This window comes from Osmia bicornis, chromosome 14 (genome assembly GCF_907164935.1).
Source record: "Osmia bicornis bicornis chromosome 14, iOsmBic2.1, whole genome shotgun sequence".
Lineage (NCBI taxonomy): Eukaryota > Metazoa > Arthropoda > Insecta > Hymenoptera > Megachilidae > Osmia > Osmia bicornis.
Window position 1 is genome coordinate 9,088,091 of NC_060229.1, and position 72,089 is coordinate 9,160,179.

Sequence of the window (72,089 nt, forward strand, 5' to 3'; positions counted from 1 at the left end):
CTGAGTCGGCACTTTTTTTCCGCATAGAGTTCTTGGGGTAGCTGGGTTTTCCCCATCACGTGGTGGTCCAGCATCCCCGTTCTAGAATTCTACCCCACTATGTGTTCACTGGGGTTGCCCTGGCGCGTGCGCGGTCAGACGTCGATACTTTATCGGTAAACTGTTTTACCGACTGACTTATCGACTAAACTTTTATCGACGAATTTAACAAACTATCGATGAAAATGAAAATGTTTATTACAAAAATTGTTATACAAATTAAGCGAAGTATTAACAATAAAAATTAAATAAAATACTCTGTATGAAATATAAAAATTAATTACAATAAAGAAAATAAAATGAAAAAGATATTGTTTTTGATTATCGGGTCGTTACGCGATCGACCTCACAATATAAACATACATAGCTACAGCCCATAGACAGATCGCGTAGTCACTTGAAGCGAAAACCTGGCAACGTTAGGTGTTCAATTGATTGATACCTACGGTAATAATTAATTGAATATTTTGAAAAGTGCTGCAAAGGTAGTCGTTTCAACTTCTATTATTTTATTACATTTTTTATAAAATCCAAAACCAACCGCGTCTGCTTGGAGCGACCAAATAACTGTTTGTAATAATAATAAAAAACAAATCAACCGCGTCTGCGTGGAGCGACCAATAATTGTTTTTAATAAAAATAAAACAACCGCGTCTGCTGGGAGCGACCAATAATTGTTTTTAATAAAAATAAAACAACCGCGTCTGCTTGGCGCTACCAATAATTGTTTGTAAAAACAAACCAACCGAGTCTGCTTGGAGCGACCAACAATTGTTTTTAATAAAAATAAAACAACCGCGTCTGCTTGGAGCTACCAATAATTGTTTGTAAAAACAAACCAACCGCGTCTGCTTGGTGCGACCAACAATTGTTTTTAATAATAATAAAAAACAAACCAACCGCGTCTGCCTAAAGCGACCAATAATTGTTTGTAAAAATAAAACAACCTTGTTTCCTGGAGCGACCAATAATTGTTTGTAAAATAAAAATAAACCAACCGCGTCCGCTTGGAGCAATGGGTAGACCTACAAAAAATGCATCCCGTATGAGGAAGTATTGTGCGAATGAATCTAACGAAGCCACGCAATTACGTCTTTCTAAAGAACGTGAAAGAAACGCAAAGGCACGGCATGAAGAAACTATTGACGATCGCCGTTCGCGATTGTCAGCAAAACGAAAATACGCTAGTTCGAAAGTATCGCGCGAAACGATTGACGAAAGAGAACGTCGGCTAAGCAGAATTTCTAATCGTTTAAAAAACGAATCTGCGGAGGAACGATCACGTCGTATCGAATTAATCCGCAGGCGTTTAGCGAACGAATCTGCGTATGAAAGATCATGCCGTTTCGCATTAATCCGCAGGCGTTTAGCGAACGAATCTGCGGCGGAACGATCACGCCGTTTCGCATTAATCCGCAGGCGTTTAGCGAACGAATCTGCGGAGGAACGATCACGCCGTTTCGCATTAATCCGCAGGCGTTTAGCGAACGAATCTCCTGCGGAACGATCACGTCGTATCGGATTAATCCGCTACCGTTTAGCGAACGAATCCAATGAGGAACGTTCGCAACGTCTAATGGTTGTGAGAAATCGTATGCGGAAAGTACTACTAAGTGAACGTATCGAATCAAGGAATACACGTTTAAGAAATATGCGTGAACTAGCTAAGAAACGGAGAAAAGAACGTCTCCTTCAGGAAGACTACTTTAAATCGGCTATTAATATTTTTGTTAATGTACCGTGTGCAGTGTGTTACAAGACTTTATATCCGCAGCAACGTTATGCTTTACACACGCAGCCTTTCGCTAGTCTAATTCCTGCAAATCTATTAGAATCAGAGAAGATAACAACATGTTCTCGTTGCCTAAATCATCTTAAAAAACATAAAGTTCCATTATAGGCATTCTGGAATAAAATGGAACTCATGCCTGTACCTGTGGAGATAACAGATTTATCGGAAATCGAAAAACAAATGTTGTGCAGAATAGTACCGTTTCTTAAACTCATGAAAATTCAGAATCGCTTCAGTCAGGATTGGTGCAAAGGTCAGGTAGTCCTATTTGCCCGCGATGTGTTCGAAGTAGCCGAGCAACTTCCACTTAGATTAAACGAAACCGGTATAATGATTGTAGTGGAAAGCCTCGAAAATTTGGAGCGACAAAAACAATTTGAAATAGACGTTGGCAAACTTCATGTAGCTTTACAATGGCTATTACAAAATAATGCTTTATACAAAGATGTACGACCATGTTTTTCTAATATTACCAATAACATTTCGGAAATAGCTGATGTCGTTGAAGAGCCTTGTATTGTAAGAAACGGAAAGGAAGTTGCAGAAAGAAATAATGAATCAAACAGTAGATTTACGAATGTTCGACAGAATGTAGCTATTTTACGAGGCTCGTGCCATCAAGCTAGCGATCGGTTCAGTGTTGAATCTCGCGGTAAGCAATGTACTGGCATAGCTGCAGTTGCTTGTGTTGCGTTTCATTTGCTCGACCCTAGTACGTGGTGTACTAGTGATGTTGATTATGTACTTTTAGTAGGAGATAAATATTACCGTGAGTGCATTGAAGCGCGAAGTAATCCTGACCCCAGAGAAGTCAATGTCGACTATTTAGCCGTTACCGAATTATTGCCACTCATATCATTTAATAACAACAGAGTCAATATTAACATTGGGTATGAAATGGCTGTAAATGGTCATATTGATGTTGATAACGGTGATGAAGGATTTCCAAATTTAAAAAATAGTTTGATTAGGTTTTTTCAACAGTATATGTACCGAATTCTTACTGCAAATTATACATCAGTAGCCGTATCATGCAACAACCAGTCGGATTCCACCTACTATTGGTTGTTTGATTCCCATGCAAGAGGTCCAAAAGGATATAAAGCACCATTACGGGGCACCTCATGCTGTCTGAAATTTACTACTATTGATGCTTTACAGGCCACCTTGCGTCGTAACTTGTATGCGAAATATGGCAACAGCAATGTATTAAATATCTATTCATTAACACCTGTAACAATTCTATCCGGAAGAAATAGATCTCCACTGGTGGAAAGAATGCAACATCTGTCAGTTGGGACCCGTCGAACAGAACTCGACGAAACACGAATTATATTCGAAACAAGCATGTTACGTTCGGTTGACGAAGGTGTTCCCAACATCGACAGTGTCGTCTCAGTCAGTAGTACTAATAATAACGCAGACAATGACCCGATAGAACTGGCGAATATACATAGAAAAACAGCGCCTCCTTTAAACCTAGAGAGAGAGAGAAGGATGGAAGAAAAAATGGATTTGGAGAGCATAGAGACATCCCAATAACACCACTGGATTACTTCCAAGCTCGTATTCTTAGCAGTGACAAACGATTCCAGCGAACAGATTATTTGTTCTTCGCATTATCTGTTGTTGAATACTACCGCGCAAAAGCTAGCATTTCAGTATCATGTAAAATGCGCCAAGGGGAGCATACTCCACAGGGATTAGTAGATAATATACATCTCACGATGAGAAACATAAGAGGATCGGCATCATACTGGAAACGCTGCTGTTCGGAATTAATCGCCATGGTCCGAAGTCTTGGACCGCCCACATGGTTTGCTACGTTCTCTTGCAATGATCTGAACTGGCCAGATATGTTGAAAGCATTACTACTAGCCGATGGTCGCCCCATTACCGAAATTGAAAACCTAACTTTTGCACATCGACCAAAGTTGGTTCAGAGATACCCTGTAGTTATCGCAAGACAATTCACGCTGCGTGTGAACGCGTTAATGCAATATTTGAGAAACTCAGATTGCCTAGGTGACGTTGTTATCGATTTTTGGCATAGAATAGAATTTCAAAACAGGGGAAGTCCACATTTGCACATGCTTCTTTGGTGTGGAAACGTACCTGATTTCCTTACCAACGAGGGCTGCAACGTTATTGAGAAAGTTGTATCTTGTTCATTGGAGGCAGAAAATCAAGGTATGAGGGACATAGTTCAAAAAGTCCAAATTCATAAACATTCTGCTACATGTTACAAAGATCGTAATAATCGTTGTTGTCGTTTCGGATTCCCCAGACCGATAAGTGAAAGAACGATGTGCTTAGGTCCAGATGACACACTTGCGAACAATGGACGTTTCTGCGTACTTAGGAGAACAGGAAATGAAACCATGGTGAACAATTACAACCCAACTCTTTTAAAGCTGTGGGAAGCAAACATGGATATTTACAGCTGTCGCATATTATATTGCTCAATACGCAAGTAAATGCGAGCCGCAGGACACAGGGAATATTATTAAAGAAGCCATTTTACGAGCGAAACGCCGGAGCGGCACCGTCCGCGATCAACTATTTTTGGTATCTATGGCAATTCTATCTCAACGTATGGTTTGTGCTACAGAATGTGCATATCGGTTATAACCATCTGCCCCTCAAAATGAGCTCGAGAAAAGCTGTATTTATAAACAGCTGTCGGCCTGAACAGAGATATAGAATTCTCCGATTCGAAGAAAATGAAACATCATTTTTCAATAACATATTCGATCGTTACGTAAAGAGACCAGACAATCTAGAGGATTTAAGCTCAGCTGAATTTGCTGTCCGATATGAAACAGTTTCAAGTGGATTGTGGACAGAAGAGGATGGAGACGCAGAACTTAGAAATGACGATGAAGAAATATCGAGGTCGAGGTTTATAAAATTAAAGGACAATACCCGAATGCGAATCAGAAAAAAACCAGCTGTACTTCGCCACCGATATTATACCTTAAACAGTGATAGGGAAGGATATTTCTACAACTTAATAGTGTGTCACATTCCATTTCGTGATGAAAATACACTTATGTCCGAAAACGAATCCTCGGAACAATGTTTTCTTCGACGGCAACGCGAGTTGAAACCTATGTTGGGTAACGCAACCGTCGAACAATTTACTCACGCAGAGCAAATTATTGAAGCGGCGCTCGCCCAGGCTGTTGCTTTGAATGTTGTACACGAAGAAGAAACTAATAATGAACATTTAGGAGAACCACTCAGAATTCATGCCGACGAAACAGTATATTATGATCAAGGTGATTTATATGAAGATCAACAGCAAGAAGAAACACGTGCAATGCCCGAAGACGTATTCCTTAATAGCATTCGAAGTCTGAATATTCAACAGAAAGACTTATTGAAATCAGTTTCCGAAGTAATTGAGAAAGATATTAAACAACGTGATGATGATGAAAATACCGAACAAATGTTGCTTTTTATTACCGGAGGAGCTGGTAGCGGTAAGTCGTTTATTTTAAAATTACTTGTTGAACATGTTAAACGCTGCTATAATCCTACAATTGATACGATGATAAAACCATATTTCATTGAAGTAGCTTCTTTGACTGGCGTCGCCGCCGGTCAAATATTCGGAAAAACTTTGCATTCCTTGTTCTCGTTACCTATTGAAAAGGGTACTACAATGACCTATCGACGTCTGACAGGACAAAGGCTCGAACAGGAGAGACGAAAGTGGCGTCATAGAAAGTGGTTGATTATCGACGAGATATCAATGGTGTCCTATGAGAATTTGCGAACAATTCATTTAAGATTGCAAGAATTCAAAACAAATGATAAACTATTTGGTGGCGTAAATGTACTTCTCTTTGGCGATATCATGCAGTTGTCACCAGTAAAAGGACACTGGTGTTTTGTACAGCCACATTGGTGTACTGCAGAAATTAATTTATGGCACCAATTTTCATTCTGCGAACTGACCATTAATATGCGACAAAGAGATGACGTTGAGTTTATCGATTTATTCAATAACCTTCGGTTTGGAGAAGTGACAACTTCTCAACTGGAAATACTATGCGAACGAAGAAGAATTCCCCTAACCGGAGAGTTCGAGGATGGTGCAGCAGTAAGAATATTCCCAACGATAAAATTAGTGGATGAATATAATTTAAAAATGACTGATGAATTAGCAAAATCACATCGAATGTACATCATTGATTCAATAGACGAGTCCCGTGAGGCAGCTACATATGGAAAAAGGCCGCCAGCAAATGTCGTACCTGTAAATGTAAATAATTGTGGCGGACTATTACATACAATAACGTTAACTGAAGGATCTCGAATCATGCTGCGACGAAATATATCAATTTCTGATGGTTTGATAAACGGCGCAATGGGAATAGTAAAGAAATTTACATGGCCGGCACTTCGAAAAGATCAACTGGAACAGGGAGAGCTGCCAGACTCAGTACTTATAAAATTTGACGACGAGGCGATTGGAAATAGATTCAAAGATACCGACGGTTACATTCCAATATCTCCAGTTGTAGCAACGTTTCAAGCGACGAAAGGTTATGGAGACGTCGAGCGCAGAATGTTACCACTTATTCTAAGTTGGGGGCAGTAACGGTGCACAAATTACAAGGGACTACATTAAACAAAGCAGTAATTGATCTTGGCAAAAAGAATTTTGCAAAAGGCCAAATTTACGTTGCACTTAGTCGTGTTAAAAGCTTAGCTGGTCTGGTTTTATCTGATTTAGCACTAAACAAAGTCCTTGTTAAACCTCATGATGAGAGAGCACTCGCAGAAATGCAAAGATTACGACAGTTACTTTTGCAAAGAAACAGTCCAAATCGGCTCCCAGCTTCTGATACGTGAAGAAGAAAGCCAAGCCTTTTTATTATTTTTTATTATTATATTTATTAGCAACCAATTGCAATAAAAACCGTTCGGAATAAAAAAATACTAAATATTTTTATAACGGGACCAATCGGGAGACATACTTTAGAAGATGCAAAATGTTTCGTTCCAATTGGTCCATCCGTCTCGGAATAATCGGTGAACAAAGGCGGAAAAACTAACAATAGTTTTTCACGAATATCTCGAAAATTAAAGGTTTCCGTTAATTATACATAAATAATGAAAAAGTTGTTCAGAATCATGCCCCCGACAATATGTTAAAGGATCATTGAAGTCATTCTATGTTGAGATTAGAAACTTCCCGTTTTTATTTTACAATAATCAAAACCGTTCGGAATAAAAAAATGCGAAATGTTTTTATAACGGGACCAATGGGAAAACATATCCTACAAGGCGCAAAAGATTTCATTCTGATTGGTCCATCCGTCTCGGAGTAATCAGCGAACGTACATTTAGAAAAAAAGTCGTTAGGAATAAAAAAATGCAAAATATTTTTTTTACGGGACCAATGGGGAGTTGTACTGTACAAGAGGCAAAAAGTTTCATTCCGATTGGTCCATCCGCCTCGGAGTAATCGGCGAACGTACACTGCACATACATGAAATAGCACGTTTTTTTGCAATAAAAAGCGTTCGGAATGAAAAAATGCAAAATGTTTTTTGAACAGGACCAATCGGAAGACATATCCTACAAGATGCAAAAGGTTTCGTTCCGATAGGTCCATCCATCTCGGAGTAATCGGTGAACAAAGCCAGAAAAAAATTAAAAAAAAGAAAAAAAAATATACTCATCGAATTGAGTATCCTCCTCCTTTTCGAAGTCGGATAAAAATCGAATTTCAGTGATATTGTGCTAGTTCGAGGAATGTTGGTCAGCTCTGTTATTAGTAAAAAAACGATTAAATCGTCCAATATTCGCTAAAATGTTGCCGAACACAGCATTTGGCAGCCATGTTGTTTGCTTACAATAGTGTAACATCCAGCAGGAAGAGGAATAAATAAGAAGAAGTTCAATAATTAATATTTATTAAAATATTTATTCATTTTTCGTTTTTTTTTATAATTACAAACATGTAACAGTTCATTTTTATTTATTTTGTACTACATTGATTTAAATAATTATATTTGTAATTAACAACTAAACAGAATCTTATATTTATTAATATTTACGTTTAACAAATATTTTATATACTTCAGAATATACGTCGATAATTCTACCGCGTCGATAATTCTACCGCGTCGATAAAAGATCGACACAGCGCGCGAAATAAATAGAGAGAGATAGCAATAGCGAATAGAAAGAGATAGGAACAAGCGCAGAGTAGAAAGAGACGGCAATAGCGCGTAGACAGAGATAGCGATACGCACGGAGTCACGTACACGCAGGTCAAAGTCCGAACACTTCCGGTATCGAAAACACAGGTAGAAAAAACTGCTACGTCAGCAGTTCTCCGGTATAAATACGAGCGTGCCGCGCAAAGAATTTTCACTTCGATTCTGATCGTAGTCCGAGACGGGTCTATGATACGATTTATATAGAATTCAGTAATCTTAGACTCTTTTGTCGGCAAAGCGGCAAAGGTTCCGCGTCAGACCCGGGGCGCTCAACTATCGGTTCGCGGCGGTTCTCCTACGTGTCAGGTTCGCACCCAAGCTTAACGAGCGAGCGAAAGCCGAAGCTCCTTGGATGCGGCCTATCAGTACACTGGCTCTAGAGCGACGATACCGTTTTGCAGAGTTCGCTACCAAGCTTAACGAGCGAGCGAAGGCAGAAGCTCCTTGGATGCGGCCTGTTCACTGACGGCTAAGTTGCCCAGAAACCGAACTGCGGCCGAACGAGCCAACTCCTACAGCGTCGGAACGGATCTTGGCCAATTTCCCGACAATTCTTTCGAATCATTTATATTATATTAAATTACATTAAATTATATTAAATTATAAATTCAAGTTTTATAATCGTATCTAGAACCGCATTTACTAATCAATTTATTTACTCTGTATTTTTATTTTAGGTTGAATTATTTTTGTAATAATCTAATTTTCTTTTATTGTATTCCAATTTAGGCACAAACACGATTGTTAGTTTCTTTGTATTTTTCAATCCAGGGCGTACTCATTGTACATTACTAATACCATTATTTTCTTTTGTATTTCAAACACAGGGCGCAACATTTGTTAATTAACTACATTAATTCAATTCAATATTTAATTACTTAAATTCATTATTTAAATTCAATATTTAATCACATTATTTAATATTCTTTTATATTACTTACCTACTTTCTTTTTTTTTTTTTATATTATACACAAGACACCACATTTAATTTCTTGAATAAACACTCACTTATTATCATTTTGAGAAAGGAATCTAGCGTTGGATTTTGCTCCTTTACCGCGTGCCACCCGAACCTTAATCCCTTCCTATAATTAATACATAATATATATAAATACGAGTCGCCTTCTCATAGGGAACCGTGCAGTAGCGTGCTCGCGAATAATTCTGGGACGTTACAATAGCGTCTGTCTCAATCGTACAGTGTCAAAAATTCCATTTTTCTCAACGTACGGTGTTTATTAGCGTTAAAGCGGACCCGACCGACCTGTAGCGAAGTCTACCCGTGTGTGGTGAACCCGCCAAAATTTCATTTATGCAATTATCGAGACGAAAAATGGAATCTACGAAACCAAGTGTCCCTCTCACACATGGCGTATACGTACATGCTTTCCGTTGATTGTGTAAGTGCACGCATACAGAGCATGGCACAAGGAGTCTGTGCCCTTAACAGACCTTTTTTGTAGGAAATTAAATTTCCTACTATTTATGTTCTATGACATTTTTTGATCAGATGCGTAGTTTTCGAGATATATCGAGATGTTTAAAAGTTCCGAAGCCGCACCAACATTACAAGGATGAAGAAACACTGTGGCCCCTTTCTTTGAGGTAATTCTGCACTACTCTAGGCTATATTCACTATTCCGAGCTATAAACGCCACTTCCAGCGCAGCTGTGCGGAAGAAGAACAAGAAGAAGAAGAAATATCTCGGAATATGTGCGTGACGCCCCTTTCCTTGAGGTAAATCTGCAAATATGTCGGAAGCAGTGCGAGCCATGGCAAAATGTTAAGAGACCTTTTTTGTAGGAAATTAAATTTCCTGCTACCTATGTCCTATGACATTTTTTGATCTGATGCGTAGATTCGGAACTATTAAATATCTCGATATATCTCGAAAACTACGCACCTGATCAAAAAATGTTATAGAACACAAATAGTAGGAAATTTAATTTCCTACAAAAAAGGTCTCCTATCATTTTGCCATAGCTCGCACCGTTTCCGAGATATTTTCATATTTACCTCAAGGAAAGGGGCGTCACGCACATATTCCGAGATATTTCTTCTTCTTCTTGTTCTTCTTCTGCACAGCTGGGCTAGAAGTGGCATTTACAGCTCAGAAGAGTGAATACAGCTTAGAATGGTGCAGAGTTACCTCAAAGAAAGGGGCCACAGTGTTTCTTCTTCCTTACCTATTCGGTAAGACGTTCGTTTTGAACGGCTGTTTATTGTCGTTTGGAGCGACGACGCTGGCCGATTGTGTTGCCTTGCAAGGCCCCAATATGGATCTCTCTTCTTTTCTCTGAATCGATGCATGCTGCTCAATTGCCTGGTTGTTGGAAAGTCCCTGTACGAGAGTGCATACAAGCCTGTTTATTTACGGCCGGATTTGCGCGCGTGGCGGAAACTTGGATGCTTGCGAGGCGTGCTTTGATTTATCCTTATACGTCTTTCGGTGTAAATTTTTATTCCTTTTGCATTTGTATGGACGCAATCGCTTACAATTTACAATTTGCAATTTACAATTTGCAATCTATGTGTTCAAAAGTGTTCGAGATTGTAAGGAGGTCTTGACCTTGCGATTGAGAACCGGTTCGGAATGTAGGATCGGCAGTGAGACGGCAATTGAAAATGAATGCACTTGAGATTGCACAAAACAAACAATGTATATTTACAGGCACAAATACACTATGTACAGTATTGACAATAAATTGTGCGTTGCACGAATTTATGATGATCGTAGATCGTGAAGATTCACCCGCGTCGCGGAGAATTTGCAATTGAGATTGCGCTGTATTGAAACCATGTGTTGGTTCAACACGTGGTCACCACGAAATTCTACTAATATCGTGGATTTGCACGAACTAGATTAACCGCGAGTTCGCGTTGACCGTCGGCACAGAATTCGCGTTGCGATGCTCAGTTCTTTAGAATCGAAATTCGTTAATTGCACTAGAAATTTTTGGAATCAGTACTGCACGTGTTTACCGTAACGATACAAAACCGTAATGGCCGAACCACCGGCTTCGTCGTAGCAAGAGCCGTTGGCTTCTTCCCGGTGACGTCAAGCTCGGTGATTGGTCAGCCTGACCGGCATCCAAGGTGGCTGCCCGCCGCGCTGAAGAGTGCTGCCGCGGTTCGTGTGGCGACGGTTGAAATCAACGCATTTTCGAACACTATGACTTATAACCGTATAATCTATAATTTATAAAGTAGGGGGGATTGAGCCAATAAGGCCTACGGTTATATTTAGTTGGAATATAACTCATTTGCTGTATTTATTATTTTACATTATATTACATTTCATTACATTACGTTACATTATGTCGGCTATGTATGTCGGTTATGTTGGTTACGTATGTTGCGCGTTACACACTTTCTGCAGTTCCCAATTTGTGAATATCCTTAGCTGTTTTACCTGCATTCAGTTTACGAACATTCATTCATGTATTATTCATACATTCCTTCATTTTGATGTTGATTGATTAAAGCTATACATTGATCTGATTCGATTTTTCTTGATTTATTGATTCATTTCTGCTTCATATTTCATTTCTGCTAGTTGCCTGTTACCACGATTTATTCTAGTTTCATTGATTTATTAGTTTATTTTACTAACTAATATTATTTGACCGAGAGTTGTTTTTATTGGGCTCACGGGACTTTCCTGATCGCATGCGTAGTTGTCGTTGTTTGACTTTACTGGTTGATTTTGTCTAAGTTAAATGTTTTATTCTATTTATTTATTAGGCCCTTCGTTCTGTGGCAATTCCTGATTCCGTTGAATCTGTTGTTCTGTTGTTCTGTTGTTTTGTATAATCTGTTTTCTGCGGCGCGATATGTAGTAATACAGTGTGTCCTGCAATCTGCGCAATCTGTGGATCTTATTCGGGTTGATTCATTTGATTTCATTTTACTTTTCCTTATTGTTTGTAATTTGTAATTTATATGTAATTTATATTTATTTCATTTCACCCTATTACAAACGTATGATTCATATTTATATATAATAAATAACCGTAGTATTGATTTTACTAACTGATTTATCCTCCATCTTGATCAGGCTGGAAGCTTGATTTGATGTTCGTGTGCTTTATACCTTCGTGAAAGTACTGTATATCAGACTTATCTTTGATGATAAGTTTGATGGTAAGTATGGATTCCTAGGATTGCGCGGCTGGACGATGGATGGTTTTGCAGTCGATAACTGTGTGTACTGGGTAACTGGCGCGCGGTAGGTAATTGCTGCGCGGCAGATAATTGGTCTGTGGATAACCGTTACGGAACCGTTACGGAGCGAGCGGCCGAGTATTATGTGATGGATGGAATATTTGCGGTTGGTAATATCTCTGGTGCTGCGTTTGGTTACCGACTTAGTTTTACGGCTTATCTTCGGGCAGTATTGCATGCTGTACTTATTACGATGCGTTTTGCTATCGTCATCTTTCGTAGGTACCTTACTTCTGGTTTTCATCGCGGTGATTTATTGAAAGTTGTTGAAGTATTTTCGCTTTTATTTCCGCTTTTCACTTTTGAACGTTTATATATTCTGTATAATTAGTTGATTAATTTGATGATTTGGTGGTTAATTTGATGGTCGATAATCATTATGGTATGGCCTAGGGAATTCGAACACTAGGTATCTATGTTCTTTATGGTTTATGGTCGCGCTCTGTATTTTACTTCGCCCGGTTTCCTATCTTAGTTGACGTTGATATGGTCATCGGACATCTATGATGTGATGTGATACGAAGTGTTAAGTGATAAGTGTCAATTGAACTGAATTAATTAATTAATTGAATTGAATTTATTGAAATTATTGAATTTTGAATTTTCTAATTTAAATTTTGTATTTATTCGTGCGGATGTGATTACTGTGACAGTGCGAGTACTAATGTGCTACGCTCGGAGGTATTGTATTGTAGTGTAATTGCAGTGTATTTGTTAATGTGGTATCATTAGCTCCGTTTTGTGCATTTTATGCATTCGGTGCATTTATATTACTTACTATAATATATTATATATTATATGCTGTATTATATTATATGCTATATTATATATTATATTATATATTATGTCATATTATATTATGTTATATTGTATTATGTTATAATATTGCATTATACCATGATCATATTGTATTATTTTATTTATGTTATTAATGATATTACATCCAAGCTACTTTCAATCTACGTTCAATTGCGTTCAGCCTGCGTTCAATCTGTGACCATTTCAGGCATTGAATATACTATATGTTATATTATAATATTATTACTTTAGACCTTGGATTGTGTCCAGTTATTCAGCTATATTAGTTAGCAATGTTAGGCTATACTTAACCAGTATTCTGTATTAAATTGTATTGTATTGCATTATTATTATATAACTTCCTAACTTTCTATTCCATTATATTATTATAATTGAGTAAGTTAATGTAGAGAGTAATTAACAATGGCATATGGCATATCGAATTGCATTGAATTAAATTACTTGATACAGATTATTAATATGTGTCTGCTTTATTTTACCTGCTGTGATTATAGCTGTGGTTATATCTGTGATGATTATATATGCAATTATATTTGCGGTTATATTTATTTGACTTAGTTTAATGGGTCTTGTATTATGGAATTTAGAAGCGTCTATCTGGATTGAATGGATTAATGAGTTTATATCATATGCGTATATTGCGTTTATAACCCCTTTGCATGTTTTAAGGGTGGGTTTGATTCTGATTCTGGTTTCTTGTTTTTTAGTTCTTAGCTCCTTAGTTCCTCTTGTAGTATCATGCATTGTTTCTAAGCTTTCGGAGGTTGTTTGGGCTCCCAGGCATTGTCAGTTAATTGTAGACTATAAGATGTATCATATATCCTTTAGCAATTTAGATATGAATGACGTGTAACGACATTGGTTTATTGGTTTATTGGTTTATTGTTCGCCGTTCACTATTCACTATCCTTATTCTTTTCTTATTTTTATTCTTGGTCACTTGACATGTTTCAGTGACTTCTTCTTCAATTGAGTGTTACGTTTTACGTTCCATGTTCCTATAATATTATTCACTGCTCTTTAGTAGCTTTTCGTACCCCCCCTCAGGATAATGTTTTGCATACTAGGTTTAATTCAATTCTAGTGCAGCTGTGACAGTTGTGAATCTGTGTATTTTGAATACTTACGGTACTTTATGCAATCTTTTGTACATGAATTACCCTTTCTCAATTACAATTCTGATTCTGATTTTGATTCTGATTTGGAAAGTGTTAGTTCAGTATTGTTTAATACGGCTGGTGCTCAGGGAGGCATACGCTACGGTAGTCCGTCCTGCATGATACAATGTCTTTATGGCTTTCTATACATACATATATGCGTTATGGTTCCTTAAATTCTTTGAATTTCTTGACCGTGGATCTCATATGACTTTCTTATAGGAGTGTCTAGCTTGGTTTAGCACCTATATGCCTTTTCTATTAATTGGTATTAAAGGAGGTTTAATGGAACTGCATCATTTAAACTGACTATGGTATGAGGAGTTTAATTAATCATCTACATCGGTATACTTATTAAATTGATTATATTTGGAGTGTTTTCGTTACATATTATATATACACATATGTTCATAGTAATTTTGATCTATTGTAGTGTAGTTTAGTTTTCTTGTACCTTTATATTATGATTTAGTAGTAATATGGTTGTATGTGGAGTTTATTATTGATTAGTTTTCACCACGCGCTGTATTGCATCGACTTACCTGTATCAGTATTAATATTAATACCATACTTATCGGAGCGGTATTATAATCCCGTAACAATCTAATCTACTCAATCTATAACTATTTGAATTGTTTGATCTGCCTTATGGTTTATGCCGATTTAGGTCTCATGTGCTCCCCATATTATATCAGATGGGTATTCTCTTCTCCTGTTATCCGTTAATTACACTCTACCTCCACTTCCATTGGCTGGCGTTAGGGCTTCCTGCAAATAGACTAGGATTATGTTACATTTTACATTTAATACTATGGTTAATTTCTAATGTTAACAGTTCTGTCTCTTCCTATTATTCTCATTATGAGGTATATGTTGCTACTTATCTTTATTGATGATTTGCTCGCAATAATTTCTAATTGTTTTTTATTGCCTTCATTTGATCATTGATTGTACTCCATCATGTTCGCTTGCCAACCACGTTGAGGTTGTGGTCGCGTGAATGTTCCTGCAAGTAAATTTAAGTAACTTAATAGTTTCAATTAATGGTTTCAATTATTAGTATTACATTACGCTCACCTATTTATTTTCTTCCCAGCTTACTTTCTGGTTATACCCTATATTCTATATTTTATACTGTACCTTATTTACCTTTACCTCTGATAATAATTAGTAGCATTCTATGTTATGTTATGTTTGCTTCTCTTCTCTCATGGCTGGCTTGCTATTTGCTATCTGTCTGGCGACTTTATTTTACTTTACGGTTCACATCGTTGGTTTATTTCATCTCAAATTTATGGTTTATCTTGAGTTTAATTTTATGTGATTATATTGTGCGCTAGTGTTGAATGTTAAATATTCCTCTTCTGCTATTTGGCTGCTCGGCTGTATGTATGTATGTTTGACGTTTTAGGTTTTGGAGGTTTTGTTGGTCATTTGCTTATGTCCAGTTCACATATGCTCGCTTGCCTGCTTGCGTGCAATACTACTTATGTTTACTTCACAGTTTCTCACGTGCTTATATTGCTTACTGTTTCTTTTACTGTTAACTATTCATTAACTGCTCTATTGCATTAGATGCATTAGATGCATATATGTATTTATTTCCCGTTGTATTTGTGATTTGATTTAACCAGTTTTAGTATGTTTAGGATGTTTAGTATGCTTATTATGACAGCTGTTATTGAATGTATGGGCTCCTGTATTCTATTCATGGGCTTCATGTGCTTATTAATTCCTATTCATTATTCATTATTTATTTATTCATTCACTCATTCATTTATTCATTTATTTATTCATTTATTCTTTGCCCGTCTACTGCCCAACGAGAAGGTTCGCCGTCTTTACGTGGGGATCGTGCGGAGCATGTCCCTCTATGATGCGCCCATATGGGCGAATGCCCTGATGGATTCCCGGCGCAGCCAGCAACTGCTGCGCCGGGCTGAGAGGAGGATAGACATCAGGGTAATTAGAGGTTACCGCACGGTCCGCTACGAGGCGGCGATGACCCTGGCGGGGGTTGTCCCCTTCAAGTTCCAGGCAGAGGGTGACGCCAAAGTCTTCTGGCGTCTGCGTGCCCTTCGTCTGGACGGGATCCTGCCTGAAGACATGACCGAAGCTGCTGCTAGGATTAGGTGCCAGGCCCGGCAGAGAGCCCTGGGACGGTGGCGACGCGAGCTCGTCGAGAGCGGCGCCACCGCCCAGCGCGTAGCTGGGGCGGTCCTACCAGTGCTCAAGAAATGGAGGGACCGCGGTCACGGAAGGCTCACGTTTAGGACCACACAGGTGCTCACCGGACATGGTTGTTTCGGTGAGATCCTGCACTGGATCCGGGCGGAGGGGACGGCAGCATGCCATCACTGCGCGGCGGGGCGGGACACCGCGCAACATACCCTGGAGCACTGCCCAGCGTTTGCGCGGGCCCGTCACCCCCTGCGGTGCGAAGTTGGTGGTGATCTCTCGCCGGCGGCACTTGTCAAAGAGATGCTCGCCGGCGGGAATCAGTGGAGGGCGGTGACCGATTACTGCGAGATGGTCATCGCCCTGAAGGAGGAAGCGTAGCGGGGTCGGGACAGGACCGACCCCATCCGCAGAAGAACGAGGGGGCGTCGTCGGGGGACACCCCCTGACGGCGTCACCTTAGGGAGATGGGGCGGTGGGCCCTGAAGATGTTACATACCAGGCCCACCGCCCCCAACGGGGAGAAGAGGATGGGGGAGCAGCCTCTCCCCCTGAAGAAGAGTTCTGTGGGGGGACACCAGTCACCCCCCGGAAGAGGAGCATCGGGGAGAGGCGAACGCCCCTCCCCCAACACCGATTGCGCGGCTCCGCGAAACTTATGCGGGGCCGCAGGGGTGCGGGGCTGGGGCCTCGATCCCAATTGCACGCGGCCCGAGGAGTGCCGTCATCGGGTGTGGCTCCCGATGGCGGCGGAGTTTGGCACGTAGAGGGAGGGTCAAAGCTAGACCCCCCCCCCCGAGCAAGGCGGCGTCAACGCGCCATGGGTGTTTGGGCCCCGGTGTTGTTCGTCAGAGGTCCCGGGGCCCTCCTCAACACACAGCATAGGCCACCATGGGGGTTTTAGCCGGTAAAAATCCGGCACTACCCTCTGCTCCTCCCCAGGAGGGCTGGTGGCGTCTTTCGAAGATTTCCCCCACGTAAAAAAAAAAATAAAAAAAAAGGTTTCAGGGGGAATCGGTTGTGGATCTGGGCGTCCCCTGTGGCCGGGTGCATGGTGCAAAATTGGAGGGTGGCGGCGAGGGAGACGCTGAGTGATCATCTATACATCACCTTCAGCTACTCCCTCCCCGCCGCCCCCAGGCCGGCGCGTGGCCTTATTATAGCTAACGGCGGGTTTCACGTGCATGGGCGCGACTTGGCCACACTCCTTGGACGTTGACTGATGGCTGATCCACTGACCTGTATTTATCATCACCCGCAAGCGGGCGGCGGAATTCGCTCGTCACCCGTCCGTACGTTTCTCCCATCTCTCGATGAGGCGCTCCGCCTCCAACGAGTGGCTCACGCGGTTCGGGTGATCTCTGACCTGCTGAAGTCTCAATTATACTCTAACTTCAATTGTGCAACTGCTTGGGCAAGCAGCTAGGGAAATAACCAACTGCGATTACCGGATCATCAACGGTTGAATCCATCCAATCTTAAATCTAATTTCTAGCTCACATATGTACCTGAAACCAGAGTACGAAACCTCTCATAACTCTAATGTAACCATTCACTCTGTGAACATCATTTCTAGCATTCTGCTGAATCCTAAATCCTGAAATAGTGATCAGCAACTTATTTTGTGAACTTACATTTATGGCTCCTTAGCTTCAACTCCCACGTTAATACAAAACTCAATTTACGAATCCCTCTCAACTTCTAATCGCTAGTATAGATTCATAATTATGAATCATGAATTATCAACTCTAGCTCCCTGTTGTCCTTAATTTGGAAATGTTGAACTATAACATACTCTTTTATGCAAACTACATTCTACCAACCTAAATATAATTGCATTTCCTGCGCTGCACGACTGTCAATCGGCAAGCTCAAACTCAAGGCTCATCACGTTCGTGTCCTGGTTTTTTGCTGGGCTATGATTTGAAATATGGAATTGAATTTCCCCTGGAAGCGGGGGTTACAGAATACGTCTCCAGCCTCTCTGGCTTGTCGTAAAAGGCGACTAAAAAGGGACCTCGCGCGGAGTCTCTCCAGGCACGCGGGCCCTCCCGCTACACTACCCCGTCCCGCATCCGTCGCGCCGGGGGGGCAAATAGCGAAAGCCGCCATCCCCCCCCCCCCCCCCCCCCGCACCAATTATGGCGGCAGATCCCTGCGACTGTCTCACGACGCCTGCCGGCGAGAGATCCCTCGCTGTTTCTGCCGTCAGGGCGTGGCGGGCCACCGCAAACACCGGAAACTCCGCCAGCGTGTGCTGTGCGGTGTCCCGCGCCGCCCCGCAGAGCCAACAGTGGGGGGTCCATTCCCTGTTCCTCCGGCACAGGAACTCCCCGAACACCCCGTGTCCGGAGAGCACCTGCGTGACCCGGAATGACAGGGCGCCGTGGCCGCGGTCCCGCCACTCCGATATCATCGGCAGGACCGCCCCGACGGCGCGGATTCCGGCGGCAGCCCCCTCTGTTAGGGATCTCTGCCACCTTTCCGCCGCGACCAGTCGGGCCTGGCTCCGGTGTTCCTGGACCGTCGGCCCCGGCGGGTCCTCCCCGGCCTGGCGGAGGGCTCGCGAATACCAGTACGTACTGGATTCGACCTCCGCCTGGTACCGGAGTGGGATGAGACCCGCCAGGACCATCGCCCCCTCGTAGGAGATCGTGCAGTAGCCCCGCACGATCCTGATGGCCAGCCGGCGCTCCACTCGCCGCAGCAGAGTATAGGGCTATGGACCGGACGATTCCCACGTATAGGCGGCGAACGCTCACTCCCGGCCCCCCGAGGTTGGGTAACAGGCGGCCAAGATTGGTCGCCACCTGTTCCAATCGGGGAGCCAGGCAGTCGAAGTGAACATCGAACCGCCAGTGGCTGTCGAGATACAGACCGAGGAATCGAAGACTCCGGCCGATCACGATCCGGCACCCGTCGACCTCGAGCCAGAGCTGGGCCGGAGGGGCTACCCCACGCCGAAGCTCGAAGAACCACATGGCCACGGTCTTGTGAGGAGCCAGCGCCAGACCCAGCGCCCGGATCGCTCTTCGCACGATGGCCACCCCCACCTCGGCAAGGCGGCAGGTCCTCAACCAGTCCCGCCCGGTGGCCAGCAGGTAGTAGTCATTTGCGAATACCGTGGCCCACACCCCGGGCGGGAGGATCACCCGCAGCGCCGCGTTGTACCCCACATTCCATAAGGGGGGCCCAGTTTGGACCCCTGGGGCACTTCGCAGTCGACCTCCCTCCAGTGCAGCGTACCGTCCCTGCCCGTGTACTGTATCCACCTGCCATCCAGGAAGGCCCCGATGATGCTCTGCAGATACAGGGGGGACGTTGTGGTGAACCAGCGCCCCTCGTATCGTCCCATGGGGCAGGGTGTTGAACGCGTTTGTAACGTCCAAGGAGACGCTCAGCGCCACCCCACCCCAGGACGGGACCGACTCGGCGAGGGTGCGCACCCGCTGGGTAGCGTCGATGGTGCTGCGATCCTCGCGAAACCCGAACTGGATGTCGGCCAGATCGGGGCCAACGCTCGACAGGTGGTGGACGAGGCGGTTTGCGATGACACGCTCGAAGAGCTTTCCCACCTCGCCAACAGCACAATGGGCCGGTACGCAGAGGGAGAATCTGCGGGCCGTCCGTCGTTTCGGAGGATTACCAGCCGCCCCTCCTTCCAAATCGAGGGTAACACCCCCTGCTCCAAAGCGGCGCTGAAGAGGCGGCACAGCCTCGGACCTAGGATGCCGGACGCGATAACCCAGGGGCGGCCGGGGATGCCGTCCGGGCACGGGGCGGTGTCCTTGGCCCCGAGCCTTCTGACGGCATCGTCCAGCTCCTCTGTGACCCCCAGGTCGACGGACCAGGCGACGGGCTCCGCCGGCCCTTGCTGGTGGCGCGGGTGCGACGTTCCCCCGGAAGGAGGGAAGAGGGTGTCTATTACTCGCGTCAGCAGCTGGGGGTCCAGGCTCTCCGAGACCGGGGGCACCCGTGCGCGGAGCTTGCCCATGATCATCCGGTAAGGGCGCACCCACGGGTCCTCGTCCAGAGAGACCTGCAGCTCCTCCCACGCCCGGGATTTCGCGTCCCTGATGGCCTGCCTCAGGGCTACCACGGAGACCTGGTATGTGCCCCTCAGCAGATCCTCCCTCGCCGGGTCGCGGACTCGAGCCCTTCGGGCGCGCTGCCACTGGCGCCGGGCGTGCTGACACTCGGATCGGAGATCCGCCATGTCGTCCGACCACCAGTACACCGCCCTCCGGGGGGGCAGGCGCGGGGCCCGGGGCATGGCGGTGTCGCATATTGCGGTCATCGCCTCCCGGAACCACTTTGCCTCCCCATTAACGTCGATGACCGGCCCGGCCGGAAGAGCTGGCCAGGCCACGGCAATGGCTGCGGCCATCAGCATGTCGTTGTCCAGCCTCCTCAGCACCCAGCGACGCAGTGGCGGGCCACGTGTCGGCCGGTGACGGCGGGGAGGGAGTAGGCAAAAGTGATGTATAGATGATCACTCAGCGTCTCCCTCGCCGCCACCCTCCAATTTTGCACCATGCGCTCGGCCACAGGGGACGTCCAGCCCAGATCCACAATGGATTCCCCCTGAGCCCGAACGCAGGTGCTACCGGAGCCCCTGTTCAGGATCAAGAGCCTCGCGCCAGCTGCCCAGAGCAGTACCGCCCCTCCTCTCGCGTCGGTCCTCGGGGACCCCCAGGCTTCGGCCTTGGAGTTGAAATCCCCGAGGACCAACGTCGGCCGGGTGTGGGAGCTGACCACAACGCTCCCCACCCGGTCCAGGAACTCCTCGAACCGCTCCAGGGACCAGCTGGGCGGCGCGTCACGCTCGCCGCGTCGCCGAACCAGTTGGGTCGGTCCAGTAAGCGATACGGCTCCGAAAACACCGCAACCTCAATCTGCCTCTCGGCCAGGGTTTGTAGCAAAAGGTCCTGCGCCCCGGCCGAGTGGTTGATGTTGGCCTGCAGGAAAGGACCCTTAGGCTCCATTGCGCGCTGGCTCCACCGCTGCCTCCACAGCTGGTCCTGCGTTGCTGGGGCCCGCTGTCCCAGTGGGCGATGCAGCCGGGGACTGCTTCGCGCTCGTCTTTTTGGCGGACTTCTTCTGCCCTTTCCTCGCGGAGACCGACGGGCATCCTCTGGTCCCCACCCTGTGCCCCGTGGGCCGCCCTGAATCGGTGTACAGGGGGCACCACGGCGGGGCCGTACAGCCACTGGCTCGATGGTCCAGATCGCCGCAGTTGAAGCAGCGATCCGAACGATCGACCCCGCAGGGACACCGCTGCCTGAAATGATTAGTCTCCAGGCAGCGGTAGCACTGCAGGGGGCGAGCCGCCAGGGCCTCGACCCGTGCTGAGGACCAGCCGACTTTCAGCCTCCCCGCGTCGACGACCTTGTTGGCTGTGGTGAGGGGGCACCTCACCCAGACCCTCCCCAGGCCATGGGGTGGGGCGCGAATCTCCCCCATCTTGACCTCTTCCGCGGTGCAGGCTCCTCTGGTTGCCACCGCCGATGCTACCTCCTCCCCGATGAGCGAATCGTCGAGCCCGATGCGGCGGATCTCGCCCATTTTAACTGGGCACGCCACTCTAACCTCATCGAACCCGCGGAACACAGTTTGGAGGCGGCTAGCCAGGGCCGCCGCCTTTGCCACCCTCTCCGTCCCGGCGATCTCCAGGACCAGACCGCTCGTGGCCGCGCGCCTGGGCCGGAGATCGGTAATGCCGATCTCCGCGAGGTCGACCTCCTGCCTGGCCTTGATCATGGCCTCACACCAGGTGGTCTTCGCCCCGGGCGCGATCGTTAGCGTGACCACCGAGGTTTTGGTGGGGCGGGCGAGGCGGGGTTCTTTGTGGCCTCCTTTGTCGCCTTGCCCCCCGCGGTTCCCTCCTTTCGTGCGGCCGGGGGTTTGTCGTCCCGGCCGTCGTGCGCCTCCTCGTCTTCTTCGCCGGCGGCGGCAGGGGGCCATCTCCACACCCTTCTTCTTCGCCGCCACTGCCTTCTTGGCTTTGCGGCCTATCACCTTGGACCACGCCTCGGTCTCCTGGCGGTGGTCCTCCTGGATTTCTGCCATCCTGTCGGCAACGAACGAGCCGGAAGAGGCCGTAGGGCGGGAAGGCGCGCGAGTCCCAGCCGCCCCCGACCCCTTTTTCTGGGGCTGCCGAGTTCCCCAGGATGTCGTGGGATCCTCGCGCTGTTGCCTCTGCCCCTTCCCCTGCCGTCCAGAGGTGGCAGGATGGGGGCACCCGGCGGCGCCCGTCGGGGGGCGGGGCCGAGCCCGCTCCCCGACGAGCTCCCGCCGGAGGTCGGCCACGCTCCGCGCGACGATGGCCGCGATGCCACCCATGAGCGCGGCCGTCCCCGACGCCCCGCCCCCCCTAACCTAACCTTTTTTTTTACGTGGGGGAGACCTTCGAAAGATGCCCCCAGCCCCCCTCGGGAGGAGCCGAGGTTAGTGCCGGATTTTTACCGGCTAAAATCCCCACGGTGGCCTACGCTGGGTTTTGCGGAGGGCCCCGAGACCTCTGGCGAACAACACAGGGGCCCAAACACCCATGGCGCGTTGACGCCGCCTTGCTAGCGGGAGGGTCCAGCTTTGGCCCTACCCCTACGTGCCAAACTCCGCCGCCATCGGTGGCCACACCCGATGACGCCCCCTCCATCGTCTGCGGATGGGGTCGGTTCTGTCCCGACCCCGCTCCGCTTCCTCCTTCAGGGCGATGACCGCCTCGCAGTAATCGGTCACCGCCCTCCACTGATTCTCGCCGGCGAGCATCTCTTTGACAAGTGCCGCCGGCGAGAGATCACCACCAACTTCGCACCGCAGGGCGTGACGGGCCCGCGCAAGCGCTGGACAGTGCTCCAGGGTATGTTGCGCGGTGTTCAGCCCCGCCCCGGAGTGATGGCATGCTGCCGTTCCCTCCGCCCGGATCCAGTGCAGGAACTCACCGAAACAACCGTGTCCGGTGAGCACCTGTGTGGTCCTAAACGTGAGCCTTCCGTGGCCGCGGTCCCTCCATTTCTTGAGCACTGGAAGGACCGCCCGGCTACGCGCTGGGCGGTGGCGCCGCTCTCGACGAGCTCGCGTCGCCACCGACCCAGGGCTCTCTGCCGGGCCTGGCTCCTAATCCTAGCAACAGCTTCGGTCATCTCTTCCGGCGGGATCCCGTCCAGACGAAGGGCACGCAGACGCCAGAAGACTTTGGCGTCATCCTCTGCCTGGAACTTGAAGGGGACCACCCTCGCCAGGGTCATCGCCGCCTCGTAGCGGACCGTGCGGTAACCTCTGATTACCCTGATGGCTATCCTCCTCTCAGCCCGGCGCAGCAGTTGCTGGCTGCGCCGGGAATCCATCAGGGCGTTCGCCCATATGGGCGCACCATAGAGGGCCATGCTCCGCACGATCCCCACGTAGAGACGGCGAACCTTCTCGTTGGGCCCCCCGATATTGGGCAGTAGACGGGCAAGCGCGTTGCTTGCCCTGTCTAGTAGGGGGCACAGACGACCGAAGTGCTCCTCGAAGCGCCAGTGGCTATCCAGGTGGAGGCCCAAGTACCTGTGGCCCTTCCCCACCTGGACATCGACTCCACTCACATGGACCACCTACTGGGGCGGTGGCGCAACCGCACGCCGAGGCGAGTAAAACCACATCTCCTCGGTTTTGTGGGGAGCTAGCTGAAGCCCCAGCCGCCGGATCCCCGCGCCAACGGCAGCGACGCCAATCTCGGCGAGGCGGCTAGTCCTTTTCCACCCCCGACCGACGGCCAACACGTGCGTATCTTCTGCGAAGCATGTGAGGCTCACACCAGTCGGGAGCTCGACCCGCAAGGCCGGGCCCAAAGTGTGGGACTTTTCGCAGAACCCTGGCGTACGCCACAGTCCGCGTCCCTCTCGTGCATTTTGCCATCCCGGCCCTTGTACACTATCTTCCTGTCCAGGACGTAGTCGCCGACGATCCTCCTCATGTAGGGGGGCGCCTTGTGGCGTATAAGCGCCCCCCTTATCGTGCCGTAAGGCAGGGTGTTGAAGGCGTTGACGATGTCTAGAATAACGCCTAACGCCACCCTGCCCCGGGAAGTGACCGAGTCGCAGCGGGAGCGCATCGACTGGATTGCGTCGGTAGTGCTGCGTACCCGCCTGAAGCCGTATTGCGTCTCGGCCAAGTCGGGACCCTCCTGGGACAGGTGCTGGACGAGGCGGGAAACCAGAATCCGCTCGAACAACTTCCCCACCTCGTCCAACAGCACGATGGGCCGGTAGGCCGAGTGCTTTCGGCGGGTCGCCCATCCTTCCGGATGAGGACTAGCCGCCCCGTCTTCCACTGTTCTGGGAAGACTCCTTCCTTAATGCAGGCGCAGAACAGGCGTCGCAATCTCGGACCGAGGACGCATAGAGCCTTCACCCAGGCACGGCCGGGGACGCCATCGGGGCTCGGAGCAGTGTTTCGGTCCCCAATCCGTTTAATCGCTCCGGCCAGCTCCTCCTCCGTGACCCCAGTTCGTCGGACCAAACCACCTCCTCGTGGTCCGGCGGGGGGCGGGTGTGTTCCCACTCTCGTGGGAACAAAGTGTCGACTACCCGCCCCAAAAACCGGGGGTCGAGGCACTCCGTGACCGGGGGCGCCCAGGGCCTAAGCTTGCCCATCACCATTTTGTATGGGCGCCCCCATGGGTCCTTCTGGAGAGAGCCTAGGAGCTCGTCCCATGCCCGGGATTTAGACTCCTTGATGGCCTTCTGCAGGGCAGTTTCCAAAACTCGGTACTGCCCGTACAAATCCTCCTACCTTGCTGGGTCGCGGAACGTCCTTTTTCTGCGGGCCCTTTGCCACCGGCGACGGGCTGCGAGACAATCTCGTCTCATATCACCAATTTCGCCCGTCCACCATTAGGCGGCCCGCCTGGGGAGGTTCTTGGCCCGGGCATGGCGGCGTCGCACAACGCCTTCATGGCTCCCCGGAACCATACTACCTCCTCCCCAATGTCCGCGACCGGCCCGGCAAGTGTTGGTAGCTAGGCCAGAGCGAGGGCTGCAGCCATCAGCACGTCCTCGTCCATCCTCTTCAGCGCCCACCGTAGCGGTGGTGCTCCACATGGGCGGCGGGCGGTGGTGGTAACGTCGAGGCGGATGTATACATGGTTACTAAGTGTGACCGCCTCTTTCACCACCCTCCATCTCTGCGCCATACGCGCGGCCAGGGGAGTCGCGAAAGATAAATCGACTATAGATTCCCGCTGGGCACGCACGCAGGTGCTAACGGACCCCACATTGAGCAGGTGGAGTCCTAGCCCCGCCGCCCAATTTACGACCGCCGTGCCTCTCGCGTTTGTCCTCGGGGAGCACCAAAGTGACGCATGAGCATTAGGGTCCCCGAGGACTCGCACTGGCCGGGGGGAACAACGGGAGACCAAGTCCCCCACCCGGTCTAGGTACTGTTCATATTGCGCGAGAGGCCATCTGGGCGGGGCATAGAGCCCCACCACCGCTATTTCACCCCACAGCACGCCGACGAACCCCCGGCCCCGTTCCAGTGGGGCGGGGTGTGGGGCTACTGCGGTGCCAATAATCGCCACGGAGCCGTCCTCGTCCCCGAACCAATCTGGTTTGTCGAGGACTCGGTACGGCCCCGCGGCCACCGCCAATCCAGCCGTCCACTCGGCCAGGGTTTGGAACAACATGTCCTGAGCCCTGGCCGAGTGGTTCAAGTTGGCCTGAAGTATACGGCCCTTGGGCCCCATACCTAGGCCTTACGAGCCGCCTCCGCGGCATTTTTACTCGCCGACTTGGCAGGGGGATTTATCTTGCCCCCCTTCTTCGACTCCGCAGGCTTGGTCCTTGATGCCTGTTCCTTGGGGGCTGTTCCTGTCCCTTCAACGGCACTCTTCTTCTTCCTCTGGGAGGAGGAGGGGGCACAGCCTTTTGCCCCCAATCGATGCTCCGCGGGCCGCCCCAGGTCCGCACAGAGGGGGCACCGCGGGGTGGCGCTACACTTGCTGGCCACGTGGCCCGACTCTCCGCACGCATAGCAGCGGTCGGCCCTATCAGCTTCGCAAGTGCATCGCTGCCTAACATGCCCACTTTCCAGGCAGCGATATCACTGCAATGGCCGCGGTGGTAGCGCCTGTATTCTGGCCGAGGACCACCCGACCAGAACCCTCCCGGAGGCGGATAACTTTTTGAGTGCCGCTAGGGGGCATCTCGCCCAGACAGTCCCCATCCTTTGGGGGGAGGTGCGAATCTCCCCCATTTTAATTTCTTCAGCGGAGCAACCCCCCGCAGCGGCCAATGCGGCCGCCACCTCCGCCGGGGTGACGGAGTCGTCGAGACCGGTCACCCTAACCTCGCCCACTTTCATGGGGCGGGCAACCCACACCTCGGTGCCACTGACCACCTGGCGGAGTCGGTCAGCCAACTTGGCAGCTTTCTCCGTCCTGTCCTACCCAGGTATCTCGAGGACCAAGCCACCCGTCCGAGCTCGCCTGGGCATCACAGCGTTGATGCCCAGCTCCTCCAACTTGACCCGCTCCCGGGCCATGAGCATGGCCTCGGCGTATGAGACCTTAGCCTCGGGAGCTAGGTTGATGGTGACCGCCGCAGTACGAGGAGGGCAGGGGGCCTTCTGCCTGGCAGGTTGAGCGTCTTGCCACTTAACCGCCGGTGCCGCCCCTCTCTTCTGCCCCTTCTGGGCAACCACCTCGGAGCTCTGGGAGGTCGGGGCCTTGGCCGCTGCCGCCTTCTTCTCTGCAGCTTTAGCGCGGCGTCCGACCACCGTCACCCATGTCCCATCCGCCGTCCTCCGATGTTCTTCGACAATCCGGGCCATTCTATCCTCCACAAATGATGCCGGTTGGTCGGGTGCTGAGGAGGTCCCCAGCAACGGCTCCGTATCGGGCAGGGCCCTATTCCGCACCCGCCTCCCAGCTTCCTTCCTCGATGCAGTGGGGATGGTTGCAGCCGCAGCTCCCCCCTTAACATGCTCCGCCCTCTTAGGCGGGGGCTGGACAGCTGCAATCGCGGCTTTGAACACCGCCCGGAGCCCCGACAGGCCGTTTTCGAGGAGAGCCGCAAATCCCCTCATCAGGTCGGGCTCGAGGCCACCAACCTTCCCCTCCTCTTTTCCAGGTGCAGCAGCTGGGATCGGGACTTGCACCACGGGACATCCAGGCGGGCAAGACGGTAAGTCGAATGCTTCGACTGCGTCCTTCCTCCTTTTCCTGCCCGCCTCTTCGCCAGAGAACGGCGAGCCGGGCCTCGCCGACCTTTTTGGATGGGCCGGCGCCCTCAGGCGCCGGCACCTCTGTGGCAGCGACCCTGCACGTAATGTCTGCCAGGCTATTTTGCAGGATGTTGATTTGGGCCTCCTGGGCAGCCATTTGTTCCTCCCGCAACTTCAGCTGTTCGCGAAGCTCCTTCACCTCTTTATCGGCCCTGGCAGGTGCAGCCCTGATTCCCGCTTCCGTGTGGATGGTCTTAAGGTAGCGGGAGGCCATCCTCAGCTTGCGAACAAATGTCCCTTTCAGCTCCTTGGAGACGCCCGCGACCTTGTCGATGTCGCGACAGAACTCCAAGGACTGCGCAATAAGGTCGCGCGTGGGGACTTGACTTCCTCCGCCAGGTCCTCAGGGTCCGGGAGGGACCTGCTACCCCGACTCGGTTCTATAGGGTCCTCGGTAGGATCGAGCACCCTCCTCTCCTCCAGCAGGTCAAGTTCCCGGCGCTGGACATCCAGGACTCTCTGCTTAGCCGCCGCGAGCCACACGTACTGGCCCGTGGTCGGCGGGCGACCCCTCTTGCTCGTGCGCCGTGTCTCCAGAAATACTGCCGAGGAGAGTGACTCGTCCGAGTGCAAGTCCACCTCACTCTCTGTGGATGCGGGGGCATCAGAGGCCGCCGGGGAAACTCCGGCCCCTCCTCGTACCGGCCTCAGGGGAGGCCACTCCACATCCGCCTTAGTTAATCGGACGGATAGGCGGCGCGCATCCGTTACCCTGCTAGTGCTGGGCTGCGCCATATCCTCCGCGCCCGTTTCTCGTCTCGCGTCCTGTTGAACAGCCGAAGTCGTCGTCGGTACGTCCCGTCCAGTGTTTGTGGTTGTTGTTGGCGTTTTTAGTTTCAAGTCATCCATAGTGTTCCCACGAGTGAGTCGGTCTGTGGGTCCACCCGGGCAGAGTAAGGCTAGTTCACCCGGGGGGTCGCCAGATACCCCGGGGTTGGCCGCTAGAGACTGATGCACCCATCAGCCACCCCTGGCGCTGACTCCAGGGGCGCCCTCATCACCGCGTACCGCAGCTTGGGGCTAGAGATTTTTTATAGCGGTTGTCATCCTCGCGGGCCGGCCAATGAAGGCAAGCCCCCCGTTCCAGCGAAACGTGACCACTGGGTTACGGTGTAATTGCTTGGGCACTCCGGGTTCGCTACCCGCACCGGTCCGCCACGCAGCCTGGCCCCTGGAGAACTGAACGACGCTGCAGCCACCTTGTCGCCTCTCCGACCCAGGCCTTACCGGCAAGGGAGGCCCTGCCAGGATCCGTAGATCCCACCGGCATCGCCCCGGGTCATCTGCGAGGCTACTTCGACAGCAGCAAACACCCCCCTTTCAGTCGCCTTGTACGACAGGCAGGGGTTACCGTGTCTGTATTCTATCCCCCAGTCATAGGGGAGGTTTTGGTGGGTTTTCCTTCCCTTGGTGTTTGGTCCGCGGGAGCTATTTTATTTCACTCCTACCCTCCATGCACTCCGAAAAGTGCATGGCGAGCATTGCCCTATCCGCCACCTGGGGACGCGCCACGTCGGGGTATCACCTCCCCTCCCAGCCAGTACACTTGGCCAGGTCCGTAGAGGTCCGTGGAACCTTTTTTTTTTGTTTCTGTTGGAAGAGAAAATGCGTCTGCGCACGAGCGGGTTGATACCCTTTCGGCCTTCGTCTAGAGCGGCCACGGGCAGTGTGGGACTCATGTCCGCCCTGAGGGGGCAGCCTGGCGCCCGTTTGGTGGGGGCAAATCCAAAGAGGCAACCCCGGATGGGGGCAACCTGGCAACCCAACCCTTAAGGGGTTGAGCCTAGCCCAAGAATAAAGGCCACAGCCCTGAAGGGGCGACCTAGACGGGCAGCCCAGAGTGGGCACTCCCGAGGCTGGACATCCTACCCACTAAAACCTCTCCCCTAACCTGGGCCGCTGGTACCTTTGCAATCGTTAGAATATATAAAGTGTACCAACGTATAGCCACAACGGCGCTTTGGTAATTCAACGCATTTCGCGTTATTCAGTCCTCCCTCAATCCGCCATGCGCTAGGCAGCCATGGGGGATTGAGGATCCACGCCGCTGCACCTCGGATCCAGCGGTAGGACATTTTCAACCTGCTACGGTAAGGCACAGGATTTTTCTTCGGCCACGACCAGGAACCGGAGGAATCCCAATCCAACTCAACGGGTGGTCGCGCCATGTGTTCACCTGCCGGGGCAAGAGCTTGCTCTTCGACACGGCCAGGAACCGGAGGATTCCCACTCGACGGGTGGTCGTGCCACACGCCCACCTGTCCCAAAACCCACCAGGACAGGCCATTTTTCTTCAGCACGGTCATGGCCCGGGACATCGTATTTCCACGGTAGACCGTGCCAATCTTCGTCCACCTGGTAGGTTGCTGATGATGTGCCTTATCCCTGAGGTCATCACGCCGACCTGCCAATAAAGGCAGGAACATATTTTCTCTTCGACACGGCCAGGAACCGGGACATCGTATCTCCACGGCTGACCGTGTCCATCTTCGTCCACCATGGTTGGTTGATAATGATGATGTGGTTTTTCCTAGATGTCATCACGCCCACCTATCCCAAAACTTACCAGGACAGGCCACTTTACTTCAGCACGGTCATGGTCCGGGACATCGTATTTCCACGGTAGACCGTGCCAATCTTCGTCCACCTGGTAGGTTGCTGATGATGTGCCTTATCCCTGAGGTCATCATGCTGACCTGCCAATAAGGCAGGAACATATTTTTCTTCAGCTACGATCATGAACCTGGACATCGTATCTCCACGGTTGATCGTGCCAATCTTCGTCCACCATGGTAGGTTGATAATGATGATGTGGCTTATCCTAGATGTCATCACGCCCACCTGTCCTTCCACGAGGACAGGCCATTTTTCTTCAGCAACGATCGACATCCTCAAGGATCGCACCATCCCGGTGTGACCGCGCCACCTCTTCGCCTGCCTAGCATTTTCCCAGGACAGGGGTTCCTCTTCGGCCACGACCAGGAACCGGAGCTCCTGCTCAACGGGTGATCGCGCCATGTCTTCACCAGCCTGCAAAGCGAGGTCAGGAGCTTTCTCTTCGGCCACGACCAGGAACCGGAGCTCCTGCTCGACGGGTGATCCCGCCATGTGTTCACCTGCTTCAGCAGGGCGTGCTCTTCGGCCTCGATCAGGAACCGGAGCTCCTGCTCAACGGGTGATCGCGCCATGTGTTCACCTACTTCAGCAGGGCTTGCTCTTCCACACAGCCAGGTCTCGGAGCGAGTCCTTACCCCGGTTGACTGTGCCACGTCTTCGTAGGCTGCAATCCTCGATGACTTGTCCCATACACACTCCACACACACGCATAAACGCTCACGACAAGCATAGCACATTGAATACCACAAAATGCAACAATAATAATAAGTGAATGAATGAATGAATCAGTAAATCAATAAGTCCATGAATAGAACCGATAAACGAACAGTAAATAATGATAAAATGATAAACATAATAGCTATAATAAACATAAACATAATTAAACGTGATTAAACGTAGCTAAACGTAACTAGATCACATAATTCAACAAAAATCAGCGTATAATATGCATCTGATGCACAGAACAGTTTACGAAACAGTTAAAATAAAAGGACGAACAATAATAAACATGCGAACATGCGAACATGTGAACTAAACATAAGAAGCATGGCAAGCGAGTAAACAGACGAGCATATGTGGACTCGACATAAGCAGAGCAAAGCAATTAACCAGCAAAACCTCAAAACCTCAGACGTCAACATCCAGCCAAGCAACCAAGCAGCAGGGAATAATAGTAAAGAGTATTTAATATTTAACCCTAGCACACAATTTGAACACACTGTTCAAATAAAATTCAAACAAACTATAAAACTGAAATGAAAATAAACCAAGGATGTAAAAGGTAAAGTAAAGATGCCAGACAATAGCAGATAGCAATGCCAGAAGAAGTAAAACACAGAATGCCAATATTGTCAAAAGTAAAAGGTAAAGTATAAAGTATAAAGTATAACCATAGACAGCAGACTCTCATGCAAAGTGGGTACACGCATTACCACAAAATGAAGAAACAAGATCACCACAACAGAAAGGTACGCTATATAGTATAACAAATAAATGCATGTGCGACAGGGAATTCCTCATAATCATCTATTAAAACTATCAAAGTGACTGAAAGAAGAATTACAGATAATAAGAAGCGAACTGAGAGCTTATATGAAGTGCTCAAACCAGCGAAGCTGAGAATCCCTCCTGCGAGGCCCACATAGCCAAGATAACCAGGATAATGTAAATGAAAAGAGCAACATAAAACATAAAATTGAGCAGGTCAATCAATGTCGCTAACGTCAAACATTGTATACAATACATAATATATTCCTATCACATCAATTAATGGGAAAAGTACTAAATCTTCAAAGAAGGGAAGATCAGCTGGGAATAAAAGCAAAAGAAGAAATAGATGGTGAGCATAATGTAACACTGATAATTGGAATTATTGTTTGAATTTATTGAAACTGCTTAAACTTGCTTGCAGGAACATTTCACGCAACCACGACCTCAAATTCGTTTAATAAGCAAAGATGGTGGAGAAACAATCAAATCATCAAATGAAGGCAGTGAGCAATAAATAAATAAATTATTAATTATTGTTAGCAAATCATCCATAAAGATAAGTAGCAATATATATCCCATAACATGAATGATGATGAATATAATGAACATAGTAGGAAGAGATAGAACTATTAACATCATAAGATACCATGATATTAAATATTAAACCGTAAATCATAATATTAATCCATTTGCAGAAAACCCTACGCCAGCCAACAGAAGTGGAGGCAAAACGTAACGATTAATAGGAGAGGAAAATACGCACCTGACACAATGTGAGGAGCAACATGAAACGTAAATCAGCATAAAACCTGAAGCAAGACAAATCAATTCAAATAGTTATAAATTGCGTAGATTGTTACTGAATTATCATACCGCTCCGATAAGTCTGATATTAACGTTAATACTAATGCAGATGCAAGTAAGTCAATGTAGTACAACGTGTGATGAACAAAGCTAATCAAATAATAAACACCACATACTACCGTATAATTACTGAACCACAATATAGAAATAAAAGAAAACTAGTCCTTAAAATGAAGAAAATAGATAAAATTATTATGAACATATGTATATATTGTGACCCTTTCGGGGGTTCACTCTATACCAAAAAGGGAGGTCGCAAAATACAAACTTGTTGAGCGCCAGCCACTTCTTGTGGCAACCAAAATCGAAAGGGGGAGAAAGGGGGAAAGGGGACTTCTACAAATGGAGGAGTCTCGGGCACTTTCGTCCGTACAATTTCGCGGGGGAGTGCGCGAGGAGGAAATAGCGGAGGACAGGAAGGTGCAGGGTCGGGATGGGTTCTCGCGGGGGTCTCTACGTTACGCGTGGTTTCCAAAACAGGGGTCGAAACGAGAAGGGGTAGCCGTTGCCAAATCTCGGACAATGATGCGCTAATATAATCGTTATTAAGGAAAGGGCTTACCAACACGCCACACACACACAACTCCACACTTTATAAATCGCCTCTATAATCGCAACACAAAATCTCTCTAAATTTCTCTACGCTTCAATACTTTTCTACACGGTAGCCCCAGGCTCATTAACGGCTCGTCGTCGCCGCTGCGACGACGAGGCCATCGCGGGATATTTTTGGGAGGGGATGGGGTTTTGGAAGGCGGCATTTTTCGGCACGGGACTGATCGATTATCGAGCTTCGATACACCGGTGGTCGGAATCGATGGGGCTGACGGACTTCCTGCGGTGACGGGTGGGCTGAGGTCTTCGGGCTCGGCGACAGGTGGCTCTGGGTGGACGTTGTCGTCTGTTTTTGGGCCGCTTCATCATAGTTTCTGAAGAATTCCTCGTTGCTCCGTGTTTGCTGGAGGGGTGGATCTGTCGCCGGCCTCGAAGCTCCTGTTGAGGGTGGACCTCGTTGTGGGTCAGTCCATCGCCTCCATCTGTCCGACACCGGTGGGCGGGAGGAAAGAGGTAAGGTGAGGGAAGGGTGATGGGTTATCATTAGGTGGACGTATCGGTGGGGGAAAGCGCAGCGATTGTAACGGGGGGGGCACGGGTGTCACCACGTTACAATATATAATATGTAACAAAAACACGCTAAGTGCAATCAATTTAACACTAGATTCCCTAAGGCAGTCATTTTGACTGCTTTTCAATTTCAATTAGAAAAACAATTGTGTATAGAATGATACAGCTTCTAGAATTTTGTGACTTTTTGTACAACATATAAATGCGTTTATTAATCATTGTAGTTGCCTCCCCCCCCTCTTTCATTTCCGGTATATATATGTGTTATACCTGTATTGCCTAAGGCAGTCATTTTGACTACTTGGAAAATTTTAAATAATAATCAAATGACTTTTATTATTGCATTGAGTAAATTTCTTATATGACCAGATCGGCTCCGAATTCGCATAACAGTTTATATATTTTTTGATTACCGTCACTTGTACGTGACTTGTTATTCGAATCTTTATGCCAGGCCTGCCCACGTACCTCATTCCCCTTGAATGCGCGATAACGTAATTCAGGGGGGAAGGAGGATCATTGATTGTTAATACTTACTAATAACTTGCTATATGACTGTAAATAGTATAAGAAATATTAAAAATTAATTTTAAACAAATTTCTTTACACATTAGTTATTCTTTTACAATGCAGTCATTTTGACTGCTTTGGGGCAATATAGGTATATACTAAGTTTCAGTCTTTCTAGTGTTAATTTAATAAAGTATACTAATATAGATAGTTAATTAAACTCCTTATATTATAGTCAATTTAAATGATACAATTCCATTCAACCCCTTTTAATCCTGATTAATAAAGAAGACATATGAATACTAGAACCAACCAGACATTATTATAAGAAAGTCAAATGAGATCCACGGTCCAGGAGATCCAGACAACTCTACTAAATTCCATAAATATAAGACCCAAAGTAAGACAGATAGATATAATCACAACAGGTACGGTGAAATAAAACACAAATTAATAATCAGAAATCAAGTCATTTAATTTAATTTAATTTAATATGTCATATGCCGCCACCAGCTACCCTGTTCATTTAATCACTCAATTATAATAAAATAAAGGTAAGAAGTTATATAAACAATGCCATACAATTTACAATTAATTCAGCACAGAATACTGACTAGGTATAACCTAATATAACTAAAATAACTGAGTTATCTGAATTGACTGAATAACTGAATACAATCCAAAATCTAAAATAATCTAAAATGATATAATATATAATATCATATAATATAATATAATATAATATAATAATATCATATAATATAATATAATATAATATAATAATATCATATAATATAATATAATATAATAGCATAATTAAATAGCATATTCAGTATATTCAATACATAAACATAAACGTAAATGGAAACATAAATTGAACGTAATATAATATAATAAAATAAAATAATATAATATAATATAAACAAAACAGAACAAATAGCACCACTTGAAACACATACTCTGCAATGAAACACAATGCATCACCGTAGATCGCGCACTTTCACCACAATCACCTCCGTACGAATAAATACAAAATTGAAATTAAAATTAAATTAAATAGAAAATTCAATTCAATTAATTCAGTTCAATTGACACTTATCACTTAACACTTCGTATCACGTCACATCATAGATGACCGATGACCGTGTCAACGTCAACTAAGATAGGAAAGGAAAGGAAACCGGGCGAAGTAAAATAAAGAGCGCGACCATGAACCATAAAGAATAGAACATAGATACCTAGTGTTCGAATTCCCTAGTCCATACCATAATGATTATCGACCATCAAATTAACCACCAAACCATCAAATTAATCAATTATACAGAATATATAAACGTTCGAAAGCGAAAAGCGAAAATACTTCAACAACTTTCAATAAATCACCGTGATGAAAACCAGAAGTAAGGTACCTGTGAAAGATAACGATAGCAAAACGCATCGTAATCAGTAAAGCACGCAATACTGCCCGAAGATAAGCCGTAAAAGCTATCCCTAGTCGGTAACCAACCGCAGCACCAGAGATATTACCAACCGCAATTATTCCATTTACCATATAATACTCGGCCGTTCGCTCCGTGACGGTTATCCACAGACCAATTATCTGCCGCGCAGCAGTTACCTACCGCGCGCCAGTTACCCGTTACAACACAGTTACCGTCCGCAGAACCATCCATCGTACAGCCGCGCAATCCTAGGAATCCATACTTACCATCAAACCTATCATCAAAGATAAGTCTGATATACAACACTATTCGCGAAGGTAAAGGTAATTATACTGAAAGTAAGAGGTAACAAATAAAATTTCGAGACGGGGCAAAGTCAAAAATAAATTTATTAATAAGTAAGTCAAAGCAACGATTATCATTTATTATATAAATCATTTATGTTTGTGAATAAACTGAAATAAAATATATAAATATAAATATGAATATGCATATGAATATAAATATAAACATAAATATGAATACGAACTATAAAAGAAAGTGAACCAGCCATAAAGCTAGATTAATAACAATTATGAAATAAATCAACCCGTGTAAAACCCGCAGACTGCGCGGAGTGCAGGACACACTGCGCTAGCACATTCTCGCGGTGCAGAAAACAAATTGTGCAAAAGTACCGAAAATAAAGGAAACCAACCGCCAAGGAAAGAGAGTCCGAATAAATAAATAAGTTAAATAAAACAAATAACATAAGACACTTAACCAAATAAATCGAAATGAAAATGAAAATCAAAAATCAAGATCAGAATAAAAATAAAAATCAAACAGCGCATGTAACGACGCATGTAATCAAGCAAATCTCATACAACCAATCAAGCACACAATTAAATAGTATTAACTAATACTAATTTACGGGATAAAATAAAAAATAAAATAAAATAAATCAAATCAAAATAAGATTAGATCAATTAACAGGGAAGGAATAGGATGTTAGCCCAGCATAATGCATGACATAATGAATAAATAAATAAATAATATAACAACGCGATCAAGAAAGTCCCAAAATTTAAACATTATAGTGCCGTACCGTTTAGAAAGAATTGAATTCGCCTCAAACTCTTCCCTGCACATCCCTGCATGAGAAATCCTCGGAACCTCGAAAGGCTTGACAGGGATGTACAAGGTCGAGGAGGAATGAAAATTAACAAATAAATGTGTAAGATAAATGAAATATATAAGACAATACTTATAATCGATCAAACCATAATTATAAGTACATGAATTATGCAGGCCAACCAAGAAGGTTGAATCATCCAAATAACTAAATTTAAAATAAAATACAGATGAAATACAAATACAAAGCAATAAGAAAAATTATCAAATAAAATAAACGTAAAGTAGAATAGGCCATAGAAAAGTCATATTCAGAGATGAGATGACGGATGACAAATTATTTACAGAAACATAACCCTAAAGTGTCAGAGCCACCAAGTGTCAGACCAGTATGCAAGGACTTGTTAAAGGAAGCAAATTAGCAGTTAAGAGAGCTGAATTGCAATTGAAAATGAGAAAGGGAAGAAAAGAAGGGAAACAGGGTAAGGTAATAACGTACTATAAAATAGCAGGAATAGCCCATCCTGATGACATGGATATTAATTTTACAGGAACAGCACACCGTCACATCATCAGAAAGAACCTTACCATTACCAGAGAGAGACGTCGTGCATGAGTTGAATTAAAGAATATTAAAGAAGAATGAGAATAATATGAAAATGTCCAAGGAATATCAAGGACGTACAGGCAACAAATCAAGAATCAAGTAATCAAGAAGGCGATAATGAAATAAAATAAAATAGCGATAAACAGTGATGGCGTGGCAAAGATAAAGTATAAAAATATAAACCGAATGGAGGAAACCATAAATAAGTACATTAAACATATTAATACCATCCACGACACTCCGTACCATCATGAAGATCAAAATAAGCTACATCATATCAATTACTTTAATTCAATTCAATTCAGAGTGAAGAACAAATGAGAGAATGAAAGAATGAGCGACAGAACAGTAAAGTATTTAATTAAAGATATTAGAGAAGAATGAGGTAAATAATAAGACATAAATTATAAATTGAAGGCCATAACCAGCAACATAATGTAAAATAATGTAATGTAACGTAAAACAGTGTAATGCAATGTAATGTAATGTAAAGCAGTGCAATGCAATGTAATGTAATGTAGAGTAATGTAATGTGAAGAAAATGAATGTACCGAATTCGGCATCGACCGAGTATCGATCGATCGATGCGCCTTTTGGGTACGTTGGCTATCCCGGGTCCCTAGCCTGGAGCCAATCAGCGTGCGAGATTACTGCAGCCGTTGCATCGCCATCCCACGCTATTTTCACGTGAAAATTGTCTTTTGTTATCCACGCATGCATTTTCAGAGTCTCAACGCCATTCTTGCGAGACGCACGTTACGAATAAAGTTCTTACCAAAATATCAATCACGTTGCTTGAAAATTAATCAGCGATCAATATCACGAGCTTGCCTGGTCCCTCGAAGCTCGAGAGGGTTGCCGCAAGTCAGTTCGGGGCGGAATAAACCCTGAAGATTTACCAACTGGTCCTTCGAGCCGGATTCTCCGGCACATCTCGACAACGAGGCATCGTCGTCCTCGCAAGGAGACTCTGTCTGGAGACGCCTGCAACTATCGACCACGGAGGTGCATCACCCCCGAGGGCTGGCCTATCATCTCCACGGCACGCAGATTGCTGCCGCCCACCTTCGAATTCAGTGGGAATTCGTCAACGCATCCATTGAAGCCACTGGACTTCACCACGTCGGTCAGGTAACTGGTTTTTGCGCTATCACCAACGAGACAATTGCCTCGATTTTGCGAAATGGCGGCCGATCTAAACAAATTGCGACGCCAGCGAGCTGGCATTAAAGGCGCGTGCACGCGAATAAAGGGTTACGTTGACTCCAACCTACAAATAACGCCCGCCGTTGTTCTCAAGTGCGAAGAGCGATTTAAGAAACTAGAAAAATACTGGTCGGATTACAGCACGACGCAGTCGGAAATAGAGGAAATGGATGAGTCGGAATGTGCGGATAGAGTTCACTTCGAGAATACCTTCTACGCGTTGTCTGCCGACTTGCGCAGAATAATTGATTCGATGTCCGCGAATAATCGCCTGATCGTTTCGGGATCAATTTCTCCGGCTACCGATTATCTACATGCGGATCATGCGTCTAGTGTGCGTTTGCCAAAGCTGAATTTGCCGTCGTTTTCCGGAAAATACGAAGACTGGTTCTCCTTCCACGACATATTCAACAAAATTATTGACGGTAATCCTTCGCTCAGTAATTCGGAGCGATTTCAATACCTCAAGACGTCTCTCACCGGAGAGGCGGCTGACATAATAGATTCGCTGGAAATAACAGATGAAAACTATGCGGTCGCGCGCGAGCTGTTGCGAGAGCGATACGACAACGTCAGACATATTGTGAATGCGCATATTACAGCGATCTTCGAATTGCCATCGATGACTCGTGAGAACGCTCGCGAACTGCGACATATCGCAGATGGCGCCGCCAAACACGTTCGCGCTTTGCGAGCGTTAAAGCGCCCGACCGATTCTTGGGATGACCTTCTAATTTATATTTTAACGAACAAATTAGACAGTGTCACGAGGCGCGAGTGGCAGGCTTCTCTGACCGTGCCTGAATTACCCACACTCTCTCAGTTTTTAAAGTTTCTAAACCACACGTGTGGAGCGTTGGAATCAGCTGGAAAAAATTCTTCCACTTCGAGTCAACCTGCTCCGCGCAATCAACCAAATATAAAGAAGCATGCCGCTCACGTGGCTACGATTAGGAACAAATGCACCTTTTGTGCTGGTGAGTTTTTCATATATTTCTGCAAGGAATTTACGAAATTGTCTGTCGAGCAGCGAATTCTTGAAATGCGTAAGCGCAAATTGTGCACCAATTGTTTGAAGTCAAAGGGTCATTCCAGCGAGAAATGTACATCGGGCGCCTGCAAGACATGCGGAAAGAAGCACAATACCCTTCTTCACCTCCCAACTAGGCAACCGGTCGAACCTGACGATGCCGGGCCATCGTCGATCGAATCCTCCGAAGATGCGGCGGCCGCTGCCACTGTCGGCGCGGTTTCTACGGTGTCGAGCTACGTCATGTTGTCTACCGCGGTAGTCTACGCGTATGACAGCGTTGGCTCGCGAAAGTTGTGCCGTGTCTTGCTCGATTGCGGCTCCCAAGCAAACCTCACATCTCGCTCCTTTTTCAACCTATTAAAATTAAAGGCGCGAATGCTCAATGTATCCTTGGCTGGCATAAATCACACTACGACTTCGGCTAGTCAGGTTGTCCAATTAAAGGTACAGTCGCGTCTTGGTGCGTTTTCAACGGTCGTAAGCTGCATTGTGGTGGATCGAATTACCGACAGGCTCCCAAGTATCCCGATGAAGCGCAACGACATGGTCTTGCCTTCCAATATAAAATTAGCTGATCCTCAATTTTATGAGTCATCCGATATTGACGTTTTAATCGGCGCGGAGGTGTTTTGGCAGCTACTATGCGTGGGTCAGGTCAGGTCCCCTTCGGATCATCTTACTTTGCAGAAGACTCGGCTAGGGTGGATTTTGGCCGGTAGGGCCGGCGATCCTCGACCGGCCTCATTCCCTTAAAGAGCCTTCACGTTGCTGTTCGGAATGTTGATTTAGATCAACAGCTCCATCGTTTTTGGCAGATTGAGGACGTTCAGGGAGACTCGCCCCCTCGATCGAAGGGCGAGCGGGCATGCGAGGCCCATTTTCTTGACAATGTCGCTCGCAGCGATGACGGTCGGTTTGTCGTGAAGCTTCCCATTAAACAAGATAGGCTCCACCTGTTAGGGGACTCTCGCGCGATAGCCTTGCGCCGCTTTTGCAATTTAGAGAAACGACTCGGTTGCAACGCGGATCTAAGGCTGCAATACGTCAATTTCATGCGCGAGTACCTCGCCCTGGGCCATATGAAACGCGTTGATGAATCTGACAACGTGGGTGATCTTCCCGCGTTTTACTTGCCGCACCACTGCGTGCTTAAGGGGTCGGGGTCGTCCTCGAAATTGCGCGTGGTGTTTGACGGCTCATGCAAGAGTTCGTCCGGTACCTCACTCAATGATATACTGATGATTGGCCCGGTTATACAGCAAGACCTGTTCTCGATAATAACCAGATTTCGCACGTTTGCTTATGTTTTCTCGGCGGACGTTGTCAAAATGTACCGACAGGTTTTGGTGCACGAGTCTCACACTAGATTACAAAGAATCCTTTGGCGCGAGAGCGTCGATGACGAGGTCGAGGCGTACGAGCTTCGTACCGTCACGTACGGTACCGCGCCCGCGTCTTATTTGGCTATTGCATGCTTGCGATTACTGGCTGAACAGGGGGCCTCAAGATTTCCAATCGGTTCGACTCGCGTTCTTCGCGACTTTTATGTCGACGACATTCTTACGGGCGCTGACATCTTGCGAGAGGCCCGAGTGGCACGTGACCAAATAATGGAATTGTTGAGGCAGGGATCGTTTGAGTTGAGCAAATGGTCCTCCAATGCACCTCAGCTGTTGCCTGTAACTGGCGACGCACCGAATTCGATGACGGTTGAGTTGTACAAAGACACCCCGCGAATTTTGGGAATCCACTGGAGCCCTGCTGACGATTTCTTCCAGTTCCATTTCGACTGCAACTCTCAGGGTGATTTCGTTTCGAAGCGTTTGATCCTGTCCGAGGTTGCGAGGTTATATGACCCCCTTGGCTTGGTCAGCCCTGTTGTTGTCGTTGCCAAGCTGTTAATGCAGGAAGTCTGGAATTGGACTTGAACTGGGATGAATCAGTTCCTGTTCAGATACACTCGCGATGGTCTCGTTTCAGGGCCCAGCTACCCTGCTTGAGTCAATTGAGAGTGCCACGTCGCGTTAAATGGTCTGCGTCGGTTGAGATGCATGGGTTTTGCGACGCCAGTCAGGACGCGTATGGCGCATGTATTTATCTGCGTTCGCGATTGCCTGGCGGTGTTTTTCGAGTCGAGCTGCTGTGCTCCAAGTCTCGTGTGGCCCCCTTGAAGGCCATCTCACTGCCTCGACTGGAGCTGAGTGCAGCCTTACTGCTTGCCCAGCTTTTGGAAAGGGTTTGTTTTTCAATTGGTGCGTCCGAAATGCGTAAGGTTCTCTGGTCGGACTCGACCATCACCTTGAACTGGATCTCTTCTTGTTCTCGTCGCTGGACCACGTTCGTCTCTAATCGTGTCGGCGAGATTCAGCGCTTGACGGATGTCGCAGACTGGCGCCATGTGCTTACCGGCGAAAACCCAGCGGACTTAATATCTCGCGGGGTTGAGCCGTCCGCGTTAATGTCGTCTTCTCTTTGGTGGCATGGTCCGGACTACCTTCTGGAAGGGGAGGCTCTGTGGCCAAATTTTGACTTCGCGAAGTCCGCGGACGACTTGCGTGATCAACGAAGGGTTGTTCTCGTCGCCGCTTCACCTAGGGAGTTGACTTTCCATGAACCAATTCACAGGTTCTCGCACATCGACAAGGTGGCTCGAATCGCGGCGTATTGCATGAGATTCATCAGATGCCTCAAACTCAAGGTCAGGGGAGACTCGACTTTCCTTGGCCCCGGCGAGGTCTCGAACGGTTTGCACACGTTGTGCGGTGACGTTCAGCGCTCCACTTTTCCGGACGAGATTCGTCAGCTGACGGGAGCGCAGGGCATTGACCCGCGCAGTCGGCTGCTTGCATTATCTCCATTCTTGGACGACGATGGGTTGCTGCGCGTGGGAGGCAGGCTCAAAAAATCCTATACCACTCGCCACCCGATATTGCTGCCGAAGCGCCACCGTCTCACCGATCTGATAATCAGACATGAGCATGTTCGTAATTTGCACGCGGGGGTGCAGGCAACCATAGCCGCCGTAAGGCAACGATTTTGGCCGTTGTCGGTGCGATCCACGACGCGTCGAATTGTCCGCGATTGTGTCGCGTGTTTTAAGGCGAATCCATCGATTTCTGAGGCCACCATGGGAGAGCTGCCGGCCAAGCGCGTTGAGCCTTCGCGACCGTTTGCTCATTGCGGTGTGGATTACGCCGGTCCAATATATATTCGCGAGGGTAGAAGGCGTAATGCTCGCCATGTCAAGGCTTATATAGCCGTATTCGTGTGCTTTGCCGTGAAGGCGGTGCACCTCGAGCTCATCGGAGACCTCACTTCTGAAGCCTTTCTCGGGGCATTTAAACGTTTTATTGCGCGTCGTGGCAAGGTTGTCACGATACATTCCGACAATGGCACGACTTTCGTTGGAGCAAATCGTCTGTTGAACGAGCTATACGAATTTTATAACAGCGAACCATTGCGTGCAAAATTGCGTGATTTTTTTCGCGACTCCAATGTAGAATGGGGCTTCATACCTCCGAACGCGCCGCACTTTGGCGGGCTGTGGGAGTCGGCCGTGAAATCTGCTAAACACCACATGTATCGCGTCATCGGCAATGCGCACCTAACATTCGAAGAAATGCAAACGTTACTTTGCGAAATCGAGGCAATCCTAAACTCGCGACCTCTCACACCGTTATCCGAGGATCCTAACGATTTTTCATATCTTACTCCGGGTCATTTTCTCGTTGGTGAAGCGTTAAACAGTTTTCCTCAGCCTGATCTGGGCGACGTACAAGAGAATCGCTTGTCACGATGGCAACGAATCGAGCAGCTTCGACAACACTTTTGGCAGCGCTGGACGCGGAAGTATCTTACTAACCTCCAGGAGCGACACAAATGGAAAATTCCTAAGGGTGACCAGTTGAAGACAGGTCAGCTGGTACTCATCAAGCAACCTGGCTTGGCTCCGCTGCAATGGCTGATGGGACGTGTGCAGCAAATACATCCCAGAGCTGACGGAATCGCTCGCACAGCAACGGTGCGAACGACTGGAGGAGAGCTCGTGCGCTCCTTGGCGAGACTCGCAATATTGCCGATCGAGGCTTAACTAGCATTACGGGCGTACTTACATTGCGTTATTTATACTACTGTAATAATCGATTTTTCATTTAGTTGTATTATTCCATTGTTACCCACGTTTCTTGTTTGTTATTAGGTTAAGCTTGCGATTTAGTTTAGATTTTGTTCCTTTCTCGTTTTCAACACAAGTTGGTTGAAAGATAATCCTTTCAAGGCGGGCGGTGTACCGAATTCGGCATCGACCGAGTATCGATCGATCGATGCGCCTTTTGGGTACGTTGGCTATCCCGGGTTCCTAGCCTGGAGCCAATCAGCGTGCGAGATTACTGCAGCCGTTGCATCGCCCTCCCACGCTATTTTCACGCGACAATTGTCTTTTGTTATCCACGCGTGCATTTTCAGAGTCTCAACGCCATTCTTGCGAGACGCACGTTACGAATAAAGTTCTTACCAAAATATCAATCACGTTGCTTGAAAATTAATCAGCGATCAATATCGCGAGCTTGCCTGGCCCCTCGAAGCTCGAGAGGGTCGCCGCAAGTCAGTTCGGGGCGGAATAAACCCTGAAGATTTACCAATGAATATAATGTAGAGAAAGAAATATAATGTAAAGAATATGAAATGTAATGTAATAAAATAGAATACAAAATACAGAAATTGAGCTGAGCGTATGCCGTAAAGATTATCATCCCAATTGCCCTATTTCTTAATCAAAGTAGATTATAAGTCAGATTATAAATGATAAATAATAAATGATCATGTCACTGCAAATGCAAGAAGAACCGATTATTGGATGACATATCAAGATAATAACTAAAGCGATAAAACAAATCATCCTTAACTGCGTAGTTCAAATAGAAACTAGAAAGTAGAAAGTAGATACTGATCACCATATGAGGTATCAAGATAGAATAAATAAACAACAAAATCAAATCAAATATAAAGAGCGTAGCTAAATTAAACACCACATCATTGTACAATCGAACAAGTAAGTCTGATATTAAACATTCAAACCACTATCAATCAATTGTGAATAAATTATCAATAGACATTTGCACAGACAAAACCATTCATCATCACAGAAAGAACAATAATCAAATCCACTGGCCTTGATCAATCAAAATAAAAATAAATAAATAAACAATAAATAATGAATGAATATTGAAGGGAGCCAACAGTTGAAAAGATTGTGAAATTATAAATTATAAATTAAGAAATCAAGAAAATAAAGAAAGTGTAAAGTATAAACTGTAAAGTGTAATGTGTAAGCAAAATAACCAGCACAATATACTGTGATATAAAACAAATAAAAGAATAAGAATAAGATACAGTGAAGATACAGTAAGATACAGTGAAGTGAATTTCAAAATAATATAACCATAGATAATATAAACCATAGAATAGACACCTTCAAAGATGTCGGGTCGAGGTCCGTGGAACCTAACCTAACCTAACCTAACCTAACCTAGCCTAACCTAGCCTAACTTTTTTTTAAATATTTTGACAGCAAGAAAATACATTTACGTAAGCGAGGAACCCGTCGGGTTAGGAGGGGTCTCGGGCAGTGTGGGACTCAAAGGTACATACCAAAACAAGTTTCCCTGAGTTGGATCGTTACAGTACCCCAATACCCACTAAAAACTTGCTCCGTATCGGCCACAGATACCTCTGGCAACCCCAGAGGGCTTTAATGGAGAGCATTCTGTGTAGCCACGATGTTGCTTACACATCGACCGACTCGGACGACCTAAAGGCGTTCAGTCGTCCAAGAACGTCGCGGGTAAGCCCCAGCGCACCTCCGCTTATAACGCAGGCTATTTTGACCGACGGTGATTTCATTTAGCCACAGAAGGTATAGAGTGCGTTGGTGGACACTCTACAGCCGCTGTGCGTACACACCGCCGGAACTGTGCATTATCCTTGCAGAATCATTTTTCCCTACCCGTATGTTTCCGCAGGAGATGTGTAGGATTGAGCTGAGCCGCTTGGTCACCAGAGGCCGCAACACACATTTGGGCGAGCTAAGCCTCTCGATGGGCGGATCTCAGCCTGGGAGAGGTCGTGAAAACGAAGGAGTGCTCGCATGAATGCGAGAGAGAGGAGAGCCCGAGCCGCCTGGACACCAGCGACCGCTTCACACATTTGGGTGAGCTAAGCCTCTCGATGGGCGGATTTCGGGCCTGGAATTGGTTACGCGCACTGAGGAATGCACGCATGATAGCGAGCGAAAGGAAGTCTTGGGTTGCCTGGATACCATCGACCGCAACACACATTTGGGTGAGCTAAATCTCTCGATGGGCGAATTCCGGGCGTGGGAGAGGACGCGAAAAATTTTTCGAACGAAGGAATGCTCATGCGAAAGCACGCGGTAGCGCTCGGAACGCTCGTGTCGTTTGTCACATGCATTCATCCATCCATTCAGTTCATTCAATTCTATACTACATGTGTGTAAGGGCACCGTAAGCGGAACGCTACGTATAGTGCGGATGCAATCAGAGAACCTAAGGGGAAGAGTAAGAAGGGTCGCGGTTCGCCGAGAGTCGGCCAGCGAGAGGAAGGTTCAGGCCGGCCGGTCTCGATCCACTGCCCGGCAGGTACAGTGAGAGGGAAAGATCGAGCTCGGGATGCTGTGAAGAGCGAGCGCGAGAGAGGGGATCAAAGAAGAAGCCGCGGGTCGGAATCCGGGAGAGAGCCGAGACGCGAGCGTAATGCGTCCGAGATTAGAGGTCACTGATTGGGGATCGCGCGTCATGTTAATGCGATTTTAATTGAATTTAATTAAATTGATGTAAGGAAATTTAAAATGTAATAAAATTCAAAATTTATCAAAATCTAAAATTTACAGAAAACTAGAATTGATGTTTCGTGTTTGAAGAACCACATTAATATTATAATTAAGAATTCATACGAACCAAAACCTTGAATTTTAAATTTGCCATGAAAATTAATTTTAAAGGTAATTAAATACAATTTTCGCGAAAGAAAGTTGGTGCAGATTGCTTTCAAGATTAATTGTCGGAGAGAGAGGTAGATGTTCGGGAAATGTAGCATGTATTAAAATTGGATTTTCGAAATTTGAATTTTAGATTAGGCACGAAAGCTAGCAGTTTTAAGCGCCTCGTTGGGCGGGTGGGAGGCGCGTACTAACGGGTGATGAACGGATTACGTCACCCGCTCGGAGGTAGCGGCCGAAACTGGGTCAATGGGTCAGCCGTCGGTCGGCGTCTAAAGGGGGTGCGAACGAACCGTGTTCGTGTACAAAGGGTCCGATACTGCCGATCTGAAGGGGCTTCGCGCGCGATTCCTTTTTAGTCGCCTTTTACGACAAGCCAAGGAGGCTGGAGACGTATTCTGTAACCCCCCGCCTCCAGGGGAGGATGGGATGTAGTCTTCCACAGTAAATGTGTTAGAGCTAGAAGTTTCCAGGATTTAAGATTAGTGACAAATTAAGCTTTATGATTTGGGGTTGTGAAATTGTGTTGATGTTAGACTTGAGACCCGGGAGGAGTTCTGGATTTGGATTTTAAATTGAATTTAAATTGAGGGTAGAGTTGATCGCGGGAATCGTAGTCTAAAAGTAATTAAATATAATTTGTGCGGATGCGATGTAGATGAATAAATGCTCGTTATCTTAGAATTAAAGTCATGGGGAGGCTAAAATGGGTGATCAAGGAGAAGAATTGTACTTGAAATTAAGGGGGTTCTGAGAATCTTGAATTAAGATAACATAACACATAGAAACTGAAAGTTTAAAAGTAAAAGCAGATGTGTACAGTAAGAATGGGTGTGGATCCTGAGCAGAATGTAAAAGGTGAAAATAGTGGAGAAATAAAAACATAAATAAAGAAATAAATGGAGGAATAGGGAAAAAGGACGGTAGAGAACAACGAAAAACAGCCAGAAACAGCTGTAAGCGGAAAGTTTGTAAAGCGGCATACGGTACATTTGGAGTTAAGCTGTACCAGGTGTCGGGTAGGGTAGGCGATAAAGTAGGTGATGGGTAATAAACGGGCAATGAGGAGCAAGGCGCTAAAGGAGGCGACGTAGGGTAAAAGCGGTGCGAGTTCGCAAGTAATAATAGAGTAATAGAGTGAAAGTACAGTGAAGCAGTAAAGCAGAGTAAGGTAGTAGCATAAACTAGGAGGCCTGCTCGAGCGACCAGAAGGAGACAAAGGAGAATGGAAACAACAAGGAAAATAAAGAAGTCGTGGTTTTATTGTTCACGTGAAGCGTAGCTGACAAAAAATAAATATGCAGGGGCACGCTGACGGGCGCGGGAGTCATGTCGGAAAAGTACCCGTGCCTGACTGTCAAGGTGTAGTGGGTGTGTAGGAGATGCCGCATGGAGGGAGCTACATATTCGCGTACAGCAGGAGGGTCCAAAAAAATAGAGTAGATAGGGTCATGGTTCGTCGAGAGTCGGCCAGCAAGAGGAAGAATCGGGCCGATCGATCTCGCTCCACTGCCCAGCAGGTACAGCAAGAGGGAAAGATCAAACGCGGGATGCCACAAAGAACGAGCGCCGGGGGGGAGATCAGAGAAGAAGCCGCGAGTCGGGATCCGGAGGAGAGCCGAGACGCGAGCATAATGCGTCCGGGATTCGAGGGCGCTAATTGGAGATCGTACGCCGCAAAAAATGCGATTTAAATTAAATTTGATTAAATTGATTAAGATGTAATTTGAAAAATGTAATAGAGTTCAAAGTTCAACAAAATCTAAAATTGGGAGGGAACTAGAATTGGTGATCCGCAGTTGAAGACCGCGATAATATTATAACTGAGAGTTGATACGGGTCAAACCTTGAATTTTAAACTTATCATTAAATACGAAGGTAATTAGATACAATTTCCGCGAGAGAAGGTTGGTGCGGATTGCTTTCAAAATTTGTTTCCAGAGAGAGAAGTAGGTGTTCGGAAAAAGGAGCATATCTTAGAATTGTGTTATCAAGATTGGAGTTTAAGATTAGACGTGAGAGCTAGAAGTATTAGGGCGCCTCGTCAGACGGGTGAGAGGCACGTACAAGCAGGTGATGAGCGGATTACGTCACCCACTCGCAGGTAGCGGCCGGAACCGGGTCAACGAGTCACCCATCGGCCGGTGTCCGAAGGGATGCGAACGGGCCTCATCCGATCATGACGGCTTGTTGCTGCCTATCGAGAAGGGCTAAACGCGCGGTGCCTTTTAAGTCGCCTTTGATGACAGGCTTGGGAGGCTGGAGACGTAGTCTGTAACCCCCGCCTCCAGGGGAGACTTGATTCTATACTTCCACAGCAAATAGGATCTGATATAATCGAAAGTCTGGTCTATGCTTTATTAAGTCAACACCCTTGACGGTTATTGACCAGTGAGTGCAATTGATTTAATTGTAATTTATTCACGTTATTAATGTTGACTTGATTAGGTCCTTTCATCGAAGGCTTGGTAAGTTTTGGGTTGACGGGCTTTGTTGAAGACGACCACGAGACCCCTGCTTCGATCGAGGGGAGGCGAGAAAGCGAGGGGAGTGTGCCGAAGCGCGTGTCTCGAAAGCGGGGCTCAAGGGTGAGGGACTACCCCTCGCAGGTTCCCCCAGCCACAACGATTGCCGGCCGCTCTGGATATAAATTGGGGCACCTCGTAGGGGCCTTCATTTAGTACATTTCTAACTGGGGAAGTCGCTAGTTCGCGCTGTTTGTGGTGCTCCGAATCGAAGCTTGGAGCAATACGCGTGTGTCGATACGTGCGCCGTGGTGCAGTGAGGGGTTATTGTGCATAACTAAGCGCAGCAGATCAGCACAGCACACCACAGCACATTGCTCATCCTCGCAGCGAAAAGGACCCGCTGTCGCCGACAACGCCCACGCGCCAACGCATCTATAGCAGAGGCGGGTGAAGAAGAAGAAGGAGGAGTAAAACAGAGGAAGAGCGACGCAGCCGATCACTATCAGTCATCCTACGACAAGCATCGCTGAGTAAGTAAGTATTGAGTGATCATTTGTCGATTAACGTTTATCGCACCATCCTTGTTTGTTCAGCCTGCCCGTTTAAACACTACTATTGTTGCTGATGTTGGTGTTAGTTCCGCTGCCGTTGCTCCTGTTAATACGTAGCTGGTTAGTCCTTGATTGTCAACCATGCTGGATATTGGCCGAATGCCGACTGTAAATAGCTGTTCGGTTTGCCGGTGTCCTGATACTAATTGCTTAGTTCTATCCTTACTCTTGATGAAGTTGATTGAATTAGTTCGATCTTGACTAGCTTAATTAATTAAATATATTCAGTTAAATCCTGGCTTGGCTTGACTTCGTTTCACGTTGTCGAGTGGTTCCATGACTTGTTTCTAAGTCGGGTCAGGTCAGCCCGCTGTCCCGCTTCATCCTTGGATTGGGTTGCGTGAGTTGAATTAAGTTGATAGGGCAGTGCGGAGAGGGAGGGCGATGCACGCAGATTGATGCGAGTCAGTTGAAACAATCCCTTCCGTGCTACAGTTGTTCCCTTTTCTCCCCCTCTTTCCCCCTTTTTTTTCCCCCTTCCTTTTCTCCTTCCTTTCTCTTATTCTCTTTCCCTTCCTTTCTTTTCCCCCTTTTGATTCAGATTTAAGTTATAGATCATAAATCATTTGCTTCGCTTTCCGAACCCATGTTACTCATTGTTTGCTGTGGTTTAGGATCCTTGTACCGTGAGGGTCATAACCGGGGTTGTCATTGCCGTTACAAGTCGCAGTAAGTGTTGATCACTGCCATGTCAGTTCAGTTCGACTTAAATGTAGATCCTTGTACTTAAGAGTGCCCGTTTCCTTTTTATCCGACTTCGAAAAGGAGGAGGATACTCAATTCGATGTGTATATATATTTTTTTTTTTATGTATGTTCACCGATTACGCCGAGACGGATGGACCAATCGGAACGAAACCTCTTGCATTTGGTAGAGTAAGTCTCCCGATTGGTCCCTTTATAACAACATTTTACATTTTTTCACTCCGAACGCTTTTTATTGCAAAAAAACGTACTATTTCATGTACGCGCGGCGTACGGTCGCCGATTACTGCGAGACGGATAGACCAATCCGAACGAAACTTTTTGCGTCTTATAGAGTATAACTCCCCATTGGTCCAGTAAAAAAAATATTTTGCGTTTTTTCATTCCTAATGATTTTTTCTTCTAAATGTATGTTCGCCGATTACTCCGAGCCGGATGGACCAATCGGAACGAAACTCCTTGCATCTTGTAGAGTATATCTCGGACTTGGTCCCGTCAGAAAGGCATTTTGCATTTTTTCATTGCTAACGATTTTTTTGCAAGAACGTAATGCTTGATTTACATTTTTCACCGATTACCGCGAGACGGATGGACCAGTCGGATCGAAAATTTTGCATCTTGTAGAGTATATCTTCTAATTGGTCCTGCAAAAAAATTGTTGTATTTTTTCATTCCTAACGACTTTTATCGCAAAATACGTAATACTTCATTTATATCTTCCGGCGTTTATGCTGCAGGGAATGTACCGATAGCGATGAAACCTTTCACATTTAGTAGGAGGTTTATCCGCGATGATCTCACTTGCAAAAATTTATGAAATTTGTTGTTTATTAACAACTGAAATTCGGTCAATTTTTTTCGGTTTATGGTTATTAGCTAAGCAACAGAAATCTAAAATCACGTTACACTATCCTACAAATACTACTGGTTCCAGTAAAAAGTGTGAAATAAAATAATTTTTAACAAAAAAAACATCCGACTTCGAAATGCACTAAAAAGTATAAAATAATTTCTATTTCATTTATACTAATATTCCATAGCTATTAATAATATCTACTTAATCGTTAAATAGGATACCAAATACATTTCAAGTTTTCGGAGGCGGCCCAAAATTAAAAATACCCGAACAAACGATGCTGCCTATAACGATTTGATTGCGGTATGGCAAACTTGGTAATTAATAAGTCGTAAGAGAAAAATTATGGGTCCGGCTGAAAACATTTGTAATTGTAACGATTATATGAGAAATTGGCAGTACTCCTGATGTACATACACTATACTGCAGTTCACAAGAGATCATACTTAACTCGCGCCGCTCACTAGGTCTAGAGAGATTTTTAATAACGTGTGTTATTCCCCTCTACAGCTTGCTTCTTATTATACTTTGCGAACATATAAATGGTGGGCAGAAATATATGACGTACGATAACTGATAACCGGTGATGATATTGTAAAGTATGACGATACAATGAAATTTCTATTATTTGTCGCAAAAAAAATGATGTGAACGCATAGTAAGAAGCACGCTGTAAAGGGGAATCACACGCACTATTAAAAATCTTCCTAGACTTCAGTAGGTCACCTGCTGCGCGAGTTAAGTGCGGTCACTCGTGAACTACAGTATAGTTAATTCGCAATGGGTTTGTTGATTCCCGTTGAATATTGTTTACTTGAAACTATCAAATGGGTGATTTATCATAGGTTGCCGACGCCGGAGTTAGAATCTTCCTAGTAGAGGAAAAGTTTTTAATTTTGCGCCGCCTCCGAAAACTTTGAAATGTATTTGGTATCCTATTTAACGATTAAGTAGATATTATTAATAGCTATGGAATATTGGTATAAATGAAATAGAAATTATTTTATACTTTTTAGTGCATTTCGAAGGCGGATGTTTTTTTGTTAAAAATTATTTTATGTTCTGATAGCTACGTTACTGTGCTGCTAAATCTCCGAGCCGAAGAAGAAAGAGAAGAGGAAAACATGTCTGCGTTCAGCGTACTGCAGATCAATTTAAACAGATGCCGCGCGGCACAGGATCTCTTGTGACAGGCCGTGAACGAGTTTCGCGCGGATATAGTCGTCATCAGTGAGCCGTTTAATCCTCATCCGAATTGGCATCAGGACAGGAGCAGCTCAGCCTGCGTGTGGTATACGAATCGTCCTAGCTGCGACATGGGGGTGACTAGAAAGGTGTTTGAGACAGACGGATGCGTGGCATTGGAGACTCGCGAGTTTGTGATAGTGAGTTGTTACTTCTCACCATCACTGACTATAGAAAGCTTTGAAGGTCAATTACGGGGTCTTGCGACATGTCTGTCAACTGTTAGGAAACCGATTATAATCGCCGGGGATTTCAATGCCCGCTCTCCGCACTGGGGATCAGATCGCGTGGATTCACGCGGTCACCGTATGATGAATTTGATCGAGCAAGCAGGGCTGATGCCCGTGGCAAGTCAAGGAGGCCCGTCATTCGAGCGTGGTGGCGTGGGTTCTCGAATCGATGCCCTTGCGTGTAGCCGCAGCCTCCACGGTCGAATATTTAGGTCCACAGTGTCCACGCGCCATTCGGGGTCGGATCACCGCTATCTTATTCATCGATTTAAAGCGAGACCAGAGGCTATTGGTTCGCCTGAGGATTCTCTTTGGGAGGCGAGACTAGGTCGCCCGGACATGGAGGCGTGGAGGGAAATAGTGAGCGGCCAGTTACCGATGCCAGGATCCCTGGATCCAACAGTTCAACGTAGTCAAGAGAGAGGAGCTGCAGCAGCCGGTCCATCGGAACAGTCCGCGCTACCGCCGCTGTGCACCGTGGCCGAAATTGATGAAGTGATTGAGGAGTTAGAGACGCTCTTTCAGTCAACCCGTCCACCATTGCCGACCCGCAAGAGGAGGAAAATACAAAATGTACCATGGTGGAGCCAGAAGATAGCAGATCTTTGTCTCCAAGCAAAGCGTCTCCGCCACCGCTGGCAGAAGGTGGCTCGCCGGAGCTTGACGGCAGCACGACAGCAGGCGCACCCGTATCGCATGGAGATGCTGGAAAGCCGACGTGTCTTATCCTTGGCATTGCGTCGAGCTAAAGAGGCATCGTGGAGTGAGATGGTCTCGACTATCGAAGAAGATCCGTGGGGGAAACCCTACAAGGCGGTCATGAATCGTCTGAAGGGGAAGTCGCCCCTGGTTCGCCTCAACCGAGAGGAGTTCCAGGCAACGGTGTCCGCGCTTTTCGTGGTGGAGCAGGAGCGACAAGAAGAGGCTGCCATCCCAAGGAGTAGTGCAGGAGAAGAAGAGGAGGAAGACGAAGCAAAAGGAGAAGAAGCAGCGCAGGCTTCATTGATCTGGCCTCGTCAGGAAGGAGCGTCAACGTCGTCGGCATCCAACGCACGCGAGATCGCGGGGGTAGCCGCAGGGTCAAGCGCTGTTCCTCCTAACACCAGAAAGAGATGCTGAAGCCCAGGGGAGGGCACCTCGCGCCAGGGGGACGTGTTCACGAACGAAGATGTGAGGTACGCAATGGGGATGTTGAAGAAAGGAAAAGCTCCGGGTCCAGATGAAATCCCTGGCGAGGCCGTTCACGTTCTGCGTAACACTGCATCCGGATGGGTTTGTGCCCTTTTCAATTCCTGTCTGAGGCTAGGATGTGAAAAATGCATTTAATACAGTGCGTTGGGACCGCATTCTGGCTGCAGCCGAGGGCCGTGGGTTTCCGACGATAATAATAGACATGTTACGTAGCTATTTAAGCGAGCGAAGAGTGGGAACCCGGACGCCAAGCGGTGAGTGTATGGAAGCAGCTGTATTTGGTGGGGTGCCACAAGGATCAGTGTTGGGACCACTGTTGTGGAACCTATCGTACGACGGGCTGCTGGAGGTGCTGCTGCCACCAGGCGTGACAACCGTGGGTTTCGCGGATGATATGGCGCTGCTTAAAGTAGCCCGATCATTAGACAGAGTGCGCGGGCTGGCAGAACATGCCTTACGTGTGGTGGGGGTGTGGTACGAGAGAGAGAGCCTGGTTCTCGCGAAAGAGAAAACTGAAGCAGTGCTCTTAACTGGGCGGCGCGTACCCAACGGACTTGTACTAGCGTACGAGGCCGCGATAATCAGGACATCGCGCTGGATTAGGTACCTTGGTGTGATGTTCAGTAACAGCAGACTCTTTCATAGTCAAATGAGCCGGGTATGTGAGAAGGCAGTGAAAGTAGCGCAGCACCTCTCGTGGCTGCTACCGAATCCACGAGGATGCGGTCCGAACCGCGTTTGCTGTATTACCGAGTGCTAGAATCTATAGTTTTGTATGTGTTCGGGATTAAGCGCGCGCCAATTTAAATTAGGCAAAGTTATGCCAAACGCCGAAAAACCTTCGGCGTTGTCAGCGCGCTCGTCCTATTCTGTTTCGCTATTCACCAGAGCAAACAGGTATTCCAAAGTATTCTAAGCTCGCGACTAATTCGCCTTGTACTTCAATTGAAAGTACCTTATATAAACCGTTTGCCTTTACTAATTAAAGGTCTTAAAGTGTGAAGTGACTCAACACTATCCTTTTTGTTGATTAAAGTATATTACGTACATTAAAAGTGTCTTCTATAAACGTTATTAAACTCCTTCGTTCCTTACTAAAATTACCGGTATTTTGCCCGGAGAAAAAAAAAAAAAAATTTATTCTCTGCGCGCAACAAATGGTCCTTCGAGCCGGATTGTAAGGAAATAAAGGAAGTGCAGTGCCGCATAAAAACAATTAAAGCAGTGTGGTGAACATTAAAATCGCGAAAGTGCAAAAATTTAAGCCGGATTAAATCGGCAGAACAAAGGATTTTGCACGTGTCGTTCGAACTCAACCGACATCGCGACCTCCGCCGATAAACATCGGAGGACGTTCACGCATTTCGTTCCGCGAAAACAGTGACGTGTTCGTTAAAGTTCACCTTGCGGTTAAAGTACGTTTATTTTTCAAAATCGTAATATAACAATATCATGGATCCGTTAATCCGTGAAAACAAAGTGCACGCACGTTTAATAAGTAATGCACTCAGCAATTTTAAAAAACTGGGGAAGACTAATCACACCCCTGCTGTGATTCGCGGACGTCTCTCTTTGCTGAAGGACTACTGGAACAAATTCCAAGCCACGCACATCCAGATTGAGGTTGCTGCAACTGAGGAGGAGACCAGGACAAATTCCTACTTCTCCGAGGACATCTTCGGCAATACGGAAGCGGCCTTCCTCTCTGCCCTCGACGCTCTAATGGCAGCTTTACCTGCGGACAACGAAGCAGCAAGTAACCCTTGTAACATAAGCTCCGTTTCTTGTCATCGCGAATCCGCGCCGTCTGTCAAACTCCCACGCATTGAATTGCCTAAATTCTCCGGGGATTATACAGAGTGGGAAAACTTTAGAGATCTCTTTCACGCGTTAGTGGGTTCAAATGAGTCGTTATCCGACGTGCAAAAGTTGCACTATTTAAAAGCAAGTTTGACCGGTGCAGCGTCTCTTTTGTTAAAAAATGTTGCCACTTCCGCGGCGAATTACGAAGCTGCGTGGAGGTTGTTGACAGACAGATACGCTAACGAACGCGCGCTCATAAATGCTCATTTAAAAATGTTATTCGACTCACCCCCGATCGGATCTGCCGTTTTAAACGATCTAAGAAGCTTACGTGATAGATCTCACGCCGCTTTAACGGCATTAAAGAATTTATCGCGTCCGGTCGAATACTGGGACGATGTGCTCATTTTTCATTTTGTCCGTAAGCTGGATAAAGAGTCCCATCGGGAGTGGGAGATGCGTATGGGCGAAGACGAGTTGTATCCATCCCTCGCTGACTGGGATGCGTTTATAAATGTACGTATTCGCACCTTAGAATCGTTGGCGTCTTCGCGCGGTGAAGAAAATAGCTCCTGTAAAGGTAAAACAGGGCCAATTAAAACGGTTAAAGCTCATTTAAATACGTCTGAAACGCAATGTATTGCGTGCGGATCTGATCACGCGTTGTTCCGATGTGACGTGTTTCGCGGACAATCAGTCGAGCAGCGTTTGTCTCTCGCGCGCGAACACCGGCATTGTTTCAATTGTTTGCAAAAGGGTCATTTTCCGGCGGCCTGCTCTAGCAAACGTCGTTGTTCTATCTGCAAAGGGCGGCACCACACCCTCTTGCATTCTGAACGTAAACCCGCGATAAATCAAACGGGGAATAAAAGTCGCGAATCGACTAATAACGCGGCATCACAAAGAATTCAAAATTCGAGCACGGCAACGCACACCGATGATAACACGGATGACACTTCAGTGTCAGAGCCGGTAAACACGCATTGCGGTTCCGCGTGTCGCGAAAAAGGAGTTGTTCTCGCTACTGCGTGGGTCAAAGTCGGCACTCCTGGAGGTCGACACGCTATAATTCGCGCGTTAATCGATCCCGGTTCGCAAGGTACCTTTATTCGCGAATCGGTTACTCACGCGTTGCGCGCTCCTCGCCAACACGCACACGCATCCGTTACGGGTATCGGAGCCGGCACAACGGCAACAGTACGATCGTCTGCAAATATATTATTGCAGCCGTGCCAGGGTAAAGGGCCTGTGATTCCTTTACGCGCGTTTATACTTAAAAAACTGACGAACTACCGTACTAATTCGGTGTGTCAGTCCGACAAATGGACGCATTTACGCGATCTCGAGTGGGCCGACCCACTCTCTAACAATGATGCTCCCATCGAACTTATTATCGGGGCAGATTATTACGGCGCGATTCTACTTGAAGGGCTTCGTAAAGGCTCTCGTACAGAACCGGTCGCGCAAAATACTATTTTTGGATGGGTGTTGACTGGTCCCATTCCGTCTGCTGATCCTCATGCAATGCAAGTGCATGTGCACTACGGCGACATTAACGCCGAAATTAACGATACGTTCAAGATTCTGAAGGGTTAAAGATGCTTGGCCTTCTTTGGCAACCTAACACGGACGAATTCCGGTTTAAATTAAAAATCGATCTCGCGAATACGGCTAATCCGACTAAGCGAGTCATTTTATCCACCGTAGCGAAAATCTTCGATCCGTTGGGTTGGATCGCTCCAGTTGTAATCGTAGCCAAGATTTTTATTCAAAGGCTATGGGTGGCCAAGCTTGATTGGGACGACCCGTTACCACTGGAGTTGACCAAACAATGGCGCGAATATGCAACGGAATTTAACGCATTACCGAACGTTTTCATACCGCGATGGGTCGGGATCGGTAATGATTCCCTGCATTACGAAATTCACGGCTTTGCAGATGCCTCTCAAGACGCGTATGCAGCCGTAATTTATTTACGCGTAACCAACGTCGCGAATGAGACCACGGTACATATATTGCTTTCTAAGACTAAAGTAGCTCCATTGAAGCCACTCACAATTCCGCGTCTCGAGCTATGCGCTTGCCTAATAATGACGCGTTTGATCGAACACGTGCAAGTTACATTAAAACTTAATAATTGCACGGTGTACTGCTGGACCGATTCCACAGTATCACTCGCGTGGATAAATAAGCAACCGAGCGAACTAAAAACATTTACTGCGCATCGGGTCGCAGAAATTCAAAATCGCGTGCCTAACGCTATTTGGCGACACGTACCTTCGGGTCATAATCCCGCTGACTGCGCCTCTCGTGGTCTATCGGTGTCACAGCTGCTTCAACATACCCTTTGGTGGCACGGCCCTTCCTGGCTTATACAAGCTCCTAATGAGTGGCCAGAAAGTAAGCCTACGGTCCCGAAGGAAGCTGAAGCAGAAGTTAAAATTAATATCAGCATGTTACACGTTCAATCGGAGACGGAATGGGATCTGCCAATGCGCACATCTTCATGGCGAAAACTTTTACGCATCACCGCGTACGTTTTCCGATTTACCTCGCGAAATAAAGGGAATCGCTATTCAGACACGGTTATTACCGCGGCTGAGATCCTCGCGGCGCGTAAATTCTGGATCACGTACGTCCAGACTCGGCATTATCGACGGGAAATAGCGGCTATGCTTAAGGGCGAATCCCTGTTAAAAGCTAGTCCGTTACTTCGGCTTAATCCGTTTCTTGGCGAAGATGGTACTGTCCGTGTTGGCGGGCGGTTGCGCAACTCAGAACTTCCGCAACGCTTTCCGATAATATTACCGGTGCATCGAATCACCGAACTCATCATCGCTGATTGTCACGAGAACACGTTACATGGGGGCACGCAGTTAATGTTAAATGTTTTACGGCAAACGTTTTGGATCGTCAACGCGCGACGGCTAGTTAAAGGCCACATTCACAAATGCGTCACGTGCGTGCGTTGGCGGGCGGTCACCGCAAGTCAACAAATGAGCGACTTACCTGCGGTGAGAGTCACTCCATCTCGAGCGTTCGTCCATTGCGGCCTGGATTACGCAGGACCGTTCTCTGCTCTCGCGTATCGTGGACGTGGGCAAAGGGCGCAAAAGGTTTACATCGCTCTTTTTGTTTGTTTGGCGACTCGCGCTATCCACCTCGAATTGGTGCGCGACTACTCCACTTCAGCGTTTCTAGCAGCATTTGAACGCTTCACGTCTCGCCGCGGATTGCCTACGAATTTATATAGCGATAATGGGACTAATTTCCAAGGCGCTAATAAAGAATTAATGAACGCGTTTAAACAAGTAACGACAGACACTCACCTTCGTTCGCGTTTAGCTGCCGATTATATCACGTGGCACTTTATTCCGCCGGCAGCTCCTCATTTTGGAGGAATCTGGGAGGCAGGGGTCAAAAGCGTTAAGACCCATCTGCGACGCATGCTCGGCGATCGTACGCCTACTTGCGAGGAACTAATTACGCTCCTCTGCCGCATCGAGGCATGTTTAAATTCACGCCCTTTGGCTCCTTTAAACGATGACCTCGAGTCATGTGAGGCCCTCACTCCAGGTCACTTTCTCGTGGGCGCAGCATTAAAATCTGTTCCGGTGCCATCAGTACTGGAAATTAACGAGAATCGCTTATCGAGATGGCAACTCGTTCAACAGCTCACGGAAAAGTTCTGGAAAGCATGGGCTAACGATTACTTACACACATTACAGGCGCGATCGAAGTGGTGTAGTCGCGTCCCCAACCTCAAAATCGGGGACTTAGTTCTACTCAAGAGCTCGACGCTTCCCCCGGCGAAATGGGAACTAGGTCGGGTGACCGAATGTCATCCTGGTAAAGACGGCCTCATTCGTGTAGTCACCGTAAAGACTGCACATTCGCAATATGTACGTCCGATCGCTAGGTTATGTAAGTTACCGATTAGCCATTAAGATTTATTAATTTACTTATAATATATTATTTTTCTATTTTCTATTTTCTACGTTAATTATATGTATTAATTTCTCATTATCGTAAATGTAAGATGGTATATAAATCACTTACCTGGATAGAAACTACGCAGCAGGGTACGACGCATCAATGAAATGTGCTCGTTACTACGTTCTATTCACTGGCATTGTAATGACGTCATCTGTCGCGGTCGCACGACACCGCGAGGCGGGCGGTTTGTTCGGGATTAAGCGCGCGCCAATTTAAATTAGGCAAAGTTATGCCAAACGCCGAAAAACCTTCGGCGTTGTCAGCGCGCTCACGATTATAAAAACCGCGACGCGGCGACGATCGTCCTATTCTGTTTCGCTATTCACCAACGCAAACAAGGTATTCCAAAATATTCAGAACACGCGACTAATTCGCTCAACGTACTTCAACTGAAAGTACAATTGTAAAAACCAGTTTTGCCTTTACTAATTAAAGGTCTTAAAGTGTGAAGTGACTCAACACTATCCTTTTTGTTGATTAAAGTATATTACGTACATTAAAAGTGTCTTCTATAAACGTTATTAAACTCCTTCGTTCCTTACTAAAATTACCGGTATTTTGCCCGGAGAAAAAAAAAAAAAAATTTATTCTCTGCGCGCAACAGTATGCGTCTCCGGTATGGAGCGAGGCGGTGGAGTAGGGATGTGTGAGACAGCGATTGACATCGACACAGCGGTTGGGGTTACTGCGCGTGACACGCGCGTATCGTACCGTTTCATCAGAGGCGTTATGCGCGCTGTCAGGTTGCATGCCGTGGGACTTGTTAATAAGGGCCAGGGCCGCTTTGCATGGGTACGAGGAGGCGGAGGACCCGGAAGAGCGCGTGAATCTGCCGCAGGTGGTGGATTATGACACCTTTGATCGCTGGCAAACTCGATGGACAACCTCGGAGAGCGGCGCCTGAACTCGCAGGCTGATTCTCAACATCGAGGCGTGGCTGGAGAGCAATGGAGCACGTTACCTAACCTATAATCTGGCGCAGGTGATGACAGGTCACGGATGCTTTGCTCATTATCTCCATGGGATAGGAAGAAGTCCGTCCCCGAGCTGCTGGTTTTGCGATCCTCCAGGGGACGATGATGCGTGCCACACAGTGTTTGTGTGTGATCGTTGGGCAGTGCAACGAACACTTCTATACCTGGAGGTAGGGGAGCTGACTCCAGAGTCGTTTGCAAGCTGTCTTCTGGATAGACGAAGGCGACGCTCTCCTATATCGTTTGTAACCGAGGTGATGACCAAAAAGTAGAGTGTGGAGAGAGCAAGAGAACGCGGAGGGTTAATGGTGCCTCGCCGAGTCCGCCGGCGAGGCTCCCGTCACTCCCACGGCACACGCGGATCCCGGGCGAGGAGTGGCCGCGGGCGCCGGTGAGGCCAGACCGGCGAAATTAATGGCATTAGTGAGGGCAAGTATGTGAGTTTAGTATGTGTATTATTGTATCTGCGAGTTTATCTGTGAATTTATATGTCAAGAAAACATTTGTAAGGGAAGGTAAGGAGTTACGTAGAATGTTATTAATAAATGGACGCCTTGCAGGCATTATTGCTTGATCATAACTTAATGTTTGTGTTTACTTAGTCCAGTAATAGGACTGCTGTATTCGTGTCATAAAATAGGGCACATACACAGAAGTTCGAAGGTAGGGTTCACTCATTGAGTTGATCATTACCGGCACCATCGATGCCAAGCATATTATTCGCGTGTCTGGAGAATTGAGGCGAAGTCGTACTCGTGAGGCCACGCTGAGCGAGAGCAGGGAGGAAGGGGAGCCGCGAAGGAGCACTTCTGCACGGGCAACGTGCCAAGCCATACAAAATCCGACTTGAAGGTTTAATGGGTGCAGTATGCAGGCCAGGCAGTCCGAATCCGGGTTAACGAGTTCCGTCACCTTTGGCAAATAGCAGTTGGGAAGGGCCCACACGGGGAGTACGGTAAGGAAAATCAACCGCGGATCGGAGTCCGGGAGAGGGTCGAGACGCGAGCTTAATACGCCTGAAACTCGAGGTCATCAATTGAAAATCATGCTGTGCAAAATGCAATTATGATTAAATTGTTGAAACGCAATCTTGAAATAGTCAAAAATTCTAAAGTTGACAAGGAACCAGGGTCAATGATTCGTAGTTGAAGGACTATGTTAGTATTATGATTGAGAATTGAGAAGAGTCGTAGATTTGAATTAACTTATCATAAGAATAAAATTAAGAGGCAATTAATACAGTCCCGCGAAGGCAATTGATGCGAATCTTTCTCAAAATTAAGCGTTGCCAGGGAGATAGGTAGGTATTCGAACAATGAAGCATGTATTAGAGTTGAGTTTTCATGATTGGATTTAAAATTAGGCGTGAGCGCTAGAAGTTTTAAGTAAATTGAGTTTTGTGTTAACGTGGGAGTTGAAGCTAAGGGGCCATAAATGTAAGTTCACAAAATAGGCTGCTGATCACTATTTCAGGATTTAGGATCAGCAGAATGCTAGAAACGATGTTCGCAGAGTGAAAGGTTACATTAGAGTTATGAGAGGTTTCGTACTCTGGTTTTAGGTACATATGTGAGCTAGAAATTAGATTTAAGATTGGATGGATTCAACCGTTGATGAGCCGGTAATCGCAGTTGGTTATTTCCCTAGCTGCTTGCCCAAGCAGTTGCACAATTGAAGTTAGAGTATAATTGAGACTTCAGCAGGTCAGAGATCACCCGAACCGCGTGAGCCACTCGTTGGAGGCGAAGCGCCTCATCGAGAGATGGGAGAAACATGCGGACAAGCGACGAGCGAATTCCGCCACCCGCTTGCGGGTGATGATAAAAACAGGTCAGTGGATCAGCCATCAGTCAACGTCCAAGGAGTGTGGCCAAGTCGCGCCCATGCACGTGAAACCCGCCGTTAGCTATAATAAGGACTTCGCGCGCGACCCCTTTTGCTTCATTTTTAACGACGTCGGGCCATGGAAGCTGTTTCAATTAATTTAAGGACTTCAGTTAAGGACAATTCAATTAATACAGTTCTCTACTTTGCTAGTTGGTCGGACAGACGAGCCATAGTGCCACAGGAGATATAAGAGATATGAAAGAAGCATTCATAGATTTAGGCTATACTTGGTTACATGAGGGTTTAGAACAATTGTTTGCATATTTCTGACAGAGAGCCCGATACTTGGTGAGCAGACGACAGCTTCCAGAAGCCATCGCCGGTTTGTAATTAACAGAGAGCAAACTATGTTTGAATTAGGTTATGCAATTGTGTTTGCGTTTGATTGGTTTATAATGTATGAAGCTGAAATTGAGACTAGGGTTGAGGCTGGGATTGAAATTAAAATTTCCTGGTTCAAACTTACCCTTCCTTCGGTTATTTGTGCGGGAGTGACATACCATTATGACAGCCGTGGGCGGCTCGCAATGTGTGTTGCAGTTGCCCTTTCGTAAGACAGGCTGAGAAGGTGTCAAACTTGATTGATATGCCAAATCAGGGTTGATTAGCCGTCCAGATAAAAGGCAGCATCAACAATGGCAGCAGTGCACGTAACCTTCCTTTGGTTCTCTCAAAACCTCATGTCACAGTTCTCATCTCGTGAGTCGGGTTGGGTAGATGTCAATTTAGATTTGGTGAGGCAGATCAGGGTGGACCAGTCGCCAAGATAAGGAGGCTGCATCAGCAATGCCCATAACACTCGAGGTCCTCGATGAATGTACATCGCAGCCACGAAATGGAACCGCAAAGCACGCATGCAGTAAAACATTAGTGAAGCGAGCTCGTATCACTGGTACACTTCCGTAACACTTATAGAACCGCACAGATTACGGGGAGTCACAAAAAGAACGCGCACACACAGGCACCAAAGAAGATAACCTAGCACTTAGTATCCACATAGTCGTGAGGCGCCGCGAAGCACAGCAAGGGCCGCAGAGGTCGCGAAATCGTAGGAATTACTGATGTTGCAAAACCGAAGAAATACCGAAGAAGTTGTAGAAAATCAAGAAAAATCAAGGAAACAAAGAACGGTGCAACCCCGCAGCGCCAGATGCCTGGCAGGCCACGGGACCCTCGAACGACACGTGCGACCAGCTCGGCAGCCAGCACGAGACTCCAACCTAACCTAACCTAACCTTTTTTTTTTTTCGTGGGGAAATCTTGCATAAGACCCCTCGCGCCCCTGGGGGAGGGCAACGGGGGAGTGTCAGATTCCTACTGACTAAAACCCCACGGCGACCTCCTCTGGCGTTTGGCAGAGGCTCCGGGAGCTGATTACTATAACTCCGGAGCCTCCCCCGCCGTGCGCTGAAGGCGCACCTCACCGGGGATGTAACAACTCCCCCAGCCGGCACCAGGGGTCGCACCCGGTGCCGGCTCCATCGCGGGGGAACTGCGTGCAATGGCGGCCGGGCCCCCCAGCCCGTACCGCCTGCAGTCCCCGCGCCTCGATCTCCTCACAGGCTACGGGGAGGAGCAAACCCCCGCCCGCCCGCGAGGAAGATCAGACGCAGCACTTCGCTCCGCAGGCTTCCGGTGCCGGCTACACCTCGGGTCCGCGTGCAATGTGGCCCAAATAGGGCGCCTGCGGCCCGCCAAGTCGTCCCCCTGTGGGCTGCGGTGAGCCGTGGCCGGCCACCCTCCAGGGGGACTCCCTCGGCTCCGCTGCACCCCCCCTGCGGGGGCTAGCGCCACTCCCAACGTGGGAGGGAAATCGCCACTCTGCGCCCAGAGTCACCCGGCCCCCCCGAGGCGGACGGAGAGGGGCCCCCGATTGAGAACGGGTTCCCCACCCGCACGCCCCCGAGTCCGACCGGGATCCGGGCTCATTTCGTCCGGGGCGGGAGGGTACACCGCGATCCCTCCCACCCCCACAAGAGACACACCCCGTAAAATCTCCCCAGGAGACGGGAGGGCACACGGGCCCTCCCGCTACACTACCCCGTCCCGCATCCGTCGCGCCGGGGGGGCAAACAGCGAAAGCCGCCATCGCCCCCCCGCGCCCCTTACGGCGGCGGATCCTGGCGACGTCGTCGCGTCCCACGTCCGCGACCTCACCGAGCGGGATCGTACCTTTCACGATCCCGTTCGGACCTCTCCTTGAGGGCCATGACCTCCTAGCAGAAGGTGGTCACGGCCCTCCATTCTGTCTCGCCGGCAAGCATCTGTCTCACGCCCGCTCTGCTAGGGATCTCTGCCACCTTTCTGCCGCGACCAGTCGGGCCTGGCTCCGGTGTTCCTCGATCGTCGGCCCCGGCGGGTCTTCCCCGGCCTGGCGAAGGGCTCGCGAATACCAGTATGTACTGGATTCGACCTCCGCCTGGTACCGGAGTGGGATGAGACCCGCCAGGACAATCGCCCCCTCGTAAGAGATCGTGTAGTACCCGCCGCAGCAGCGTGCAGCTGTGCCTGCTGACCGCCAGATCGCCGGCCCATATCGGAGCCCCGTTTAGGGCTATGGACCGGACGATTTCCACGTATAGGCGGCGAACCCTCACTCCCGGCCCCCCGAAGTTGGGCAACAGGCGGCCAAGATTGGTCGCCACCTGTTCCAATCGGGGAGCCAGGCGGTCGAAGTGAACATCGAACCGCCAGTGGCTGTCGAGATACAGGCCGAGGTATCGAAGACCCCGGCCGATCACGATCCGGCACCCGTCGACGTCGAGCCAGAGCTGGGCCGGAGGGGCTACCCCACGCCGAGGCTCGAAGAACCACATGGCCTCGGTCTTGTGAGGAACTAGCGCCAGACGCAGCCCCCGGATCGCTCTTCACACGATGGCGACCCCCACCTCGGCACGACGGCAGGTCCTCAACCAGTCCCGCCCGGTGGCCAGCAGGTAGTAGTCATCTGCGAATACCGTGGCCCACACCCCGGGCGGGAGGTTCACCCGCCGCGCCGCGTTTTACACCACGTTCCATAAGGGGGGGCCCAGTTTGGACCCCTGGGGCACTCCGCGGTCGACCTCTCTCCAGTGCAGCGTACCGTCCCGGCCCGCGTACAGTATCCACCTGCCATCCAGGAAGGCCCCGATGATCCTCTGCAGATACGGGGGGACGTTGTGGTGAACCAGCGCCCCCCGTATCGTCCCACGGGGCAGGGTGTTGATCGCGTTTGTAACGTCCAAGGAGACGCCCAGCGCCACCCCACCCCGGGACGTGGCCGACTCGGCGAGGGTGCGCACCCGCAGGATAGCGTCGATGTTGCTGCAACCCTCGCGAAACCCGAACTGGATGTCGGCCAGATCGGGGCCAACGCTCGACAGGTGGTGGACGAGGCGGTTTGCGATGACACGCTCGAAGAGCTTTCCCACCTCGTCCAACAGTACAATGGGCCGGTACGCAGAGGGAGAATCTGCGGGCCGTCCGTCCTTTCGGAGGAGGACCAGCCGCCCTTCCTTCCAAATCGAGGGGAACACCCCCTGCTCCAAAGCGGCGCTGAAGAGGCGGCACAGCCTCGGACCTAGGACGCCGGACGCGATAACCCAGGCGCGGCCAGGGATGCCGTCCAAGCCCGGGGCGGTGTTCTTGGCCCCGAGCCTTCTGACGGCATCGTCCAGCTCCTCCTCTGTGACCCCCAGGTCTGCGGACCAGGCGACGGGCTCCGCCGGCTCTTGCTGGTGGCGCGGGTGCGACGTTCCCCCGCAACGGGGGAAGAGGGTGTCTATTACCCGCGTCAGCAGCTGGGGGTCCAGGCTCTCCGAGACCGGGGGCACCCGTGCGCGGAGCTTGCCCATGACCATCCGGTAAGGGCGCCCCCACGGGTCCTCGTCCAGAGAGCCCTGGAGCTCCTCCCACGCCCGGCATTTCGCGTCCCTGATGGCCTGCCTCAGGGCTACCACGAAGGCCTGGTATGTGCCCCTCAGCAGATCCTCCCTCGCCGGGTCGCGGACTCGACCCCATCGGCCGCGCTGCCACTGGCGCCAGGCGTGCTGACACTCGGATCGGAGATCTGCAATGTCGCCCGACCACCAGTACACCGCCCTCCGGGGGGGGGCAGGCGCGGGGCCCGGGGCATGGCGGTGTCGCATATTGCGGTCATCGCCTACCGGAACCACTTGGCCTCCCCCTCAACGTCCGCGACCGGCCCGGCAAGGGCTGCGGCCATCAGCATGTCCTTGTCCAGCCTCTTCAGCACCCAGCGATGCAGTGGCGGGCCACGCGCAGGCCTGGGGGCGGCGGGGAGGTAGTAGCTGAAGGTGATGTATAGATGATCACTCAGCGTCTCCCTCGCCGCCAACCTCCAATTTTGCACCATGCGCCCGGCCACAGGGGACGCCCAGCCCAGATCCACAATGGATTCCACCTGAAATCTTCGAAAGACGCCCCCAGCCCTCCTGGGGAGGTGCCGAGGGTAGTGCCGGATTTTTACCGGCTAAAACCCCCACGGTGGCCTACGCTGTGTGTTGGGGAGGGCCCCGGGACCTCTGACGAACAACACCGGGGCCCAAACACCCATGGCGCGTTGACGCCGCCTTGCTCGGGGGAGGGTCTAGCTTTGGCCCTCCCCCTACGTGCCAAACTCCGCCGCCATTGGGGGCCACACCCGATGACGGCACTCCTCGGGCCGCGTGCAATAGGGACCGAGGCCCCAGCCCCGGCCCTCTGCGGCCCTACGGCCCCACATAAGTTTCGCGGGGCCTCGCGATCGGTGTTGGAGGTGGGGCGTTCGCCCCTCCCCGGTGCTCCTCTTCCGGAGGGTGACTGGTGTCCCCCCACAGAACTCGTCTTCAGGGGGAGAGGGTGCTCCCCCCATCCTCTTCTCCCCGTTGGGGGCGGTGGGCCTGGTATGTAACATCTTCACGGCCCACCGCCCCATCTCCCTCAGGTGATGCCATCAGGGGGTCTCCCCCGACGACGCCCCCTCGTTCTTCTGCGGATGGGGTCGGTTCTGTACCAACCCCGCTCCGCTTCCTCCTTCAGGGAGATGACCGTCTCGCAGTAATCGGTCACCGCCCTCCACTGATTCTCGCCGGCGAGCATCTCTTTGACAAGTGCCGCCGGCGAGAGATCACCACCAACTTCGCACCGCAGGGCGTGACGGGACCGCGCAAACGCTGCACAGTGCTCCAGGGTATGTTGCGCGGTGTCCCGCCCCGCCCCGCAGTGATGGCATGCTGCCGTCCCCTCCGCCCGGATCCAGTACAGGAACTCACCGAAACAACCGTGTCCGGTGAGCACCTGTGTGGTCCTAAACGTGAGCCTTCCGTGGCCGCGGTCCCTCCATTTCTTGAGCACTGGAAGGACCGCCCAAGGGTAGTAGACGGGCAAGCGCGTTGCTTGCCCTGTCTAGTCTAGGGGCCAGACGACCGAAGTGCTGCTTGAAGCGCCAGTGGCTGTCCAGGTGGAGGCCCAAGTACCTGTGGCCCTTCCCCACCTGGACGTCGACACCACTCACATGGACCATCGACTGGGGCGGTGGCGCAACCCCACGCCGCGGCGAGTAAAACCACATCGCTTCGGTTTTGTGGGGAGCTAGCTGAAGCCCCAGCCGCCGGATCTCCGCGGCAACGGTAGCGACGCCAATCTCGGCGAGGCGGCTAGTCCTTTTCCACCCCCGACGAACGGCCAACACGTGCGTATCATCTGCGAAGCACGCGAGGCTCACACTGGTCGGGAGCTCGACCCGCAAGACCGGGTCGTACCCCAGGTCCCAAAGTGTGGGACCTTTCGCAGAACCCTGGGGTACGCCACAGTCCGCGTCCCTCTCGTGCATCTGGCCCTCCCGGCCCCTGTACACAATCTTCCTGTCCCGGAGGCATTCGCCGACGATCCTCCTCATGTAGGGGTGCGCCTTGTAGCGTATCAGCGCCCGCCTTATCGTCCAGTGAGGCAGGGTGTTGAAGGCGTTGACGATGTATAGACTAACGCCTAACGCCACCCTGCCCCGGGACGTGGCCGAGTCGCAGCGGGAGCGCATCGACTGGATTGCGTCGATAGTGCTGCGCCCCCGCCTGAAGCCATATTGCGACTCGGCCAAGTCGGGACCCTCCTGGGACAGGTGCTGGACGAGGCGGGATACCAGAATCCGCTCGAACACCTTCCCCACCTCGTCCAACAGCACGATGGGCCGGTAGGCCGAGGGACTGTCGGCGGGTCGCCCATCCTTCCGGATGAGGACTAGCCGCCCCGTCTTCCACTGTTCTGGGAAGACTCCATCCTTAATGCAGGCGCTGAAGAGGCGTCTCAATCTCGGACCGAGGACGCGTAGAGCCTTCACCCAGGCACGGCCGGGGACGCCATCGGGCCCGGAGCTGTGTTTCGGGCCCCCATCCGTTTAATCGCCCCGGCCAGCTCCTCTTCCGTGACCCCCAGTTCGTCGGACCAATCCACCTCCTCGTGGTCCGGCGGGGGGCGGGTGTGTTCCCTCTCTCGTGGGAACAAAGTGTCGACTACCCGTCCCACAAACAGGGGGTCGAGGCTCTCCGTGACCGGGGGCGCCCAGGGCTTAAGCTTGCCCATCACCATTTTGTATGTGCGCCTCCATGGGTCCTTCTGGATAGAGCCTAGGAGCTCGTCCCATGCCCGGGATCTAGACTCCCTGATGGCTGCCTGTAGGGCAGTCTCCAAAACTCGGTACTGCCCGTACAGATCCTCCTCCCTCGCTGGGTCGCGGAATGTCCTTCTTCTGCGGGCCCTTTGCCACTGGCGACGGGCTGCGAGACAATCTCGTCTCAGATCACCAATTTCGCCCGTCCACCAGTAGGCGGCCCGCCTGGGGAGATTCTTGGCCCGGGGCATGGCGGCGTCGCACACCGCCTTCATGGCTCCCCGGAACCATTCTACATCCTCCCCAATGTCCGCGACCGGCCCGGCAGGTGTTGGCAGCGAGGCCAGAGCGAGGGCTGCAGCCATCATCACGTCCTCGTCCATCCTCTTCAGTGCCCATCGCAGCGGTGGTGGTCCACAAGGACGGCGGGCGGTGGTGGTAAGGTCGAGGCGGATGTATAGATGGTCACTAAGTGTGACCGCCTCTTCCACCACCCTCCATCTCTGCACCATACGCGCGGCCAGGGGAGTAGCGAAAGACAGATCGACTATAGACTCCCCCTGGGCAGGCACGCAGGTGCTAACGGACCCCACATTGAGCAGGTGGAGTCCTAGCCCCGCCGCCCAATTTACGACCGCCCTGCCTCTCGCATCTGTCCTCGGGGAGCCTCATAGTGACGCATGGGCATTAAAGTCCCCGAGGACTAGCACTGGCCGGGGGGAACAACGGGAGACAAAGTCCCCCACCCGGTCCAGGTACTGTTCATATTGCGCGAGAGGCCATCTGGGCGGGGCATAGAGCCCCACCACCGCTATTTCACCCCACAGCACGCCGACGAACCACCGGCCCCGTTCCAGTGGGGCCGTGTGTGGGGGTACGGCGGTGCCAATAATCGCCACGGAGCCGTCCTCGTCCCCGAACCAATCTGGTCTGTCGAGGACTCGGTACGGCTCCGCGGCCACCGCCAACCGAGCCTTCCACTCGGCCAGGGTTTGGAACAACATGTCCTGAGCCCTGGCCGAGTGGTTCAAGTTGGCCTGAAGTATAGGGCCCTTGGGCCCCATACCTAGGCTTTCCGAGCCGCCTCCGCGGCATTTTTACTCGCCGTCTTGGCAGGGGGATTTTTCTTGCCCCCCTTCTTCGACTCCGCAGGCTTGGTCCTTGATGCCTGTTCCTTGGGGGCTGCTCCTGCTCCTTCAACGGCACTCTTCTTCTTCCTCTGGGAGGAGGAGGGGGCACAACCTTTTGCCCCCAATCGATGCCCCGCGGGCCGCCCCAGGTCCGCACAGAAGGGGCACCGCGGGGTGGCGCTACACTTGCTGGCCACGTGGCCTGACTCTCCGCACGCATAGCAGCGGTCGGACCTATCAGCTTCTCAGGTGCATCGCTGCCTAACATGCCTTCTTTCCAGGCAGCGATAGCACTGCAATGGCCGCGGTGGTAGCGCCTGTATTCTGGCCGAGGACCACCCGACCAGAACCCTCCCAGAGGCGGATAACTTTTTGAGTGCCGCTAGAGGGCATCTCGCCCAGACAGTCCCCATCCTTTGGGGGGAGGTGCGAATCTCCCCCATTTTAATTTCTTCAGCGGAGCAACCCCCCGCAGCGGCCAATGCGGCCGCCACCTCCGCCGGGGTGACCGAGTCGTCGAGACCGGTCACCCTAACCTCGTCCATTTTCGGTGCGACTGAACACCTAGCGGAGTCGGTCAGCCAACTTGGCAGCTTTCTCCGTCCTGTCCTCCCCAGGTAACTCGAGGACCCAGCCACCGGTCCGAGCTCTTCTGGGCATCAACGTCGTGATGCCCAGCTCCTCCAACTTGACCCGCTCCCGGGCCATGAGCATGGCCTCGGCGGATGAGACCTTAGCATCGGCAGCTAGGTTGATGGTAACCGCCGCCGTACGAGGAGGGCGGGGGGCGTTCTGCCTGGCAGGTTGGGCACCATGTCCCTTAACCGCCGGTGCCGCCCCTCTCTTCTGCCCCTTCTGGGCAACCACCTTGGAGCTCTGGGAGGGATGGGCCTTGGCCGCTGCCGCCTTTTTCTCTGCAGCTTTAGCGCGGCGGCCGACCACCGTCACCCAGATACCATCCGCCGTCCTCCGATGTTCTTCGACAATCCGGGCCATTCTAGCCTCCACAACTGATGCCGGTTGGTCGGGTGCTGAGGAGGGCCCCGGCAACGGCTCCGTGGCAGGCAGGGTCCTATTCCGCACCCGCCTCTCAGCTTCCTTCCTCGATGCAGTGGGGATGATCGCAGCCGCAGCTCCCCCCTTAACATGCTCCGTCCTCACAGGCGGGGGCTGGACGGCTGCAATAGCGGCTTTGAACTCCGCCCGGAGCCCCGGCAGGCCCTTTTCGAGGAGAGCCGCAAATCCCCTTATCAGGTCGGGCTCGGGGCCACCAACCTTCCCCTCCTCTTTTCCAGGTGCAGCAGCTGGGATTGGGACTTGCACCACGGGACATTCAGGCGGGCAAGACGGTAAGTCGAAAGCTTCGACTGCGTCCTTCCTCCTTTTCCTGCCCGCCTCTTCGCCAGACAACCTTTTGGATGGGCCGGGGCCTTCAGGCGCCGGCATCTCTGTGGCAGCGACCCTGCACGTAATGTCTGCCAGGCTATTTTGCAGGATGTTGATTTGGGCCTCCTGGGCAGCCAGTTGTTCCTCCCGCAGCTTCAGCTGTTCGCGAAGCTCCTTCACCTCTTTATCGGCCCTGGCAGATGCAGCCCTGATTCCCGCTTCCGTGTGGATGGCCTTAAGGTAGCGGGAGGCCATCCTCAGCTTGCGAACAAATGTCCCTTT

The 72,089-nt window shown here is 49.1% G+C and overlaps 3 protein-coding genes and 1 long non-coding RNA gene across 4 annotated transcripts; all 4 read left to right on the forward strand.

The window, feature by feature from the left end:
* The first annotated feature begins 32,084 nt into the window (after window positions 1-32,084).
* LOC123988455 lies at window positions 32,085-32,842 on the forward strand. Its single transcript, XR_006830082.1, has 3 exons — window positions 32,085-32,174; window positions 32,247-32,328; window positions 32,521-32,842. It is a non-coding gene; the product is annotated as an uncharacterized LOC123988455 (long non-coding RNA).
* Window positions 32,843-38,669: 5,827 nt separating this feature from the next.
* LOC114882378 lies at window positions 38,670-40,478 on the forward strand. Its single transcript, XM_029199266.2, has one exon. It carries the CDS (start codon window positions 38,670-38,672, stop codon window positions 40,476-40,478), a length of 1,809 nt encoding a protein of 602 aa, XP_029055099.2.
* Window positions 40,479-41,772: 1,294 nt separating this feature from the next.
* LOC114882455 lies at window positions 41,773-43,815 on the forward strand. Its single transcript, XM_029199346.2, has one exon. The coding sequence runs from the start codon at window positions 41,773-41,775 to the stop codon at window positions 43,813-43,815; it is 2,043 nt and encodes a 680-aa protein (XP_029055179.2).
* A 14,123-nt stretch (window positions 43,816-57,938) lies between these two features.
* Window positions 57,939-59,795, forward strand: LOC123988491. Its single transcript, XM_046288749.1, has one exon. The coding sequence runs from the start codon at window positions 57,939-57,941 to the stop codon at window positions 59,793-59,795; it is 1,857 nt and encodes a 618-aa protein (XP_046144705.1).
* The last annotated feature ends 12,294 nt before the right edge of the window (window positions 59,796-72,089 follow it).

Bases quoted from the DNA above. Each gene is read 5' to 3' on its own strand.
- LOC114882378 (XM_029199266.2), top strand. From the start codon at position 38,670: ATGGCGGCCGATCTAAACAAATTGCGACGCCAGCGAGCTGGCATTAAA.
- LOC114882455 (XM_029199346.2), top strand. From the start codon at position 41,773: ATGCATGGGTTTTGCGACGCCAGTCAGGACGCGTATGGCGCATGTATT.
- LOC123988491 (XM_046288749.1), top strand. From the start codon at position 57,939: ATGACGCGTTTGATCGAACACGTGCAAGTTACATTAAAACTTAATAAT.